We start from the raw sequence: 72089 nt of genomic DNA on the forward strand, positions 1-72089 counted from the left end.
ATCCTTCACATTGCGCCGCGAGCTGCAATGCATTTCAATGAGTGCTGGATCCTGCCTAGCAGAATGCGTTCAGTTGCGTTGTAACAGGATCCTGCTTTTGTACTGAGCATGCCCAGAAAGTACTGAGCATGCCCAGAACCAGTCTCCAGTGATCTGTCTATCTCTCTACTCCCTCCCTCACCCCCTCTCTCTCTATCTATGTCTTTCCCCCTTCCTCTCCTGTCTCTCTCTCCCCTGCCTGAAAGCTGCGGACACTCGTAACCAAGGTAAATATCGCGTAACCACTTCTCTTAGTTACCCGATGTTTACGTTGGTTACGTGTGCAGGCAGCCCTGCTCCTAGCAGCTGCAGACACTCATAACCAACATAAATATCGGGTATCCAAGGCCGATGTTTACCTTGGTTACCAGCGTCTGCAGCTGTCAGAAGCCTCCTCCCAGTCTAGTTCCCCTCACTCCCGATCACATGACTCCAATGCCCGCCCCTAAATATCCAGTGCAGGATCCTGCAAAATAACATATGCGTTTGCATACGTTATTTGCTGTAAAAGCAGGATCCGTACTTCCGCTAAAAAAACGTTTTCAGCGGATGTTAAAAAGACGTAGTGTGAAACTAGCCTAAGCAGTGTGTGCGGCTCCCTGCTCTCTGCACATGTAGCACAGCGACGCGTGTCGTTATGATCGCTGCTGCTTCTGCTGTGTTTGACAGCTAAGCAGCGATCATAACAGCGACTTGCAAGGTCGCTGTTGAGTCACAGAAAATGGTGACGTAACAGCGACGTCGTTGTCGCTGTCGCTATGTGTTAACCCAGCTTATCGCTCTATCCAGCTATCTATCTAGCTTTTGACTATGTAACCCTCCTTCAGTTTTTTTTTTTTTGAGGTCCACTAAAAAAAATAACGGAAGACACACGGATGTAAAACGGACCATATACAGAAAGGAAAGGCTGCAGTTATCACACGAATGTGCATTTTTGTTAAAAAATTAGCCCTATGGCCCGAGTCATGGTTGATGCAGGAAGTTCGCATCACAAAGAACTCCAATGACAAGTAGTAGTTAGGCTGCAGTAGGAGTACTGTCCTAGCCAACGAATGGGTACATACAAAACAGCACCTCAGAGTGGCCAACATTGGGGTCATATGTCCCTTGTGACTGATGAAGGGGGGAGGAAAGAGGACCACGTTGAGGATTGGATGGGCCAGCCTTTTGTATATTCACAGTAGACTGTGTGGTCATGGAAGATTGGTTGCTGCTTGCAAATATGAAGAGGCCTTGTCTGCCATCCAAGAAAAATCTGCTCTGCTCTCGCTCTTCTGGCTTCCACACACGTTTATGTTCCAGACCGGGAAATTTGGCAAGGAACATAGTGGAGGCATCAAGCTTCTTCTAACCTGACAAAGACTTCGTGTCTTGTCGCCTACCACTGAAAACAAAACGCCTACGTCCACGTGCCTTAACAACTGCCTTTTTTGTCATTTTGGGTTTTGCTGACATATTTGCAGATGTTGATAGCCCAAGCCCAGAAAACTTTGACCCCAAAAATATTGTGTAGAAAGTACAAGTGAGTACTTTGTACCAGGCAGCACAAAATGATAGTCCTGCTTTGTATTTGCAAAAGCCACTAGCAATGTATGAATGTGGCTTGCTGTGGACAGACGGCACAAGTCAAGCTGTGAAACTCTAAATATTGTGGAAACAGGAATGGTGAATTTAGTGTATCAGGCTGTGCAAAATGGTAGAGTTCTGCTTTGTATTTGCAAAGGCCACTAGCAACATACGAATGTGGCTTGCTGTGGCAGACGGCACAAGTCAGGCTGGGAACCCCTAAATATTGTGGAAACAGGTCCCGATTCCCTACCTCATTCACAATCACTTCCTCCCCACTGTGACTTTGTTCAGTGCTATCAGCTCTTAAAAGAACTATTGTATTCTGATTTCTGTATGGTAAGATGAAGGTTGTGACACACACTGCTTTAAACACTCTCTCTACTCGGAAATCTTTCCCTCTGAACAGTATACTGACCTATGCTGCCGGCAGCCCTTAAAAGGGCTTTTTGTGTTATTAGGAAGCCTACACTCTCCCTAGCAGCTTCTCACTTTATCCCTATGCTGATACAACGTAGGCTTTAGACGCATTGTGAGCAAAATGGCAGCAGAAGCTCTTTTTTTATAGACATCACAGTAACGCCACAACCAAGATGGCTGAGGCATTACTGTGATTGGTTAAGAAGCTCATCATGTTTATTGGCTGAAAATCAGCCTCCAAAACAGCTGGGTGGGAAATCTGAATAGAACGAGGTGATTACACCATTACTCACTATATAACGAATAGCCCGAGTACCGTACTCTTCTGCGAATAGTAACAAATAGACTCACTCATCACTAGCATTTATATATTTTTGAAACTTTAGTGATCCTCCAGGAAATAGAAAATCTTGGAATTAAGGAGAGCAGGATTCTGGGTGTATTGCAAATAAAAAAAAGGAAAAAATATCAGTGGCATGTAAAGAATAATGATCTGGTGAAGACTAGTGGTGTCACGATAATAACAGCGGCCAAGTTTATTATTATTAATAATAATAATAACAACAGTAATAATAATATTAATGCATAGAGATGATTAATGTCATGTATTGACTCTGAGTAAAATTTTCAGAAATGTACAAGTGAAGAAGAAATTCAAAATTGCAAAAAAAATAATAAAAATGTCTGCTTCTGTTTTACACATTCTAAAACATTTCACCAACCCCAGAAAGATGACATAAGATCAGGTGCATCTGCGTGGGCTTCCTCATAACACCTGCATCTATCACATCACATGGTAAAGTGCATCCAATCAGAAAGGGCTATCATTTCTTTATACTAGTCTAGGCTGGGAATGCAGCAATTTTGGGGTGATATAAGATAGCGAGAAGCCTTCAGAGCTCACAGCTCAGCAACAGAAATATGGAGAGAAAATATTTGGACAAATCCTACAGTTGTGAGGCTATAATATTGTATGAGGGGCTGCAGGGAACATACTGTGTTGCGGGCTAGGGAGTATCATACTATGTGGGGTTATGGGGGAGATTATACTGTATGGGGAGTTTTGGGGAAAATCTTACTGGTGACCACCATTCTGTGTGGGTAACTATGGTCAACATCATACTTTATGTGGAGCTGTGGAGGACATCACAATGTGGTAAGTTGTGGTGACTAGAGATGAACGATGTTCGAATCGAACCGGTCGCCAATTTCAAATTCGAGTGGTTTTGGGCGGTGTTCGAGTCGTTCGACAAACTCGAAAGATTTGCTTCATGCTCGACCGTTAGAGTTACCATTCGAGTTACCGTTCGATAATGGTTCGATCACCAAAAGCGTGGCTTTTCACAGTAAGGCTATATGTGCACGTTGTGTATTGCATGCGTCCTGCGTCCCCAGCACAATCCCTCTCTCTTTCCTACTCACCGATCATAGGCGTCTCACTGCACGGCTGTCACAAATCTGCGGTGTCTTTTCCTCTTTTGAAAATGGCTGCCGCTCATTATTCAATCTGGTATTCCCTGCTTTCCCTGCCCACCGGCACCCATGATTGGTTGCAGTCAGACACGCCTCCACGCTGAGTGACAGCTGTCTCACTGCAACCAAATCACAGCCGCCGGCAGGCGGGTCTATATCGTGCAGTAAAATAAATAAATAATTAAAAAAAAAACCTGCGGTTCCCCCCAATTTTGATACCAGCCAAGATAATGTCACACGGCTGGAGGCTGGTATTCTCAGGATGGGGAGCACCATGTTCCACCAACCTAACAATATCAGCCAGCAGCCGCCCGGAATTACCGCATCCATTAGATGCGACTGTTCTGGGACTCTACCCGGCTCATCCCGAATTGCCCTGGTGCGGTGGAAATCGGGGTAATAAGTTTAGGTTAATCATGACAGGCGTCCCCCCGAGATACCTTCCATGATTAACCTGTAAGTGAAAGTAAATAAACACACACAACGAAAAATCATTTATTTGGAATAAAAGACAAAAAAAACACCTCTTTTACCACTTTATTTATCCCCAAACAGACATCCAGGTCCGAAGTAATCCCCACGACACTTTCAGCTCTGCTACATGAAGCTGACAGGGAGCGCCGTAGAACATGAGCACTCTGTGTCAGCTCCACGCAGCAACTGAAGTGAGCAGAGCTGTCACTGGAGAATTCACTCAGGTAGTGCCTGCATGTCTCTCTCTCTCTCTTTTCTCTCTCTTCTCTCTTCTCTTCTCTCTCTTCTCTCTCTTCTCTCTCATCTCTTTCTCGTCTCTCTCCTCTCTCTCTCCTCTCTCTCGCCTCTCTCTGTCTCTTCTCGCTCTCTCTCTTCTCTCCTCTCTCTCCTCACTCTTCTCTTTCTCATCTCTCCCTTCTCTCTACTCTTCTCTCTCCCCTCTCTCTCCTTTCTCTCTCCTCTCTCTCCTATCTCTCCTCTCTCTGTCCTCTCTCCTCTCTCCCCTCCCTCTTCTCTCTCTCTCCTTTCAAATTCAAATTCAAATTCAAATTCAAATTCAAATATGCTTTATTGGCAGGACCAAAATACAATTAGTGTTGCCAAAGCAAGAGAAATACAGTAAGTGTGGTGGGAGGGGATCAGGGTTATGGGGAGTTGGGGGGCACAATTTGGGCTCTGACAGTCCATTTAGGGGTCTTAGGTTCCCCTCAGCTTATGACATGTGGTGACATATTGGGCGGCGATCTCCACCATTGATTCCTCTTCCCCCAGTAGGAAGCGGAGTTTCATGTCCTCATCCATGGATGGAAAGCCCGGGCTATGGGTGGTAAATTTCTGGAAGTGGGAGCCCCTCACTGCTGAGTATTTGTCACAGTGCAGTAGGAAATGCGTCTCGTCCTCCAGAGCCCCCTGCTGGCAGTGCTGGCACAGTCTGTTCTCTCGCGGCTTGTATGTCTGTCGGTGCCGCCCTGTTTCCACCTCTAGGCTGTGGGCACTCAGTCTGTACAGGCTCAGGGTCTGCCTGTCTTTGGGGTGGCGTAGCCTTTCCAGATATGGGGCCAGAGTGTAGTCCCTCCGCAGTGACCGGTAGATGGTGAGTTTCTGGGAGTTCTCTAATTCACTCTTCCAGTCCTCTATGTATTGCATCTTGCAGCTCTCTGAGATCTCTTTTATTTGGGCTTTTGTCAGGGGGTGTTGCTGACTTTGGCTGGACTGGCTGCCGGGGTTCCTGGCTTGCTCTGGGCTCCGGCTCAGCAGGGCTTTATGATGGTAGGAGCTGGGGTTGCTGTTCTGTGTGTGTGCCTGGTGTGATAGCGCCCTCTTGTGTATAGTGAACCATAAGGGGAATCGGCCCAGCTCTGCCCTACAGGCTATGTTTGAGGTGCTGCGATGGACTTGGAGGAGATATTTGCAGAACTCCATGTGGAAGACTTCGGTAGGGCTGGAATCCCACTTTGTGTGGTCTGGGTAGGTCACTGGGCCCCATACCTCGCTGCCATATAGCAGTATAGGGGTGATGACGCTGTCAAATATCTTGAGCCAGACTCTCACAGGTGGTTTGAGGTGGTACAGTTGTCTTCTGATGGCATAGAAGGTTCTGCATGCTTTTCCTTTCAGGGCTTCTGCTGCTTGCTTGAGGCTCCCGTTATTGCTTAGCTCCAGACCGAGGTAGGTGTAGCTGCTGGTGTTCTCCAGCGTGGAGCCATTTAATGTGAAGGAGGGAGTGTTTATTTTGTTCTGGTTCCTCTTCTGAAACACCATGACTTTGGTCTTCTTTTGGTTGATGGGAAGCGCCCATGTGGTGCTGAATGTTTCCAGTACTGCCAGGCTATCTTGGAGGCCTCTTTCAGTTGGGGAGAGTAGCAGGAGGTCATCTGCGTACAGCAGGAACTTCACCTCTCGGTCATGCAGACTGAGGCCTGGAGTGGGGGAGGACTCTAGAGCTGTTGCTAGTCCATTTATATAGATGTTGAATAGAGTTGGACTCAGGCTGCAGCCCTGTCTGACCCCACGGCCCTGTCGGAAGAAAGCCGTCCTCTTTCCGTTCACCTTCACGCTGCACCGGTTCTCAGTGTATGAGCTCTTGATCACGTCGTAGGTCCTGCCACCTATTCCGCTCTCCAGGAGTTTCAGGAACAGGCCTGGATGCCACACTGAGTCAAAGGCCTTTTTGAAGTCCACGAAACATGCAAATATTTTCCCCTGTTTTTTGTCGTGGACGTGGGTCTTGATGAGGCTTTGCAGGGTGTAAATGTGGTCCGTGGTGCGGTGGTTTGGCATGAACCCAGCTTGGCTTCTGCTGAGGACGTCACCCTGGGTGAGGAAGGCGATAATCCTTTTATTAATGATGCTGTTAAACAGTTTTCCCAGAATGCTGTTGACACAGATCCCTCTGTAGTTTGCTGGGTCATATCGGTCTCCATCCTTGTAGATGGGCGTTATGAGACCTTGATTCCAGCTTTGAGGGAAGTAGCCGGCACTCAGGACGTGGGTGAATAGTTTAGCCAGTGCTGCATGAATATCTGGGGAACTGTATTTGATCATCTCTGGCAGGATGCCGTCACTGCCCGCGGCCTTCTTAGATTTTAGCAGTTTGATTCTGTCTTTTATTTCCAGCACACTGATTGGTATGTCCAGAGGATTTTGAAAGTCCTTGATTGTCTCCTCCATGTCCCTCAGTTTAGTCATTATATGCTCTTGTTCTGGGGTTAGGTCATCTTCTGGGATATTCTTGTAGAGGCCCTTGAAGTAGCTGTGCCAGATGTTGCCATTTTGAATGTGGAGGGTACTTTGCTTGGGACTTGTACCGATATGGCTCCATGTCTCCCAGAATGAGTTATCCTGGAGGGAGTCTTCGAGCTGCTGCAGTTTGTGGGAGATGTGCTTTTGTTTTTTCTCCTTGAGGGTTCGCTTGTATTGCCTCTGTAGGGTGTCATGGACCACTCTTAGCTCCTTGTTGTCCGGGTCTCTGTGTTTTTGATTTGAGGCTATCCTTAGGGAGTTGCGCAGTGTCTTGCATTCTTTATCAAACCATTTTTGGCCTTGTTTATTTGTAGGTCTCTTGGAGTTGGTCCTTCTGAGGCCTGCTAGCTCTGCCATGGTATATAGGATGTTATTAAAGTCGTTTACTGCCAGGTTGACCCCTTGCTGGTTTGATGTATAGGATTTTGTGTGAAAGTTTACAAGCAGCTCTTTAATCTCTGTTCTGTTGGTCGTGTTGGTGTATTCAATGGCTAACTGTTTGGACCACTTGAAGGATGGTGGCAAATTGTGGAGACCGCTCAAGTGGGGCTTTTGTGTGGGTGACTTGTCCGTGGATCTCAGGTACAGCAGTGTCTGGTTGTGGTCTGACATGTGGGTGTCGGGGGTGACTATGAAGGCATTCATGTTTGCTGGGTCTCTCTCTTTCTCTTCTCTCTCTCTTCTCTCCTCTCTTTCTTCTCTCAATTTCTCTCTTCTCTCTCTCTTGTCTCTCTCTCCTCTCTCTTCTCTCTCTTCTCTCCTCTCTCTCTCCTCTCTCTCCTCTCTCTACTCTCTGCTCTCTCTCTTCTCTCTCTTCTCTCTCTTCTCTCCTATCTCTCCTATCTCTCTTTCCTCTCTCTCTTCTCTCTCTCCTCTCTTCTCTCTCTTTCTCTCTCTTCTATCTCTCTCTCCTCTCTATCTTCTCTCTCTCTCTTCTCTCTCTTCTCTCTCTTCTCTCCATCTTCTCTCTCTCTCCTCTCTCTCTTCCCTCTCTCTCCTCTCTCTCTTCTTTCTCTTCTCTCTATTTCTCTCTTCTTCCTCTCTCCTCTCTCTCTCTTCTCTCTCTCCTCTCTCTCTCCTTTCTCTCTCTTCTCTCTCTCTCCCCTCTCCCCTCTCTCTCTATTTTCTCTCTGTCTCCTCTCTTTTATCTCTATTCTCTCCTCTCTTGTCTCTCTTCTCTCTCTCCTCTCGCTCTTCTCTCTCTTCCCTCTCTTCTCTCTCTTCCCTCTCTTCCCTCTCTTCTCTCTCTCCCTTCTCTCTATCTCCTCTCTCTCTCTCTCTTCTCTCTCTCTTCTCTCTCTCTTCTCTCTCTCTTCTCTCTCCTCTCTCTCTCCTCTCTCTCTCCTCTCTCTCTCCTCTCTCTCTTCTCTCTCCTCTCTCTCTCCTCTCTCTCTCCTCTCTCTCTCCTCTCTCTCTCCTCTCTCTCTCCTCTCTCTCTCCTCTCTCTCTCCTCTCTCTCTCCTCTCTCTCTTCTCTCTCCTCTCTCTCTCCTCTCTCCCTTCTCTCTCTCTCTCCTCTCTCTCTTTTCTCTCTCTCTCTCATCTCTCTCTCTGTCTCATCTCTCTCTCTCTCTCTCTCTCTCTCTCATCTTTGTAGTTGAAAAATCTACTTCTGGTTTCTCTACTGCAATACAGAGGTCTAGATTACCAAATCTTCCTATGCTTTTCATTAGAGGCAGCGGCTCAATGGGTAGAGCTGCTGCCTAAGGAGAATTAGTTCACGAGTTCGCATCCTGGCCGTCCCGGTAAACAATTTAATTTAATTTATTTAGAATTTTAAATTATAATTATTATTTATAAATATAATTTAATTTAATTATGCACTGAGGGGAGGAGCCAGACATCAGCTGTGAGCCGCGGGACACACCTCAAAAATCAGAGCAGTTCACGGAATGAGGTTGCATTGCTCTCTCCTCTCTCTCCTCTCTCTTCTCTCTTCTCTCTCTCTCTCCTCTCTCTCTCCTCTCTCTCTTCTCTTCTCTCCTTTTTCTCTTCTCTCTCTCCTCTCTCTCTCCTCTCTCTTTCTCTCTTCTCTCTTTTCTCTCTCTCTATTCTCTCTCCAGACCTGGCGATGATCAGCTAATGCGGTCACCTGACAGCATCAGCTGACACTATAAGTCGAGCGGTGAGGCTGGCTTTTTTACCGCCCAGCCGGCTAAACTATCAGCTGATGCTGTCGGACAGGAGTCTGCATAAAAGTGTGTAGTATTTTGGGGGTTTTTTTGCACTGATGCATCAGCTGATTGTATAAAAGCCGTTTATACAATGAGCTGCTATGTCATGTGATTCAGGCCCTTGAACCTGACACATCATCTGATCGCTGTGTCTTCCAGCAAACCGATCAGATGATATTGGATCCGGATTGAATGGCGTGGGACCCTTGACCCAGGACTACTGCAGAGGGGGTTCTTTATTTCAATAAAGATGGAGTCACTAATTGTGTTGTGTTTTATTTCTAGTAAAAAAAAATGTCTGTGTGTTGTGTTTTTTTTTATCTGTACTAGAAATTCATGGTGGCTATGTCTAGTATTGGCGTGACACCATGAATTTCGGGCTTAGGGCCAGTTGATAATATACAGCTAGCCCTAACCCCATTATTACCCAGCAAGCCACCCGTCACCAGGGCTGCTAGAAGAGTTGGATACCGCGTAAGAAGATGGTGCTTCTATGAAAGCGCCATTTTCTGGGGCGGCTGCGGACTGCAATCGCAACAGGGGTGCCCAGAAAGCTTGGGCACCCTGCGCTGCGGATTCCAATCCCCAGCTGCCTAGTTTTACCTGGCTGGACACAAAAATTGGGCGAAGCCCACGCCATTTTTTTTTTAATTGTTTCATGAAATTTGTGAAATAATTAAAAGAAAAGGGCTTCTCTATATTTTTCGTTCCCAGCCGGGTACAAATAGGCAGATGTACAAACATGCTCCATTCACTAGTGTATGCAGGAGAGCAGACAGCAGCTGCAGAACTACAAGCCTCAGCATGCTGCATCCAGGACTGTATAAAATAGAAGCTCATCAAAGGACATAATCAAAATAAATTCACAGAAAAAACTCACCAAATATAAAGCCAACAGCCAAAAAAATGGTCAGATAATGGCAAAAGAACTTGCAAGATGAATACGGCCCCCCATGATAAAGGTTGGAATTTCACAGGTGCAGAATGCCTATAAAACAACCACCCCCAGCCTAATCTGTCACGAGGGGGAGGTTGCCGGCATAAAACTGCACACTAATAAGATCTAATATAGGGCTTCAGTCACACAGATACGTGCAATGCACAGTATCCAGGCAAAGCCTATTGATCACGTCCTTCTATTAGGTCAGGCGGGCTGCCCAGCACCTAAAAGGTGCACTGGTACAATGGACAGACATCCCAGGGGACTGGCTGCATCCTGCAGATTTGTGCGATAATAAAATCATAAAAATGATAATAAATGTGAGGTATTGGTCATATTTTGGCCAGAATATATAAGCTCGTAACCCATACGTCAAGGGTCTCCACGCTTACGAGTCCCTAACAGACCTGCAAGGCTCAGCATACTTCATCCACTAGTGTATGCAGGAGAGCAGACAGCAGCTGCAGAACTACAAGGCTCTGCATGCTGCATACAGGACTGTATGTTGGAGGGAGAGACAGGGGGAACAGAACTACAAGGCTCAGCATGCTCCATTCACTAGTGTATGCAGGAGAGCAGACAGCAGCAGCAGAACTACAAGCCTCGGCATGCTGCATCCAGGACTGTATGCTGGAGGGAGAGACAGGGGGAGCATAACTACAAGGCTCAGCATGCTCCATTCACTAGTGTATGCAGGAGAGCAGACAGCAGCTGCATAACTACGAGGCTCAGCATACTCCATCCAGGACTGTATGCAGGAGTTTTTTGCCCACCAAAAAAATGTCGTGGGCTTCGCCATATTTTTGTATGCTAGCCAGGTACGGCTGCCCCCAACCCCCAGCTGCCTATTTGTACCCGACTGGGAATTAAAAATATAGGGAAGCCCTTTTTTTAATTATTTCATGAATTTCATGAAATAAAAAAAAAACGACATGGGCTTCGCCCCATTTTTGTGTCCAACCAGGTACAACTAGGCAGCTGGGGATTGGAAGCTTTCTGGACCCCTCTACTGTGAATTGCAGTCCGCAGCCACCCCAGAAAATGGCGCTTTTATAGAAGCGCCATCATCTGGCGCTGTATCCAACTCTTCCAGCAGCCCTGATGCCGGGTGGCTTTCTGGATAATAAAGGGTTAATACTACCTTTGTTTTACTAGCTAGTATTAAGCCAGAGATTCTTAATGTCAGGCAAGTTTGACCCGGCCATTAAGAATCTCCAATAAAGGGTTAAAACAAAAAACACCACACAAAGAAAAAATACTTTAATAGAAATAAATGCACAGACACACTTAGAGACTCTATGTTTATTACTCCCACTCACCCCTCCACGATCCTGCTCTTCTGTCTACTTTCTCCTTCAACCCATGCAACTCTGCTACATCAGACAGCACTGCATGGGAGGAAGACACTGCTGCTCCCGCGCAGTCTAATCACTCAGTGAGTGAGCAGAGGCTACGGGTTTTAAGCGGTGACGTAAAGAGCGCCGACATGCAGGAACGGGGAGCCAAGCATGTTCCCAAGCATCTCGCCGGTACATGGAGATGCTCAAACGAGCACCGCGTACCAGAGAGATGCACTGACAGGACCTAGCATGACGTCTAACCATGTGACCAGTCTGTAGCCAATGAGATAATAGATACGTGACTGGTCACATGCTATGACGACGTCTCGGAAGGTCCTATCAACAGTGCTGGTTACTGGGAGGGTGCAGCGATGATCGGAAGGAAAAGCGGCGGGACACAAAGTGCAGGACGTGTCGCGGGGGGATCTGTAAGTATAATGGCAATGTTTATTAACTGTATGTGTATATGTATAATGTCTTTGTATGTGTTTGTGTTTGCCTGCCATTGTTTTCAATGGGGTTCGAAGATATTCGTCAAACGTTCGTCGAACGTTCGCCGAACACACTCGCCGTTCGACGAACTGAGCCGAACTCGAACACTAGGGGGGTGGCTCATCTCTAGTGGTGACTAACATACTCTATGGGGGGCTGTAGGGGACATTATACTGTATTGGGAGCTATGGTGACCATATTGTGAGAGGGGCTGTGATGACCATACTTTGTGGGGGGCTGATGTGGACATCATACTGTCTGGAGGGGTTGTGGTGACTATCAAACTGTGTGTGGTCCTGTGGTGGACATTATGCTGTGTGTGGGCATCATATTCTATAGTGGCCATAGAAAGAGTATAATAGTTGGTGACAATACTAAGGGGCTTAATTCATGGCAAAATAAATTTGTAAGTGCAACAATACATATACTTTAGGACGAATCATGATCTTTATGTATCGCCCCGCTCAGAGTCATTATTACAATAAATAAGCACTTAGGGTGATTATTATAAGTAGGTACAATGGGGGATTTGTTGGGCATTTTAATAAGTAAGCACAGAGGTGTGTTTTTATTATTATACGGAGGTACAGGGTCATTATTATTATAATTGGTCAATGGTGATTATTAATATCATTGAGTGAAGCCCATGGGGGATTATTATTGTAAGACTGAAAAAAGTGACATTATTTCTATATTGTGCTGCATATCTGTAGGAGGCACATGGAAGCATTAATACTATGAGGAAATACAAAGGGAACATTATTACTCACTAAGGGCACAGAGGGTAAATGGAATTGGGTGGGGCACAAATTGAATGTACAGGTCAAAGAAGGGCCATTATTATTATTGTCTGGGGCTCTTATTCTAGCACTATATGGTGTCTGTAAGGGTGGGGAGAATGTAAAGAGGGTGCTGGGAAAGATGTTTGTGTGTTACATTCTAGAGAGACAAGTAATAGATGGAAGAAGTGATCTAGGAGAATAGAAATAAAAAGGGGAAATAAATGACAACAATCTGTGAGAACATAACCAGTGACAACCTGTACATTTTAATATATATATACAGTTAGGTCCAGAAATATTTGGACAGTGACACAAGTTTTGTTATTTTAGCTGTTTACAAAAACATGTTCAGAAATACAATTATATATATAATATGGGCTGAAAGTGCACACTCCCAGCTGCAATATGAGAGTTTTCACATCCAAATCGGAGAAAGGGTTTAGGAATCATAGCTCTGTAATGCATGGCCTCCTCTTTTTCAAAGGACCAAAAGTAATTGGACAAGGAACTTTAAGGGCTGCAATTAACTCTGAAGGCGTCTCCCTCGTTAACCTGTAATCAATGAAGTAGTTAAAAGGTCTGGGGTTGATTACAGGTGTGTGGTTTTGCATTTGGAAGCTGTTGCTGTGACCAGACAACATGCGGTCTAAGGAACTCTCAATTGAGGTGAAGCAGAACATCCTGAGGCTGAAAAAAAAGAAAAAAATGCATCAGAGAGATAGCAGACATGCTTGGAGTAGCAAAATCAACAGTCGGGTACATACTGAGAAAAAAGGAATTGACTGGTGAGCTTGGGAACTCAAAAAGGCCTGGGCGTCCACGGATGACAACAGTGGTGGATGATCGCCGCATACTTTCTTTGGTGAAGAAGAACCCGTTCACAACATCAACTGAAGTCCAGAACACTCTCAGTGAAGTAGGTGTATCTGTCTCTAAGTCAACAGTAAAGAGAAGACTCCATGAAAGTAAATACAAAGGGTTCACATCTAGATGCAAACCATTCATCAATTCCAAAAATAGACAGGCCAGAGTTAAATTTGCTGAAAAACACCTCATGAAGCCAGCTCAGTTCTGGAAAAGTATTCTATGGACAGATGAGACAAAGATCAACCTGTACTAGAATGATGGGAAGAAAAGAGTTTGGAGAAGAAAGGGAACGGCACATGATCCAAGGCACACCACATCCTCTGTAAAACATGGTGGAGGCAACGTGATGGCATGGGCATGCATGGCTTTCAATGGCACTGGGTCACTTGTGTTTATTGATGACATAACAGCAGACAAGAGTAGCCGGATGAATTCTGAAGTGTACCGGGATATACTTTCAGCCCAGATTCAGCCAAATGCCGCAAAGGTGATCGAACGGCGCTTCATAGTACAGATGGACAATGACCCAAAGCATACAGCCAAAGCTACCCAGGAGTTCATGAGTGCAAAAAAGTGGAACATTCTGCAATGGCCAAGTCAATCACCAGATCTTAACCCAATTGAGCATGCATTTCACTTGCTCAAATCCAGACTGAAGACGGAAAGACCCACAAACAAGCAAGACCTGAAGGCTGCGGCTGTAAAGGCCTGGCAAAGCATTAAGAAGGAGGAAACCCAGCGTTTGGTGATGTCCATGGGTTCCAGACTTAAGGCAGTGATTGCCTCCAAAGGATTCGCAACAAAATATTGAAAATAAAAATATTTTGTTTGAGTTTGGTTTATTTGTCCAATTACTTTTGACCTCCTAAAATGTGGAGTGTTTGTAAAGAAATGTGTACAATTCCTACAATTTCTATCAGATATTTTTGTTCAAACCTTCAAATTAAACGTTACAATCTGCACTTGAATTCTGTTGTAGAGGTTTCATTTCAAATCCAATGTGGTGGCATGCAGAGCCCAACTCGCGAAAATTGTGTCACTGTCCAAATATTTCTGGACCTAACTGTATATATATATATATACATATATATACAGTATATAGACTGCAGATCACTGGTGCAGAACTGATATTACTATTATCTTGTCACTGTTTGATAGAGATATCATATCGGTCTTAGTATTTTTGATTAATGATCTGTTTGTTGGTCTTATGATTACTGTATATGCTAGTAATATTTGATTATGTCCTAATGGCATTTGTCTATTTGAATGAAAATAATAATAATAATAATATATATAGTGGTATTACTGGTAATATTGGTCTTGTAGTAAAACTTGATTTCATCCAGGCATGGTAATATTAGAAATAGTAACCCCAATCTGGGGAAAGAGCAGGGACAGCATGGGCCTTTGCTTTCAAATCCAAGGCCTTAATTTATGTCCAATTGCAGCCCTGCCCCTGGCACAAAGCACTGACAACTTGTTGCAGCAGCCAACCAATCATCATGAGAAGGGTAGGAGAGGCAGTGAACAGGTTCCTTATAAGGGTTAATACATAAATCTGCTCTATTCTAGTATAGGTCCAATAAACCAAATTGCTCAATATTTTTTTAGATCAGACATATCTCTCTAATATTCTGCTACTACATAATGCAGTGGTGATGAGTAGAGATGAGCAAATCCAAACTGTAAAGTTCGGGGTTCGCACAGAACACAGACTTTACAAAATACTCTTTGTACAGCACCGAAACGCTGAACTCAGGCACTGATTTTTTGTAAAGTACTTGTTCAGTACGAACCCCGAACTTTACAGATTGAGTTTGCTCATCTCTAGAGTTGACACATGGATGGAGGGGTTTGCCGGGTTTGGCCAGACTTTTAAAAAACTTCAGTTTGGGACCCGAACTTGACTCTGAACACCAAGCCCCATATCAGTAAATGGAGACTGGAATTTGTGTGCTCTAAAATGGTCATAGTAAAGGTAGATGGCTGCAAAAGTAAGCAAAATGGCAGCAATTGCTCTGAAAATAAATGCAGGTAGAGAATTAAATAAAACAAAATAAGACATGCAGTCCCATCAATTTTGGCTGAGCAGCCAAGTTAAAGATGAAAGTTAAGCTTTACCTTGGCTGGTTACCAAACTAGAGGTGATCCCATGGTGTTTTTTTAAATTATTTAAATAAAGTTTTTTTTAAAAAACATCATCAGGTTTACCCTATTTTTGATAACCAGCTAAGATAAAGCAAAAAGCGGGGGGCTGGTATTATCAGACTGGGAAGGCCCATGATTGTTTGGCCCTTTTCAGCCTAAAAATAGCAGCCCGCAGTTGCCCCACAACTGGCACGTCCATTAAATGCACCATTTTGGATGCTTTACCGGGATCTTCCCAATTGCCCTGTGTGGTGGAAAATTGTGGTAATACTTTTGGGGTTGATATCAGCTGTGAATTGACAGCTGACATCTATTCCAGAGGTTAGTAATAAATAAGCGTCTATCAGACACCTCCATTACTAATCCAGCAAGCATAGAGCTACAAAAAAAATCTATAATTTCATCTTCAACTTGCTTAACTGTTCACAATAACAGTAATTTTGACCTTGGGTGCTCAAACTATTGCAGGTCTCTTGCGCAAACTCAAACTCATGCGCAAGATTTTCAGGAGCTGCGGTGATGAGTTGTCGAAGCAGGAGTTGATGAGGGCATGTACTAACATTTAGTTGATTTGGGGTTGTGTAAAGAATAAATTACGGAAATATTTATCAGTTGAAGTCAAGGGGAGATGGTAAGGGCTTGAATGTGTAGTTTGAAGAACAGAACAGGGCACAGTCAAGGGCTACACGCAGACTTGTGAGACATCGGAAATTATGATGTTATGTATTGTGATAGATACAGAAGGTCTGGTTGTGGAGTTGAGTGAGATGGAAAAAGAAGATGGATTCATATAAAGACTGTATATGACAAGGAATAAAAGCGTCAAGTCTGTTGATATTGAACTTAGTCAAATTTTATATTTATACTTGGATATATCATCAGCATCAGATCAGTTGATGTGCAATACCTGGCGCTACCATCGATCAGCTGTTCTCAGTGGTGGAAAGTGCCGTAAGTGACCAGATGTGGAGCAGAACTACACATCACTGTTAACTGACCGGGTACTACACTCCAGCCTCCATTTAAAGGAATAAAGGTATATCTGCATTAGGCCACTGCGGCCACTATACAGTTGACAGAGCTGTGTAGTTCTGCTTCACAATTGTTCAATTTTGGCCGCCACCAAGAATGGCTGAACTTCACGAGTGCAGACTAGAGTGTAACAACCCCAATAATTTGATATTGATGACCTCTTCTAAGGATAGGTCATTAATATAAAGTCCTGGATAACCCTTTTAGAAATTAATTTGTCATTCAGAGTGATCTGTACAGCTTTGAAAACCGACAGCTCTCTCTGCGCCCTGACAAGACGCAGATCCCATCACTCAGGACCAGACACACGTTTTAGCTAGATTTCTTCTTACTAAAAAGTGTGTGATTTATAGTCTGAAAAACACTGTCCATAATTGTACAGGCGATAACTATGCTATTAATATTAAAGGAGATGAGATGACAAATGCTGCTGTAAAGAGCTCCCACCTTAGTAGCAAAATATTAAAATCCAGTAGAAAAATATAGAGTAGTAAATGAAAGAGAAGACTGCTATCATGATTATTAGCAGAACAGACGCCAGCATAAATATATCTCTAATTATCCTCGCTTGCAAATGCATTTACTACCTAGAAATACTATTAATAACTGTTTCACACCGAGTGACATACTTATTATATGTGTAAGTCTCAAATCAGGGAAAATTCTACCTAGAATTTTTTTTTTTCACAAATTGACTGAGTTTACTGCAATCAGCAACATGTTGATTCCGCAGATAAATTGATAAGAGGTTTTATATATCATGAATGCAATTACAATTGAAAATATCTTTCATATACAAATATAAGTAATATTCTGCGGTGGCATAGCGGGCTTTGTCAGCACCTGGGGTAAGACAAGTGTTTTGCACCTCCAACCTGTAGAGCATTAGCACTCTGTGAGTCCCTTTCATCAGTTCAGTAGTGATCCCTTTACTCCCCATGTATCTTGCATCTTAAGAAAATACTGATGTCATTAAATTTAAGTCTAAGTTCACATTTCTGTATGTTCCCTTAAGGCCCCTTTACACACTGAGACTTTCTAGCGATCCCACAAGCGATCCCAACCTGGCCAGGATCGCTACAAAGTCTCTGGTGAGCTGTCAAACAGGCAGACCTGGCCAACGACGCAACAGCGATCCGGACCTGCAGAACTACCTAACTAGTCATTGGGGACGTTGTCAGACCTAAAACACACATCCATGAAAACCGTGAAAACCACTGTGAAAACTGTCGGCAGACAGCAGACAGAGTAGCGCGATGAGAATGAACTCGGGTGAACTTCACCCGACTTTATTGTCATGACGCGGCTCTGTCTGTGTGCCGTGTACTGATTAGCGGTCACCTGTGAATGATTCACCGGTGACCGCTAATCCCCCGAGTGACTGAAGTGTCCCCCCCCTCTCTCATACTCACCGATCCCCGATCACCGGCGCTGCACAGCGTTCACACTGCTCCGGCGGCTTTTTCTAATTTGAAAAAGCCGGCCGCTCATTAAACAATCTCGTATTCTCTGCTTTCCCCTCCCACCGGCGCCCCCACGCTGAGTGACAGGTGTCTCACTGCACCCAATCACAGCAGCCGGTGGGCGTGTCACTATGGAGTATAGAAATAAATAATTAATTAAGAAAAACGGCGTACGGTTCCCCCCCAAATTTAATACCAGCCAGATAATGCCATACGGCTGAAGGCTGGTATTCTCAGGATGGGGAGCTCCACATTATGGGGAGCCTCCCAGCCTAACAATATCAGTCAGCAGCCGCCCAGAATGGCCGCATACATTAGATGCGACTGTTCTGGGACAGTACCCGGCTCTTCCCAATTTGCCCTGGTGCGTTGGAAAATCGGGGTAATAAGGAGTTATTGGCAGCCCATAGCTGCCAATAAGTCCTAGATTAATCATTTCAGGCGTCTCCCCGAGATACCTTCCATGATTAATCTGTAAATTACAGTAAATAAACACACACAACTGAAAAATCCTTTATTAGAAATAAAAAACACAAACACATTCCCTGGTTCACCACTTTAATCAGCCCCAAAAAGCCCTCCATATCCGGCGGAATCCAGGATGGTCCAGCGTCGCTTCCAGCTCTGCTGCATGAAGGTGACTGGAGAAGCAAAAAGAAACCACCGCTCCTGTCACCTTCACGCAGCAAATGAAGAGAGCCGCGTGATCGGCTGAGCTGCCACTGAGGTTACCTGGATCCAGCGGTGGATGCAGCGGTGGCCGCGGGTAACCTCAGTGACAGCTCAGCTGATTGCGCTACTCACCGCCACTCCGGTCAGCTCCACGCAGCAACTGAGGTTAGTATCGCGATCAGCTGAGCTGTCACTGAGGTTACTCGCGGCCACCGCTGCATCCACCGCTGGATCCAGGTAACCTCAGTGACAGCTCAGCCGATCACGCGGCTCTCTTCATTTGCTGCGTGGAGGTGACAGGAGCGGCGGTTTCTTCTGCTGCTCCGGTCACCTCCATGCAGCACAGCTGGAAGCGACGCTGGACCATCCTGGATTCCACCGGACATGGAAGGCTTTTTGGGGCTGATTAAAGTGGTGAATCAGGGAATGTGTTTGTGTTTTTTATTTCTAATAAAGGATTTTTCAGTTGTGTGTGTTTATTTACTGTAATTTACAGATTAATCATGGAAGGTATCTCGGGGAGACGCCTGACATGATTAATCTAGAACTTATTGGCAGCTATGGGCTGCCAATAACTGCTTATTACCCTGATTTGCCAACGCACCAGGGCAAATCGGGAAGAGCCGGGTACTGTCCCAGAACAGTCGCATCTAATGTATGCGGCCATTCTGGGCGGCTGCTGACTGATATTGTTAGGCTGGGGGGCTCCCCATAATGTGGAGCTCCCCATCCTGAGAATACCAGCCTTTAGCCGTATGGCTTTATCTGGCTGGTATTAAATTTGGGGGGAACCGCACGCCATTTTTTTAAATTATTTATTTATTTATTTCTATACTCCATAGTGACACGCCCACCGGCTGCTGTGATTGGGTGCAGTGAGCGTGGGGGCGTGTCTCACTGCAACCAATCAAAGGCGCCGGTGGGCGGGGAAAGCAGGGAATACGAGATTGTTTAATGAGCGGCTGGCTTTTGCAAATTAGAAAAAGCCGCCGGAGCAGTGTGAACGCCGTGCAGCGCCGGTGATCGGGGATCGGTGAGTATGAGAGAGGGGGGGATACTTCAGTCACTCGGGGGATTAGCGGTCACCGGTGAATCCTTTACAGGTGACCGCTAATCAGTACACGGCACACAAACAGAGCCGCGGCATGACAATGAAGTCGGGTGAAGTTCACCCGAGTTCATTCTCATCGCGCTACTCTGTCTTCCGACATGTAGTAACGACATTTTGCATCACACACGGACATTTCTCGGAAGATCAAATAACACGCACGTGTGCCTTTAAACATAAAAAACATATGTGCACGTTTGGTCGTATCTCCGGTATGTACGGAAACGGACCAAACACGCACGTTTTAAACGGATGTGTGTTGCAGGTCTAGGCAGCTTTTTGAAAGGGAAATTGCTAATGAAGTCGCTGTAAAGTCCCCTTTACACACTGAGACTTTGCTGCACAGTGGGAAACAAAGGACCAAGGAATGGTCCTGTACGATATGTAGCGATCAGCAACTTCACAGCAGGGGCCAGGTCGCTGATGTGTTTCACACACTGCAATGTCGCTGGGGAGGTCGCTATTACGTCACAAAACCGGTGACGTTACAGCGATGTCGTTTGCGATGTTGCAGTGTGTAAAGCCACCTTAACCCCCATGGACAACCATATTACTAAAGTATTCTCTCCAGCTATATATACTGCTTATTGAAAGGTGTACTAGGGGCTAACTCTATTTATTGGGCTTTCACTTATCAAGAAGGTAGAGGTATCTTTGTCATAGTTGTGAGGTCCAGACAAGAGGAAGCCATGCATTTAGACCTTTCCATTTTAGTACATGCCAGATGCTGAAACAGTCAAGTGTTTCCAATGTGCCATAAAATACAATAAATACAACAGCAGTCATGCATGGCCATCTCGTCCCGTCATCTACTTCGTTCTGTGCTACAGGAGTCAGAACTCATCCATTCTACCAAAATATGTGCTGCCCCCAGAAATGACTCCACGACACACCTTTCATAATTACCAATTACTACGGTGCTATATCACTCTTCCTAATAAGCACTGGCACTAGTCACAAGTAGAGTAGAGTGCGGTTCGAGGTTCGAGGTTCTCCAGTTCTAGGCTCGAGTGATTTTGGGGCCTGTTCTAGATTGAACTAGAACTCGAGCTTTTTGCAAAAGCTCGATAGTTCTAGAAACGTTCGAGAACGGTTCTAGCAGCAAAAAAACAGCTAATTCCTAGCTGGCTTTCCGCTGTAATAGTGTAAGTCACTCTGTGACTCACACTATTATGAAATTTCAGTGTATAGTGTGCGGGAACAGCGCCTTCAGATCACTGCTGTTTGTATAATGGCGATCGCCATTTTTTTTTTTTTTCCTTGTCTTCCTTCCCTAAGTGCGCGCGTGTAGTGGGGAGGTCCAGCATGTCAGCCAATCCCAGACACACACACAGCTAAGTGGACTTTTAGCCAGAGAAGCAACGGCATGTGTGATAGGATGTCCATGTCACATGTCCCTGCATTATAAAACCGGACATTTTCCTCCAGCACGCCAATATCTGCCTTCTGCGTCCTTGGTGTCAGACATCACTGGCGCAGCTCCGTCCTAAATCCTATCACCGATACAGCTGTATGCGCTCCATCCACAGCGCTGGACAGCTTAGGGAGAGCACTTTCTATCAGTCCTTTTAAGGGCTCGTACCGGCAGGGTCAGAGCCATAGATGACAGGTCCTGAAAACAGAGACAGCGTCTGTGTAGCTAAGGTCAGGGATTTCGTCGCTGCATTTCCCCAATAGGAGGGAATAGAAAGGCAGGCTTCCATTCCTCTACCCAGAGCCCCACAATCCTGGCACTGTACCCTCCTGTCCTCTGCACACTCCAACTCATTATAACTAAGCCATTATACTAGCAAACACTCAGTGTACCTAGTGGCATCCTAAACGTGGCTATTGGACTTTGCTATAGTCCCACTAGTACAAAGATATTTGCAGCACCTCTGCCTGCATTGCACACTCCAACTCATTATAACTAAGCCATTATACTAGCAAACACTCAGTGTACCTAGTGGCATTCTAAACGTGGCTATTGGACTTTTGTCTAGTCCCACTAGTGCAAAGATATTTGCAGCATGTCTGCCTGCATTGCACACTCAAACTCATTGTTACTAAGCCATTATACTAGCAAACACTCAGTGTACCTAGTGGCATACAAGAAGTGGCTGTTGTATTCCATTAGTGCCCCACTGGTGCAAATCTATGTGCAGCACCTCTGCATGATACCCTCCTGCTCTGTTTTTAATAAGCTATAATGATAGCAAAAAATACTGCCATTTAGTGGCATCATAGAACTGGCTGTTGTATTCCATTAGTGCCCCACTGGTGCCAAGCTATTTCTAGCACCTCTGCATGACACCCTCCTGCTCTGTTTTTAATAAGCTATAATGACAGCAAAAAATACTGCCATTTAGTGGCATCATAGAACTGGCTGTTGTATTCCATTAGTGCCCCACTGGTGCCAAGCTATTTCTAGCACCTCTGCATGACACCCTCCTGCTCTGTTTTTAATAAGCTATAATGATAGCAAAAAATACTGCCATTTAGTGGCATCATAGAACTGGCTGTTGTATTCCATTAGTGCCCCACTGGTGCCAAGCTATTTCTAGCACCTCTGCATGACACCCTCCTGCACATTTAGCTATGCTAATTTTATAGCAAGCTCAGGGAATTCCTTTCTGCATTTGATCATTAGGAGGGATAGAAAGTGAGGCTTCTTTTACTGTCCTGGTACCCACAGAACACGGCAACTGTACCCATCTGTCCACTTTTGCCACGCTATTTAATTTGCACAAAGAGCTGACTCTTTTTCTGCCTTCCTAAAATTGTCTGGAATACTAATTTAGTGTTCCTTTGCTGCCAAGCAAGGTACAACACATGTGCATTCTACACTCCTTTCCATTTCTGGAATGCAATTATTAACTGCAGGTAGTCCAGGCAATGTGTGATGAAGGTGCAGGCGTGGATATAATGTAGCCTGCATCCAATGATGGTTCTCTCGATGTCTGACAGCTCAACAATACGTTCTGTTTCCACTTCCAACACAAGTGATGATCTGCCAATCACACTCCCTGTTGCGGTTTAAGGAGTGGAAGTTCAGTGTGAAAAACCATGTGTGACTGCTGTCCCCACAGTCACAGAGGATGAGGAGCATGCAGATGCACTTGATGGGGCAGGCGGTGGTTGCACAGGCACGCTAGGCCGCATTGTAGCACAGTGAAATTCACATTGCGACTTATGCTTCATTTTAAGTCGTGTACAGGGTGGGCTCCCCAATATGCAGCAAAACCAGGCAAAAGGAAAAGGGCTCTAGGCAGTTGGGTTGATAAATGACTGTTTAACTTTACCAAAACAAACAATAAGAACCATGCATACAATTAAAATAATTGAACAATCTATTCTGTTGCCTACTACCTGCTAATCCCTCTGTGTAGCAGTAATTGTGTGTTTGTGCGTGTGTGTGTTTGTGTGTGTGTGCGAACACGACTTACCAGTGGCACATCACAACAGCTTACAAGTTATCTACCTAAACATAGACAAAACACATGACCCCCCCTGAATACCCTTGTTAGCTGAAGCCTCACAGATTTTGCAGATGATAACAGTGTGAATGCAAACCACACAGCTCTGCAACACAGTCATGGAAATCTTGAAAAGCAACAGTCAATGCAAACATGTGTTGCTGTCCCTCTATGATTTAAACTGTACGTGACAATTTGACAGTGCAGAGGCAGCAAGTCTTATTGTCTATATAGTCGGCCTACCCAGAACAGATATGTGTTTTGCTAATAAAACAAAGTGTTGCGTGCCCGCATTATTGTCTGGGCACAGCCTACCGTACCCGGGTACTGTGATGTCCAGTTGCCAGAAATACAGACTTTACGCTCCTCTCACGGTAAACAGTATAGACAGCACCGTAAGAATGTTGGTCTGTGGCACAGGATGCTGCTCACTGACGTTACAGTGCTCATCATCAAAGTGCAACACAACTCCCCTCACAATTGAACGAAGTGTTTCCGTGGTGGCTCCTTGCTGTAACACACACCTTTAGCTTTTCCTTCTGTTCATAGACAGCATCTCCAAGTCCACACCCGAAGAGCAATTTTATATTGCTATAGTGACCAAAGGCAGATCCAAAAAAACAGCAGCCCCTTGTGTGTAGTCTGCAACAATGCATGCAATGAACGGCAAATAAGCATATTGCGTTGACAGTTGCTAAAGCTGAGCAATACACCTTCACGCTGTCAATTCATATCCATGTGATACTTCATGGAGGAAGTACTCAAAAGTGTGAGTTTTTGCCTTCTACTTACAGATTGTTGACAAATCTTACAGATTACTTTGGTGATCCTTTGCGATGTCCAAAAATTCACAGGCTAGGAAAGGCTTACAGCCCATGCGACCTGCATAGCCAACACGACATCTGCTCAGAGTCAAAGTTGTGGTCCAGGATTCAGTTGTTGACGTGCTTCCAGTACTTTGTCTCTGGCCAGGAAGACGCAACGTAACCTCGTCGTCAGTAGCATCTTCCTCCACCTCCTGTGCTGACCTCATCGACTGGCTGACTTTGGTTTGACAGTAAGTGTTGTCTCCAACCTCATCAATAACCCTGTGTGTTTTCATTCCCCTCGTCCTGAGTCCTCCGAGACAACCTCTTCCTGCCCTGACCGAATAGTAAAGTTGTCCTTCCAATCAGGTATCTGTGCTCCTCATCATGTTCCCCATTGTCTCCACCAGGAGGATTTAATTTTTGGAAATGAGGGTGTAGAATAGGCACAGAACCTTCTTCATCGGGGCCTGGATCCCAGTCACAAAGCTTCAGGCTATCTGCGCAGATCATTTCCCCTGTCTCATGGAACTCGCTACCTCAACACGTTAGATTATATGCTACACACGCAAGCTTCAAACTGAATCTGAAAACTCATCTGTTCAGAAATGACTATAACCTTCAATAACACCACCACCATACGTACTTGACGCTCAACCTAAACAACTCCTACTGTCTCCTCCCAAAATTCCTTTAGAATGTAATCCCGCAAGGGCAGGGCCCTCTTCCCTCTGTACCAGTCTGTCTATAGTTACTTGTATATGTATTCTGTATGTAACCCCCTTCTCATGTACAGCACCATGGAATCAATGGTGCTCTATAAATCAATAATAATAAAAATAATAATAACTTCCTTGTCTGTACTCATTGCAGCTTTGGGGCAGACCTCTGATTCCCAGGCTATAGTGCGACTGAACAGCTATGCAAACTCAACCATCTCTGTCACCCCATACTCAGCAGGGCTGGTGGAAACTTGAGAGCTGTTAGGAAGCAAGTGCGATTGGATTGACACCACAGAGGAATGGAGTATTTGGGATCTTGAAATTGGGGTGGAGGAGAGGCCACTTTATGGAGCAATTCAGATCCATTGAAGCAGCTGCTGATTTGGCCTCATCTACATTTGTTAGCGATGGTCATGTCCATGAAAAAAGGGATCATATCAGATTATCCATGGGAAGAAGTACACCTGTTCTTTTTGATGTTATTTGTTGTTACAAAACGGTGACGCCTTAAACGCAAGCAGCCTGCTGCGGTTTCAGTTGCGCCCAGGCATCAGCTGCCATTTAGGTCTGTGCCTCGGGTTGTCCAGCTGGCTGCTTTCTCCTCCACGTCTAAGTGTGGAGAGGCAGCTAGTGCGCATGCGTGTGCCGATTTACCCCAGCCGCAGCCTAACTCCAGTGTTTCGCCTAGTGAGTATGCTCAGCCTGACTGTGCCATTCCTGAGGCTAAGTCTTCATTTCGGGCTACAGCGCATGCTCCCACACTTAGTGCGAAAAGCCTCTTTGCACAGGTACTTGCACTCCGTGCCGGGTCTAAGTCCTGTGTTGTGCCTAGACACCATGCTAAAGCTGATAGTCTTTTTTCAGAGACTGTATTTCATGCAACTGACCATGGTCAGGCACTTACTGCATCAGAAACTAGGTCCGGTAATGAACTCTTTGGCCCTGCCCCTGATGTGGGGGGCCCATTTAGACCACAGGGCATCAGGTGTCCTGACGATGTGGCCAGGCCACTCCCAAATGGCTTGCAGAGGCCCGCCCCTATGACTTGTCACCGCATTATTGATGGTCAGACGATGACTGGTGAGGTGTTTGGGTCATGACAGCCATGAAGTCATCATTGAAGTTGCGGATCCAAATAGGACGCTAGTTATGCCACTCATGACGTATCACTCTGCTTTTGTCTCCAGGAGGTGCATTGTGGTCCACCCTGGTTTGTGGCGGACCCAGGTTATAAAAGGGGCTGGAGACAACAAGGAGGTGCGCAGTCTTCTATTATGCTCCGAAAGAGCACACCTCCATGTGTTGAACCCATTGCGGCTTTAGGCCAGAGGTAGGCATGGATAGGGCGTCGATGCAGGCCGCCACCACAGTTGGTAACGCAGAACGGTTAAGACCAGCTCCTGTCCTACAAGTCCTGCTTGTGCAGCCTAGTGGCATTAACAGGCCTGCTGCTGCTGATGCGCCTGCTGTTCACAGGTGTGGCCCCAATGCACACGGTCAGCGTCCTGAATGGCCCCTGTGATGTTAACAGGGAGTTCCTGGGCTGGGTGGGCGTGTGGACCCTGTTACGCTAACAGGGCTCCCAGTCTCAAGATCTGAGTGGCGTCTAACTTGGTTCAGGCTACTATTAGTTTCATAGCCACACAGCTCTGTATCCTCCTTCTAACCTTCCAGTTGCCAACCTCTCCTTTTCCATCTGGGAGCACGGTGGACACTGACTGCTGATGGGGATATATACCTTTCTCTTTCTTTTCTTATTAATTTACGTTATATAGCGGTAACATAGTATATACCACCTTATCCAAATCTGCCAGTCCCACCGTAACAGATGGTGTTTCTTCATCAAATGTTACTTTTGCTTAACCACCAAACCCACGGACCAAAACTTTTTTCCCCTTTCCAACACACCTGTTCCCCTTTTCACCCGCATCTGTCCTTTTTCAACTCATTTTGTATATGACCAAAAGTGCAACTCTGCAGGGACACCGTACTCAATGGCATCTCAGCACAACAGCCAGCCCTCGGTCCCTCAGATGTGGACAAGTAAAAGACCATTTCCTCCTATCCATGACAAAGCGTTGAGATTCACTCTGTGCAGTACTGGTGTTTAGTGGAAAAGCAGATCGAAGATTGCGTAACACCTTCTGAAGATACTCCTGTACACGTGCGTCCCTTTATATGGCAGGAATTATTTCGCCAAATTTTGTCTTGTACCGGGGATCTAACAGTGTGGCAACCCAGTAGTTAGCATTACTTCGAATTCCTACAATCCGAGGGTCATGTTGTAGGTAGTGCAGCAAGAAGACGCTCATGTGTCTTGTGCATCCAGGAGGACCAAGTCCTTGGTGTGTTGGTGGCAGAGAGGTGAGAATCGTGCCTCCTTCCTCTGCCCTCTCCCCCCAACCTCGCACAACCGAAATGTGAGCAAGCTCTCACTCATCTGCTGAGTCTTCCATGCCCATCGCAAGTTCGTCCTCCATTTCTTCATGGCTCCTGCACCTTCCTCAACAATTTTTGCTGATACTATGCGCCCTTGTTAATCCCTATCCCCCACCATAACTGCTGCCTAGGTGCCGCTTACCGTATGGACCTTGTAGATCTTATTATCCCTTCTGCATATGACTCCTCCTGTACTTCCTCACCTTCCTCTTGGACCAATACCTGACTCCGAATAATGCTTACAGTGTGCTCCATCATGTAGATGACCAGAATTGTCACGCTGAGAATGGCATTGCCAGTGCTAAACATCTTCGTCGACATTTGTAAACTGTGTAGAAGGGTGCATAGGTCCTTGATCTAACACCACTCCAGCAGCGTGATCTGCACCACCTCTGGATCAAGTTAGCCCAGGGTATACGTCATACCGTATTTCAGCAGGGCTCTGCGGTGCTGCCACACACGCTGCAACATGTGCAGATTCCAATTCCTGCGTGTCGGAACATCGCATTTCCGGCGTTTAACCGCCAGACCCTAAGACTTCCGGAGCGATGACAGTTGTTGAGCTGCTGGGTGCGAAGGATGAAAGTGAGCACACAGCAGCGTGCCTGCTGCACAAGGCCATGTAGGCCGGGATGGTATTTTAAAAATTGCTGGACAACCAGGTTCAACACGTGAGCCATACAAGGCACGTGTGTCACATTGCCCTGAAGAAGGGTCGCAGACTGGTTTGCATCATTGTCGCACCCGACCTTCCCTGACTGCTGGTTGACTGTAGACAACCATTGATGAAACTCGGTCTCACTCTCCAGAGCTAACCGTCCACAATTCCTCAGCGGTGTCTCACATTTCCCCTACATTTCAAAGTAAACATTTGACCGCCTGATGGCCTTGAGCTCTGCTGCCAGCATAGTAAGGAAGTGTGTGGGATTCCTTGGGCGCAGTTACAAGGAAGGGTGGCCTGACCACACAGGGTTTGGGCCGAGGTGGAGGACCCACACGAGGTTGAGGAGGCAGAAGCAGTGGAGGAACTTGTACATACAGAGGAAGGATTGACACACAAGTCGTGGGGACGGCAAGACTTGTACAGCAAACCCTTCTCCATCTCTCACCATAGTTACCCAGTGCCCAGTCAGCAACATGTAACTCCCCTGTCCATGCTTACTGGTCCAAGTATCTGTGTTGAAATGCACCCTGTCACACACAGAGTTTCTCAAGGAATTGGTGAGGTTGTGTGCGACCTACTGTGGTAGCGCGGGCACGCCTTTCTTGGAGAAGGAGTGACGACTGGCCATCGGCTCTTGGGGCACTGCAATGGGCATAAGGTCTCGAAAATCCTCGGTCTCAAAAGGGTGTAAAGGCAGCCTTTCTGTTGCCAACAAGTTGCAGATGATGAAACTCAACCTCGTAGGCATGTCATGCCCTTCAAAAATCATGTAAAACATAGCGAGGGGACTCCAACCACAGTCTCTCTCGTTGCCACTAATTGGGCCACACACACCCCACTTGACTGGCATCAGTTGACCCCCCTTTTGAAAAAGAAAAAGATGCTTTGCATGAAGCACTCTCAAAAATACGCGTGCCTTTCCCGTCCCCTGGCTGACCCAGGGGAAGAAAAGTCCTCTGAGAGCCATGACTTGTTCATCTTGGTTCTTTTAGAAACACAGCGAGGGGACTCCAACCACAGTCTCCCTCGTTGCCACTAATTGGGCCACACACACCCCACTTGACTGGCATCAGTTGACCCAATTTTCAAGATGAAAAAGATGCTTTGCATAAAGCACTCTCAAAAATACGCGTGCCTTTCTCCTCCCCTGGCTGACCCAGGGGAAGAAAAGTCCTCTGAGAGCCATGACTTGTTCATCTTGGTTCTTTTAGAAACACAGCGAGGGGACTCCAACCACAGTCTCCCTCGTTGCCACTAATTGGGCCACACACACCCCACTTGACTGGCATCAGTTGACCCAATTTTCAAGATGAAAAAGATGCTTTGCATGAAGCACTCTCAAAAATACGCGTGCCTTTCGCCTCCCCTGGCTGACCCAGGGGAAGAAAAGTCCTCTGAGAGCCATGACTTGTTCATCTTGGTTCTTTTCGGAAACACAGCGAGGGGACTCCAACCACAGTCTCTCTCGTTGCCACTAATTGGGCCACACACACCCCACTTGACTGGCATCAGTTGACCCAATTTTCAAGATGAAAAAGATGCTTTCCATGAAGCACTCTCAAAAATACGCGTGCCTTTCCCGTCCCCTGGCTGACCCAGGGGAAGAAAAGTCCTCTGAGAGCCATGACTTGTTCATCTTGGTTCTTTTAGAAACACAGCGAGGGGACTCCAACCACAGTCTCCCTCGTTGCCACTAATTGGGCCACACACACCCCACTTGACTGGCATCAGTTGACCCAATTTTCAAGATGAAAAAGATGCTTTGCATGAAGCACTCTCAAAAATACGCGTGCCTTTCGCCTCCCCTGGCTGACCCAGGGGAAGAAAAGTCCTCTGAGAGCCATGACTTGTTCATCTTGGTTCTTTTCGGAAACACAGCGAGGGGACTCCAACCACAGTCTCTCTCGTTGCCATTAATTGGGCCACACACACCCCACTTGACTGGCATCAGTTGACCCCCCTTTTGAAAAAGAAAAAGATGCTTTGCATGAAGCACTCTCAAAAATAAGCGTGCCTTTCCCGTCCCCTGGCTGACCCAGGGGAAGAAAAGTCCTCTGAGAGCCATGACTTGTTCATCTTGGTTCTTTTAGAAACACAGCGAGGGGACTCCAACCACAGTCTCCCTCATTGCCACTAATTGGGCCACACACACCCCACTTGACTGGCATCAGTTAACCCAATTTTCAAGATGAAAAAGATGCTTTGCATGAAGCACTCTCAAAAATACGCGTGCCTTTCGCCTCCCCTGGCTGACCCAGGGGAAGAAAAGTCCTCTGAGAGCCATGACTTGTTCATCTTGGTTCTTTTAGAAACACAGCGAGGGGACTCCAACCACAGTCTCCCTCATTGCCACTAATTGGGCCACACACACCCCACTTGACTGGCATCAGTTGACCCAATTTTCAAGATGAAAAAGATGCTTTGCATGAAGCACTCTCAAAAATATGCGTGCCTTTCGCCTCCCCTGGCTGACCCAGGGGAAGAAAAGTCCTCTGAGAGCCATGTCCACATTGTCAGTGGACAGACACGTGTGATTATCTGCCAGCAGACCCCCAGCAGCACTGAAGACAGGTTCCGAGAGAACGCTGGCTGCAGGACACGACAAGATCCCCAAGGCGTACGTGGCGAGCTCAGGCAATTTATCAAGATTGGAAGCCTAAAATGAGCAGGGCTCAAGTTGCACAATAATGGAATCGATGTTTCCTTGCATATACTCATATATCTGTGTGTCCTCCTCTTTTTCCTTGTCCAGCTGTTTTGTTTTCGCATGAGTATATGTCCTTGTCACTTTCCCATGTGTTTGTGTTGTGTTGTGAGTTGTTTGTCACCTTTTGGACACCTTTGAGGGTGTTTTCTAGGTGTTTTTATGTGTTTGTGAATGCCTGCCATTGTTTCCTATGCGGTTCGAGTTCGGTTCGTCGAACGTTCGACGAACCGAACTCGAACGGGACCTCCGTTCGGCGAACCGACCTCGAGCCGAACCGGGACCGGTTCGCTCATCTCTAGTCACAAGAGCGTTTTTTTTTGCCCCAACTAGTCTGTCCTCTTTCCATGGTGTCAAACCCCTGTGGGCGCGATACTATGATGTCAATGATTTCATGATTTCACTGTCGGCTCATGGAAATCTCACGCATGCGTGCATCTCATGCACTCAACATCGCTTGTTCTCATTAGCCGTGTGTGCACTTGTCGGCTTCACAAGCGCACTGCGCATGATACGAGGTCCCCGTTTCCTGTCCTTGTTGTTTGTCATTGACCCTGTTGCTAACCTCTGCTCTTGTCTCCACTCAGAACTATTCGTACCTCTCTGCTGCTCCAGTCCTTGCCTAATATTCCTGCTTCCCACAGAATCGACATCAGGTCTGCTTTGACTACCCCACCTCAGCCTGCTGGGCCGGATCGAGCACAACCTGTAGATGTCCATACCTAGTCATCTGGTGTCTATGTCCTTCCAGCTAATGGACCAAGACCTGGCTCAGTGATACCATCTACCTCCACTTTGGTCCGGTCTTTGCTAGTGCTCAGGTCGTATCTGTTGTGCATTGCTATTGGGCTAAACTTACAGGCATTTGGACATCTTTTGTGCTAGCCATGTATGCTCCCTGGAATCTATACAAGGAACCTAGCTAATGGCCCCAGTCGAGCTCTGATCAATAAAGCTCTTCCTTTTCCTCAAGACTTGTCTACGTGACTGCAAACTGTCGAATCATGATACTACCACACCACACTTGTTTTCTCATGGAAAGGCATAACATACCAACCTGGCACATTCAGCTGTACTCAATAGAAGAAAATTGAGAAAACCAGAGGAGTCTAGTTGGCAGATATTCCCATTTTCACAGTGAATACAAGGAAATTGTGAGAGAGTGTGGGGCAAATGATATCACAATTTGGCAGTCACTCCTTTAATAAGCTTATAGATTCCCATTAACCCTTTTCTGCTAAAAAGGGGTCAATGTGATCAAATGCAGATTGGTACAACTCATGATTTATTTTCATTGTAACAGACTAGGGTTAAGCCAAGGAAATGTGTCCAGGATCATTTATATTACTTAAATATCCCTATTAGCACCAATTGTCATTTTTCCAATTAAAAACAGAGGTTTTACAATGTATCACCATAATTATATATGAGATGTCATGACGTCCTGCAAATTTCTCAATAATTTTGAACAATATGAAATGACATTTCTTTTTTACACACTTTGCACTTTCATGACAGACTTACCATAGAAATTGTAAGCTGATATGACAAAAAAAGTACATTCTTGATACAAAGAAGTCTGAACACATTCAGGGCAAGGTATGGTAGAATTGTGGCATTCTCATTGCATTTATTGGTTTGGTCTCTGGCGGAAATGGGAATGAAACAGCAACAATTGTTTAGAGACTTGTCTTAGGTTTTAGAAAAATGAAGATTAGGAGAAAATACCAGAGTTGTACATGAGATGGCATTTGGTTTGTTACCTAGCAAAAAGTTACAAGTCATCGGAAATTTCCTTAGTTTAATAACCATTACATTTACGCAAAGTGGGAAACTGTTACTAATATTCCTATTAATGAAATACAAAGGCTGTGTCATCCTTTACAACAATTTTATTGACTATATGTATCTAAAATATAATGAAACTTTATACTGATCCCTAGTAAAACCAATTTCGGTACACAGCTTCTTCACAAACCTATGTATGTCCATTGTTAAAGACTATAAAATAAATCCTGTATGTAGTATTTCATTATATAAGTAGCTCTATATAGCACAAACAGAGAAAGGATTAGAAATATTTTACTACCTTCAACTGAGATCTGTTCCCATAAATTGCATTCCATTACTGGAATTTTTGCATAGTCAAACTTTCCCTTTATATGACGCTTTATAACAATTTGAAACATTAGAAAAGTATATTTCCTATAATGCAATGCACTGGTAGTGTATATGCTGGGAGCAAGAGGTGTGAGCAAGGGCCACTTTTAACTTTGTCAATACCAATGCAATAAAAACCTGCAATAAAGCATCAAACAATGGACTCTTTGCTTCACTACTCTTCACCATATAGGTAGCAAGTCGTTTTAGGCTTTTAGCCTGCAGAAAGTCAATATTATCTCATCACTCCACTTGTGCTTGTGTGACGCCCCTGGACTATTGGGTCATCACAGGGTATTGCACAATATGCCCTCCCGTGCAGTATCCAACTCCTTCTTGGTTTAGGGTCCCTAACTACATGTTGTTGCCTACATCAGCTAATCAAATCCTAGATACACTCTGCACCACACCCACCAAACACACCAGTGGACGGCTTGAGTGGAATAGAGTCACCCACCTGGGGCGTTAGAGAGGGGAGGTCAGGAGTGTCAAGAGGAGAGAGTTTGGTCTGAGAAGTGAAAGTGAGAGGAGGTCAGGAGCGGGGCAACTGGGAAGCAATCTAGGTGGCAGCCGGTTGTCAGGGCCTAGAAGAGCTGGACCTCCGGTCGCAGGAGATCATGGCAAGGGGCACGGATCTGTCAAGGAGGTCAGCCGGCGGCCTTGCACCATCACTGGGCTGGGACCAAGGCACACGGTGTACGTGGACCCTAAGTCGGGGAGTAGCTTGAGGCAACCCAATAATTTACCTGAGGAGAACGGAGCCTTCAAGATCCGTTCCCACCCGCTCCAAAATCGAGGAATTAGCGCAATGAGGGGGATAGGACTTTCCAATTCAAAACGGTCCAGAAAATCCCAAGCGTGAGCCCTGAGGCAAGCTCCCACACTTAGCCATAGTGGGGAGCGGGACCCTGCAAGTTTCACACTACCAAGACCACCAAAGACGTAAACTTAGTGCCAGGAGGCAGGTCACGGATCACCAGGCAGCACCATTGGGGACGGGACTCAAACTAAGCTCCCCTCAGCGCCAGCGGTGTCCAGAGACTTGTTTGACCAGTTGTCGGTGTCAGCTTAATGGACTGAGTAAGTACCACAGTGACCCACTTGCATTCAATGGCACTCCCTTTCAATTACCGAGCCAGGGGTATTCCCCCTACCCGTGGAGGATCACAACACCTGGCTGCCCCATTCCATCATCCCCGGGTACTCCCAACTGCAGGGGTGGTACTCCTAATTACCACATACCATGGTTGGCATCACAAACTCTATAAAATCCCTTGTAAATAACCCCCTTCATTTGAGTGGCCGCATGACCACAGGTACGGAGAACCTCGAGCCATTGAGAATCCGGATCCGAGCAGCTTGGCTGCTGGCATGGCTGCGGCACACTTGGATGCAAAGAAGATAAGTGTAGGCTGGGGAGCTCATCAGGGACTTCAGATGAGCATCATTTTTATCTGGTGGAATTCAAAGTGTACTTGTCAGGTGCAATATGCACCCAGATCCACGAGCAGTTCTGGGTGCATATTGCTAATCCCTGCCTAACTGTCCCTGTATCTAGTAGCATAGAAAAAGAGATCTTTAGAAAGAGTATTTCTAAAGATCTCTTATCATATGCTAATGAGGCCAGCGACTATAAGCAAGGGTGTTATTACCCCGACTAAGCCACCCTCTTATCATGTTAGTACGTCCACTGTGACCGCTAATCTGAATACCCCTCACTTCCGGTAATGCGCAGTATGAAACCGGGTGTATGCGTCCTGGATTCAGAGAGGTCTACTGCGCATGACCGGAAGTGTGGGGTATTCAGATCAGCATTCACAGTGGACACAGGCATGCGCATCACCACTGGTGATTCTATATTGAATAGCCTGTTAGCATACCCCTGTGGGCGTGCTGCCATGCCAAGAGGGCAGACTAGTCAGGGGAAATCATGCTCTTGCGACTAGTCCCTGGCCTCATTAGCATATGATAGATCCTTAGAAACACTTTTTCTAAAGACCCCTTTATCTATGCTAGTGTATACAGGAACAGTTAGGCAGGGATTATAGTAATATGCACCCAGAACTGCTCATGGTTCTGGGTGCATATTGCACCTGACAGGTTCACTTTAACAGACATTCAGAGGGCATTAGTAATTGTTAAAAGAGCATTATTTTTTTGGGGCCCAATCAGGAGGCATTATTGAGATTTTTAGGCATTATTATATTTTAAAGGAGCACTCAGGGGGCATTATTGCTTTTTGACGGGCCATCAGGCAATATTACTTGATAAGGGAGCACATTTTGGCATTATAATTCCTTATTAAAGAGACACTTAAGTAGCTTTATTAATTTAAAACACCCAATCATGACAATACTATTTTATAAGGGTAAATTTGGGCACTTTTACTTTATAACGTAGCACTCACACCATTTGTGGGCACTAAGGGACTCAATTGGGGCATTTTTACTTTTAGATAACATAAATGGGATATTACAATGTGGCCAATATTTCTAATGTATAGTCTTCAGGGGATTGTATAATACATCAGGGGCTGCGACAGGAAGCAAACTTGGAGCATCTACAAAATGGGGAGTTTGTATAGGTTGAGAATAGGTTGGGAGGGTGCTGTAAATGTAAGAAGCCAAATATGTCTGTATTGTAAACTCTTTAGATAATATATGACTGGAAGATGACTTCATGACTGACTGACCCAAAAGGAAAATGTACAACATAAAGATTAGTAGCAGCAGAAACATTTCTAGAGTTGCTATCCTCTATTAGGTCTTGTTGCAACCTGGTCTACGGAGGGCACACTTTACCAGTCTTTTATAGACCTCAGTAAGCAATATGTGTACCTTATTATCTACCAAAGGTGGATGCCAAGGTAACGCAAGCTTCTTTTTATGCTGTATAATATTATGAGCTACCTGCCTCCACTCTTGATTACCCATTACAGGTTTGCCTTGACTCAGAATTATATCACCATTGCCATTACACTTACTATCTTTGCTGACAGAGCCAGAAACACAGCTAGGCATTTGAACAATATCCTCCATCTGGTCTCTTGCCCCTTATCATCTGTGTACAAAGGCTGATCCCTTCAACTAAATCAACTGGAAATTGTTCTTGTAAAATATTTTCCTTAGCCCCTGAGGTGCTGTGGTGTAAGGGATTAAGCAAAAAGTGTCATTGATGGAACATAAAACTTTACTATATAGATGATTATGTGTTTTAGTGGTAGAAGAGGCTGACTATACAGAATGCTGACTCAAAATGACAGTGTCACTGTCAGGGGTAACATTATCCTGCTGGGACTGAGACAAGTGATGTGTCATACATTCTATTATGCATAGATACATATTATATATACACATACATTCTATTATCATTATGCCCTCTGCTTCCTCTCTAATACACTTTCCAAAGTCAAATTAGGCAAATTGTGAAATGTGTTTCATACCATTACTGCCATGACAGTTGTTGCTGCTGCTAGTGGCTCCTATATGTTTTTTTCTCTCTTACACTATAGTGTCCATTGACAGTGTCACTTTTTATTTTACGATCCATTTTGGGAGAAAGTATCAAGTTTAGAAAAAAATGTAACCAAGCTTATTCAATCTTGCAAGAATACTGTATGTAATCAACTGGCAATACTAGTTAGGGTACACATGAAGACCAATAGGTTTATGCAACAACAGGATGCCAGTAACATTGGTGCTGCGTATACCATATTTTTAGTTTTATAAGACACATCGGATTATAAAACGCACCCCAAATTTGGAGGAAAAAAAATGGGGACCGTCTTATACTCCGGTATTGTTTTACCAGAGGGAGGCGGTAGTGGTGGTGGAGCAGAGTCACAGTAGGCAGGTGCAGTGCTGGTGGGGTCTGTGCTGGCAGCGGTGGCATCTGTGTTGGCAGTGGTCGTGCTGTACTGGCAGCGGAAGCTGTGCTTGCTGTGTGGAGTAGGTCAGTGTGGTGGGTGTCCAGATGCTCTGTTGGTGGTATGGGCTTCAAAGAAATGGTATCTTGAGCAGCAGGTGTTCCACATGCTCTGTCGACGGTGTGGGCTTCAAAGAAATGGCGGCTGGAGCGGCGCATGCGCAGATTGAGCTCTTAGCTCAATGACAAGATCTTAAGCCAAGAGCTTCATCTGAATATGCGCTGACTCCGGGTGCTATCATTTGAAGCCAGAGCATATGGGACACCCTCCACACCACCCTGCTCCACACAGCCACCGCAGCCTGCACAGACAGACAGCCAGCATAGCCAGCCGGCCGCCTGCACAGACAGCCAGCACAGATAGCCGGCCACCCGCACAGACAGCCAGCACAGCCAGTCGGCCACCCGCACAGACAGCCAGAACAGCCAGCTAACCACCCACACAGACAGCCGGCCATCCCCACAGACAGCCGCCCGCGCAGACAGCCACCCACACAGACAGCCGCCTGCAAAGAGAGCCACTCGCACAGAGAGCCAGCCTCCACGCCAATTCTCCACTAAGCTATATTAGGATTTTAAGATGAACCCCTCATTTTCCACCCAAACTTTTTGGGAGGAAAAGTGCGTTTTATAATCTGAAAAATATGGTTTCTATCTCGAATTGGCAAACTCTAACAAGTGTGCCAGAACAGAATTGTACAGTTAAATCTTTTGATTTAGAGAAATATCTTTATAGATTTTTTCCCAAAGCAAATTAAATCCCACTGGGCAAAAAAGATTAGGTAAGAACAAATGCAAGGCAGGTGTATGGCTTTGGATTGCATCCCCAGTGTGCAATCTTTTGGGGATTTTTGAGGTTTACAGAATGGACTAGTAAATCAGGTATTTATAAAGTAAAATGCATAAGGTAAAATGCATGCAAATTTTTTTTTAAAATGTATTTTCTTTAGATTTTAAATACTATTCTCCACCTTCCCGCCAACGACAGTCAAAATAAAGCATGCTACTATGCTTGGTAGCTTCAAGAATGGAAAGGAAGCTAAAGGGGGCTTTACAAGCAACAACATCGCTAACGAGATGTCGGTAGGGTCACGGAATTCGTGACGCACATCCGGCCTTGTTAGCAAAGTTGTTGCGTGTGAAAGGCACGAACGACCGCTAATGACCAAAATTACTCACCATATCATTGATCGTTGACACTTCGTTCTAATCTCAAATATCGTTGTTGTTGCAGGACGCAGGTTGTTCGTCATTCCTGCATCAGCACACATCGCTATGTGTGACACCGCAGGAACGAGGAACAACATCGTACCTGCGGCTGCCAGCAATGAGGAAGGAAGGAGGTGGGCGGGATGTTCCGGCCGCTCACCTCCGCCCGTCTGCTTATATTGGGCGGCCGCTTAGTGACGCCGCTGTGACACCGAACGAACCTCCCCCTTAGAAAGGATTTGGTTCGCCAGCAACAGCGACGTCGCTAGGCAGGTAAGTTTGTGTGATGGGGACTAACAATGTTGTGTGCCATTGGCAGCGATTTGTCCGTGACGCACAACTGACGGGAGCGGGTGCTGTCACCAGCAACATTGTTAGCGATGTCGCTGTGTGTAAAGTGGCCTTTAGGCAGACTGCAATTTAGTGAGACCTGTGGTTACTGTTCTCCCCCAGATCATGACAAAAGGCAATAACCAGCATGCTATGATGCTTGGTAGTTACACATGAAAAGGAACATGCAGAAATAGCACACGGTATTGTCATGGGGTGTGCAGTTGTTAGATCTGAGTAGTAAAATAGTTACGCAAAAATTAGGATATGTACTTTTTTAAGATTTTTTTTGTTAAATACAACATCCCTTTTGCCAAAAAATATGACTAGAAAAGGAAGGTATGTGTACATATCAAAACCAGCCTCTACAATAGGCCACTGTGTTCGTGTGGTGCGTACAAGTGTAATATTGAAATATTGTTTATGACAAGGGGAAAGCTGTAAGGAAGAGGAATCGTGAACACCCATCATAAACAATTGTATGGTTTCTTAGGAAATGACACACAGAGAAAAAGACAATTAAACTCATATGGAATGTGCAGATGACTGGAACAGTGGAAATGATAATCCATAGAAATATTACCCCTTCATCAGGAAAATGCTGGTGCAGCAGTAAGAGACAAACCCTGGTTAAGTCAAATGACATTTCATTACAAAAAAAAAGAGGCATTTGAAAACACAGTAAAGTATGTCATACAGAGATACTCAAACTAGTATAGACGCGCATAAATACCAGGGTAAGTTTGCAAGAGGCTGTAGATCCCCACATTGCCAGCAGCTTCATCAATGCTGTGTTGCATCAGTCTGTGTTGCATAAAAGTTATTAAAGGGAATCTGTCACCAGGTTTTTGTCACCTAATCTGAGTGTCACTTACTGGGCTACTTAGGGGTACTTTACACGTTGCGACATCGCTAGCATCGGCTAGCGATGTCCAGCGCGGTAGCACCTGCCCCTGTCGCACATGCGATATGTGGTGATTGCTGCCGTAGTGAACATTATCGCTACGGCAGCTTCACACGCACATACCTGCTTGGCGACGCCGCTGTGACTGCCGAACTATCCCTCCTTCAAGGGGGAGGAGCATTCGGCGTCACAGCGACGTCACCACAATGTCACTAATCGGCCGGCCAATAGAAGCGGAGGGGCGGAGATGAGCGGGACATAACATTCCGCCCACCTTCTCCCTTCCGCATTGCCATCGGGATGCAGGTAAGGAGATGTTTGTCGCTCCTGTGGGTTTACACACAGCGATGTGTGCTGCCGCAAGAGCGACAAGCAACATTGTACCTGCGGTCGACCTGACATTATGAAAATGACCGACGCTACACAGATCACCGATTTTCGATGCTTTTGCGATCGTTTATCGGCGCATCTAGGATTTACACGTTGCGATGTCGTTACCAGCGCCGGATGTGCGTCACTAACGACGTGACCCCGACGATATTTTGGAAGCCATGTTGCAACGTGTAAAGCACCCCTTAGTGTAGTTTTGATAAAATCCCTGTTTAATCAGAAGGAAATTATCAATACAGGACTCCTTGGCGTGCTGCAGGTAGTCCAGCATATTCATGAGTTCTGTATAACTGCTAGATCTGCAGCAGAGAAAACATTGATTTTATCAAAATGACAGCAAACATCTCAGTAAGTGACACATTTCTGCAATCAGGGTCTCTGCCCCTACATTATGCTGCTCTCAGATAGAGAAAAAACCTGATGACAGATTCCCTTTAATAGTAAATGAGATCAGTATTATCTATTATTTATTTCTGGGTTTTTTATGAATTGTACTCAATAAAAGCTTTTATATTTTTTAAATAAATGGCGTAACTATTTTTATCCTGGCACATATTGCTTCTTTTTTTTTATTTATATAGTGCTTTTCCGGACACCTATAATAACTGGGGTTACAAGTTTCGGTAGCAACTTTTGAAACTTTTCACAACAATTTACGACAGAGTTTTAGCATAATTGTTTAGACAAGTAGGGTTTTTTTGTGTTCTTCAACTGGTGGTATGTCTTAGTTCATTCACTATACTCTCTAATTTCCATATCTTTATTATTGTCTTTGATATAGCTAGCAATATTACCATTCGTATAGTGAGTAAACAAAACGTCAGTATTACCACATCAGTCATAGCTGGTATGAAAGACAGGTTCAAGGGAAGAGAGAAAAAATCCTCAATGAGTCCTTGAAATGTTGTGGTGTGGTACGAATCAACCTCAAAGTGGGGAGACCACTCATTTTAGTTTGGGTATTCAGTCTTCATGCTTTATAATTTAAAAGGTTGTGCACTTTATTTTTAACAAGTTTGTGACATAATTAAGTGTCACTTACTAATATGTATAAGTATTACGAGTTCTCCTTAGTAAGGTGCTACAGTGGAACCATGGATTAAGAGCATAATTGGTTTCGGGAGTGTGCTCTTAAACCAAGTTACTCTTATATCAAAGCGAATTTTCCCATAGGAAATAATTGAAACGCAGACAATTTGTTAACAACTCGTTAACTTACAATAGAATTGTTGGTGTGCGTAAGGTATACTATAGAGAGAAAAAATGATGTATAAATATGACAACCTTTATTCTAGTACAATACACAAAAAAACAGACTCCCCCCCCCCCCCCAAATCTATTCTCCCCAAAGTAAGGGCAGAACTAAGCCAAATGTGGGGTAGGGATACTGCACAGGTTATTAAATTGCACTAGAAGCAAAGTGCTGTACTGGTTAGCAGAAAGAAAGTACAATACAGTGTCCACAAATGCAAATTCATACACATACTATATAGTATATACTGTACTGTACAATGGTATACAGTAAATATGTACAGAAAGTTACCTCCAGAACGGGTCAGAGCGTGGTGAAAGGACGGAACCGGAAATGTGCACGGTGGGTATTTGCTCTTATTGCAAAGCATTGCTTTTAAACCAAGTTACACATTTTAAAAAAAGCTTTCCTTGTCTTGCAAAACGCTCTCAAACCAAGTTACTCTTCAGCCAAGGTTCGACTGTACTTTCTTCCCTTGCAAATTGCACAGCCTGTTTATTCCCCACATGGCTCTTTGTTGTTGGGGCTTAGCCTTCAAACGTGCAAAATGCTGCACTATCCAGATCATACTGTTTTACAAGAGATTGATGCTGAACCAGTTAAGCTTACATAACAGCAAATGCCACAATACAATTTCCCCAATACATTAAATTAAAAGTAAATGATCCTACCCCTTTAATTCAAGGACAGCACAAAATCTATTTGTAATACTTTAATGATTATGTCCCTTTAAAACTTACTTGGTGCTTTGGAAAAAAATAGATCTGGTAATGATCTCAATTAGGAAAGTATAATGCTTTTCTTCAGAACTTGGATTTGTGCGTGGCATTCATGTTTTCAGCACCTAATACACGAAGCTAAGCCGGTCTTTGCATTCTTATGATTGTGACAGAGAAAAGCTTCCATTAAGAGATGATCTTTGCAGCCCGATGTTCAGTTGATTCGGCTAATCTTCCAGCCTCTTATTGTGTCAAATACATTTATTGATATTAGCCTACAAGAAAAATGAAATGAAAAAAGCTTTAAATTGAAAGGAAAGTCAGCGCATAAAGGGGATAACATTAGCTACATGCACCTCATTTAGTTAGAAGTAGAGATATCGAACCTTCGGAAATTCGAGTTTATCAAGTTCGACAAGATATTCTTAAAAATTTGCTTTCCTGCAATTTGATTCATCATTGATTGCAATACTACAAAGCCTCTATATTTGCCTAAAAAGATGTGGGTAACAATGTGAGATTTTCTAGGACTGTATCCAACAGCTCTTAAGCCTTTTTAGTATGAACATAACCTTAATATTGTCAGTGACCTCAACACAGACACGGATAGCAACCCTGTAGTAATCAACTGTCCATTTAATAATACAGAGCACTGACAGATTTTTTATTTTCCTTTTTAATAAAAAAAAGGTCTAAAAATCATGCCTCTAAGTAATTTGTGATAAGGTAGATCGTTCTGTTCAGGACAATGGCTCAGACTGGTGTTGTTGTACTCCAACACTGTCCTGCTTTGACTGAGACGATGATGGTCCATATATTTCTATATATGTTCACATATGTCTACCTGAAAGGCTCCTTTAAGGTTTCTAGGCCTCATAGCTTCTGGACTGTAGGACTGTGCTGCCGCTATGTCACACAATCTGACAGTCTGGCACTGAGTTTACCTGAGGTCACAGTTGGCAGATCACAATTAAGAAGGGTACCATGAGAACTACCAGCAGTGACCTCAAGTGAACTCAGCGCCGGACTGTTGGACTGTGCAGCCGCCTTGATATGCAGTCCAGCACTGAGTTCACCTGAAGTCCCACACTGCTCTCAGTGTGTCCCAGTGCTCATGTGTTCAAATGTCACCACTAACCATGGCCTCCGGAATCGTCATAGTATTATATTGGACTTATAGGGGTGTTTTGGGGGTTAATAAATTAGTGAAAGAGGGTGTGTTCTTTATTTAAAATAAAGGATTTTGCGTGTTTGTGTCTTTTTCTTACAAGATTGCTAAAGGAGGGGTTTCATAGACACCTCTCCATTACCAACTTAGGGCTTAATAACAGCTGTGATTTTTGAGAAATTACAGATGATGTCAACCCCATATATTGCTCCATTTTCCTCTGCATCAGGGCAATTGAGATGAGTCGGTTAAAGTGCTACAATTGGCGCTTCTAATTGATGTGCCAATCATCAGGTGGCTGCTATTTTTAGGCTGGGGATGGCCCAATAACCATGGAACTTCCCAGCCTGAGAATAACAGCCCCAGCTATCTCCTTTACCTGTGCTGGTTATCACAAATAGGCAGAAGACTGCATGTCATTTTTTTTTTACACTGCGCCTACTAATCACAATTATGCCAGTAGTAGATATGGCTACATTATTACTGTGATTGACAAGCAATCTCCGAATGTTTAGTGGCAGAAAATCAGCGACCGAACATGCGGGGAAGGGACTTGAAACTCACGAGGCAAATAACAAAGTACTCGACGAGAAACTAATATTTCAAATGCCTTAATATTCATGTGAGTAACAAATAGTAATGAGTATATTTACTTATCACTAATAATTTATTGACAATTTTTTCAAACCCACTTATTCAGCTCTTCACAAAAATTGTATAACAAAAAACGCTAGGTAGGTAGGAACATGTGGAGAAAGTAAAATGTTGCAACAGGTAAGGTGTATGCATATGCAGTAGATCTGTGGCCTGAACTGTTGTCAAATTGGACTAGTAAAATAGGTGTACCAAAACAGAAATGCAAAACTAAATTTCAACATTTTATTACATTTTTTATTTATTTAACAATATTTAACCCACCTAGCAAAAATGACATAATAGAAAATGCTAGGTAGGTACATGACCAAAAAGCTAGCTCTTACAATGGTGCCATATTTTTGTGGTGTTTATGGATATAGAATTTGACTAGTAAACCAGATGGGTAAAAAAAAATGTTGGTGGCACACATCATTTGAGAGACAAAAGTTGTAGCCTCATTAATGTCTGGATTTTGGATTCTCTGTTGTAATTTTCAAAATCAATTATTCCCTTTTTTATTCCCTTTTTTATGACTCAATGCCACACACATGGATCTGTGAATGCTTGGCTCACTACAATGTCAATAGGAAATTAAGAACCTTCCTCAGCAACTCAATGGGGCTGATGCAGTGATGCACTATCCCCATTGCTGTTCTGCATAGGCTTGAACCCCCTCAGTCAGAAAATAACAGAGTTTGGCTATGGATACAAGTTCAAGAGTGGAAGCACCATCAGACACCTACTCTACATGGATGACATCAAGCTGTTTGCAAAAAATGAACGAGACATCAGTTCATTGATCCACCTGACCAGGATATACAGCGAAGACATCAGGATGTCCTTCGGACTAGAGAAGAACTACCGGCAGGGCACATAGAGAGATCTACAAACCTGCTACAAGTACCTTGGCATCCCACAGGGATACGGTAACCATGATGAGGAGGCAAGGAAAGCAGCAACATCCAAATACCATCAAAGGGTAAGACAGGTCCTAAAGAGCCAGCTCAATGGGAAGAATAAGATCCGTGCCATCATACATACGCTCTGCCAGTTATCAGATATCCTGCTGGCATAGTGTGCTGGCCAAAAGAAGAAATGAAAGCTGCAGATGTGAAGACTCGGAAGCTCCTGACAATGCATGGTGGTCACCACCCCAAGTCAAACACCCAAAGATTGTATACCAACAGAAAGGAGGGTGGTCGAGGCTTGATAATTATCCAAGCCAGCATCATGGATGAAACAAAGAGTATCCAGGAATACATCAGAAAAATGGCACCCAAAGATGAGATGCTGAAGGAGAGCCTAAGACAGCAACAACAACAGTCCGGCAAGGAAGAACAAGAACATGAAGTGCCATGGCAAGACAAGCCACTGCATGGGATGTACCATAGACAGATAATGGTGGTGGCTGACATGAAGAAATCCTATCAATGGCTGGAGAAAGCTGGACTCCAGGACAGCACAGAGGCACTAATCATAGCAGCGCAAGAGCAGGCGCTAAGTACCAGATCCATAGAAGCAGGGATCTTCCACACAAGACAATACCCAGGATGTAGACTATGTAAAGAAACCAAGGAAACAATCCAACATATAGTGGCAGGATGCAAAATGCAAGCAGGAACAGTGTACACCGAATGCCATAACCAAGTAGCAGGGATTGTATACAGGAATATCTGTACAGCGTATGGGCTAAGTCCCCCTATTTCCAAGTGGGAGACCCCAGAAAAAGTGGTGGAGAATTAAGGGGCTAAAATCCTGTGGGACTTCAAGATCAGACGGATAAGCAAGTGGTAGCTAACTAACCAGATATTGTGATAGTAGACAAGGATCAGAAGACAGCAATGATAATAGATGTGGCAGTGCCTAATGATAGTAACATTAGAAAGAAGTAATATGAGAAGCTGGAGAAATACCAGGGCCTTAAAGAACAACTGGAGAAGATGTGGAAAGTGAAGGCAACAGTGATTCCAGTGGTGATTGGAGCACTTGGAGCAGTGACCCCTAAGTTGGAAAAATGGCTGCAACAGATTCCAGGAGCAACATCTGAGCTCTCTGTCCAGAAAAGCGCAGTGCTGGGCACAACTAAGATCCTGCGTAGAACCCTTAAACTACCAGGCCTCTGGTAGAGGACCCGAGAATGAGGAAGGACAAATAACCACCCACAGGGGGTGAGAAGGTAGTTAGTATAGTGTGATAGGTTGCTGCTTATTAGTGCTTTAAGAATGAAGGGAAAAAATAAAAAAAATTGAAAAAATTTAAATGCAATAGAAAAAATACCTGTTACAATATCACTGATCAATCACAAGGAGTTTGTAATGCTGCTAGTACCTCTCCTTTCTCTCCTCCTGTTATTTCAGTTTGTGTATTATTCCCAGACTACGACATTCATCTTCTTCAATCCTTTAGCCATAATGTACATTATTGAGCTGTGAGATCTGATGTCCTCTCACTAACTTTAATCACCATAACATGGCTGCTCATTCCCTACCTTGCTTTTAATACAGATTATGACATACCATGCTGATTGGCTTTCCTATACCATGTGATGTCATAGCTGCAAGGCATTATGGTGAAGCCCAATCTTTCACGCATGAGGTCATGGGAGCATTAAGTGGCTGAAGCAATCTTTTAAAATGTGTAATATGGAAGCAGGTATTTTTTGGTAATCCACTTGGCGATCATAAAGAGTTAAAATATGCAAATCATGAATTTCATCAAACTCAATACCAATTTTATTCCCATAGAAGCATTTCACTGATCTCTAGTTAGACAAGATTCTACCTTTTACAGTTTTTTTCATATTTCCTAATTTCTCTTAGTGTCCCAAAAACTTTCTTAGCCCCGAAGACTTTAACAGAAATTATTTTGCACTTTTTTTTAGCTTACTAATATGGTGCCCCTGAGGGTCCAGTCGCCATAGAGGTACGGCACCTCAGCCAGAGGTGTGGTGTCCCATTCCTTGGTAAGGAGGGGGCACAGGTCGTTGTTCACACACTCATAGCATAGACACACCTCTTCAGGCCAGGGTTTGGGCAAGGTTGCTCCTAAGGAAGAGCACTGTCCTGGAGCCAGTCGGAGGTGGGGCTTAGGTAGTGGGTGGAACAGAACAAGGAAGAACAGAACAAGGGTAGAAGGACGGGGAGAACAGAGGTGAGAGGTCCTGAGGACTGGAACCGGAGGAGCTCATCCCAGGACAAGGAGGAAGATCAGAAAGAGAAGAAGAAGGGGTCTCAGAGTCACGGGCTGTGAGAGATCCACCAATGGACTCGCATCCACATCTGACACACCGGTGTGGAGGGACTTGGCTGCAGGGGGCAACCGGCCCCAGACTAGTGGAGAACAACCAGGCTCAGCTAGCAAACTGGAGGCTGAGGTATCTTCATGTGCCAAAACCGCAGCCACACACAAATCTGCTGAAAAGGTGACCACAGAGGGCTAGGGGACAGGGCAGAGGAGCCTCCCAAGCAAGGCCCACGGAAACTGGCTCAGGGCACTGTGTGTGAGGCAAAAGGCAGGAGGGTGAAGCCAGCGCAGGAAGATGACCAGGAAAGGGATACAGAAAGGGACACTGATTTTTTGCCTCTGAATTACCTGGGGATCGACTGGATCCCATCACTGCAGGACTCAGCACTCCAAAGGCGGTATTTGACTGGCCGCCCATTATAATCTGGAACTGCCAACTGTGAGTAAAAGATCTAATGACTGAATCCTGCTGTGTCCTGGATTCATTCACCGCTGACAGGCGGGTTACCATAGCAACGGTGCTCCGATCACGTGATTCCCTGTGCCGCTATTTACCGGCTGTGACAGCTAGTCCCTGCATGTGGGCTGACTCTGTAAAGAGTGCACACATGCAGGAACGGGGAGTCGACCATTTGCCAGAGCATCTCGGTAGTACTCGGACATGCTCAAACAAGCACCGCGTAACGGAGAGATGCACTGACAGGACCTAGCAATGACGTCTAGCCATGTGACCAGTCTGTAGCCAATGAGATAATAGACACGTGACTGATCACATGCTATTTTGACGTCACGATAGGTCCTATCATCAGTGCTAGTTACCGGGACGATGCAGCGATTATTGGAAGAAAAAGCGGCGGGAGACAGAGTGCAGGACGCGCTGTTGTGTTATGGCAATGTTTATTAACTGTATGTGTGTTACGGCCCCTGGGTCTGTTGCTCCATGTTCCCCTTCTTCCTCTTTTGCTTCTTGTTTGCGTCGTTCTAGTCGTTTGGGAACTTCTTAGCTTCCTGAGTCTAAGTACCAATTTTGAGCTACTGAGCATGCTCACGGACTTAGTCATTTCTGAGGCTAAGTGTGTACTCTGTTCTGAGCATGCCTGTGACGTGGCATTACATGATTGGCCATGGGTGATGTCACAGATGATGCGGGGATCACATGGTTCTCGGCATGTGACGTGGCACTACATGATTGGCCGAGGGTGACATCACTTCTGTCGTTGCTCGTTACTATTGGCTCAGTGTCATTCCTGTTAATTATCCTCCATCTTTTGGGCGGAGCCAAGTTTATAAAGGGCCCTGGAGCCCGCCTCTCGTCGATCAGTCGTTACATGCGCTTGTGTGGGAGGAGACGCTCCATGCGAGTCTGCATAATATCCCCGCTACCAATCTCTATAGTAGTACCAGGTTAGGCGTCGTTATACCCGCTTCCCATGCTTTAGGGGAGTCGGGCTAGGTAGGAACTTCTCCCCCTTCACTCCTGTTTACTCTCTACGGATAGCATAGAGAGTTTCCTGGCTCCTTATAGTGCGGTTGGCACATTGGGCTTGGACAGGGACTTGCACTTGAGCCATTTCAGAAAAAGCTATTGCTCTCTGTTATCAGTTGTCATATTACACTTCCTCTATGAGCATAATAGAGGTTAGTTCCCAGGGGGCAATGTAACTAGGATTTCACTGTCTTGAGCGCCCTCGCTGGCTGCCGGCAGTGTTTTCTCAAGGCTGGTCTCCCCGAGATCAGTGATTGTTTTGTTTTGTTGGTCTACTAGGCATTGCTCCCACCTACCCAGAATCCTACTCCACACTGATGAGGGGCAATACCCCGAAACGGCTGTCTGTGGATGGATACCTGGCCTTGGTATTCCCTTGTCATATCTTTAAACTTGTCAAAAAGTTGGATATTGACTAAAAGGGCCACTTAATATGGTGGTTATGGTGGTCTCCTAAAAAGAGTCACCCCTTGGCTGGGCCCTTCCTGGAGGGATATCTGGCTGGTTTCTGTGTTGAGACTCCTAACAGAGGCTCCACGGACCTTTTTGATTTGCATATTTCCCAGGGGGCAATGTACCTAGGATTTCACTGTCTTGAGCGCCCTCGCTGGCTGCCGGCAGTGTTTTCTCTGGCTGGTCTCCCCGAGATCAGTGATTGTTTTGTTTTGTTGGTCTACTAGACATTGCTCCCACCCGGCCAGAATCCTACTCCACACTGATGAGGGGCAATACCCCGAAACAGCTGTCAGTGGATGGATACCTGGCCTTGGTATTCCCTTGTCATATCTTTAAACTTGTCAAAAAGTTGGATATTGACTAAAAGGGCCACTTAATATGGTGGTTATGGTGGTCTCCTAAAAAGAGTCACCCCTTGGCTGGGCCATTCCCGGAGGGATATCTGGCTGGTTTCTGTGTTGAGACTCCTAACAGAGGCTCCACGGACCTTTTTGATTTACTCTCTACGGATAGCATAGAGAGTTCCCTGGCTCCTTATAGTACAGTTAGCACACGGGGCTTGGACAGGGACTTGCACTTGAGCCATTTCAGAGAAAGCTATTGCTCTCTGTTATCAGCTGTCATATTACACTTCCTCTATGAGCATAATAGAGGTTAGTTCTTAGGTTTGCTTGTGACCATTAACAGGAGACCTGTACATTCTCTCCTTACCTAGGAGCATTGTGTATGCTTTGTTAATTTACTAGCTTACTTCTGTGATGTAACAGAGGTATTTCCTATTCGTATGGGGTAGTCGCTCTAACTTATTTATTTACCACCACATAATAGTTTATGCTGATATGGTACTCGCTGTGAGTTAAACAGGGTGTGTCGTACTAGTCCTTGTGTTGCTGTGAAGTAACAGGAACAAGTACTACTTCTGTGGTACAGACACCCTTTTCTGCTGTCACTAGCAGCAGTTGCATGGTGGGCCCTGACTGCCTGTTACTTATTATTAGTTATAATACCAGGCAGCCCCGTAACATTACGACTGAGCCAAGGGCCTTGCTGTGATGGCAGAGTTACAGCATTTACAGTGCTATATACAACAGCTCTAGGTGAGACTCAAGTCTGTTGAGGAAAAACCTGTTACTACAGTACTGACTTCCTCTCATGAACCCCGTCTTGCTCTCCCAAATAAGTACTCGGGTGATAGCAAGACATGTCGGGAGTTTGTCAGCCAGTGCCAAATATACCTGGCACTTAATGCTTCACACTTTCCCAATGAAAAGGCCAAAGTAAGGGTTTATTATCTCACTCCTCCAAGATAAGGCCTTAGAGTGGGCTACGCCTCTCTGGGAACGTGAGGATGTAGTTTTAAATTCTGCTACATCCTTCTTAGTGGCATTAAAGGCTGTCTTCTTAGGTCCGCAAGTCACACATGATGCGGCCTTAAGGCTTCTAGACTTGTCTCAGGGTCTTCCTCTACTAGCCTGTATGCTGTTAACTTCCGAACTCTGGTCTCTGAGCTAGATTGGCCAGAGAGAGTTCTGATTCCTATTTTTTGGCGAGGTCTGGCTGGCTACGTTAAAGACGCTCTTGCCACTAGAGAAGTTCCTCCAACATTGGAGGAGCTTATCACTGTGGCAACGAGGATAGACATACGCCACAAAGAGCGTAAGCTCGAGTTAGGTACCTCCTGTCCTAAAGTCAGTCCAGTACCTGACCTATTGATCTCGTAAACTTTGCGGTCTACCTCGGAGAATTCCCCAGTTCCTATGGAATTAGGCAGTACGTCTCCTACACCCCACAAAGCTACTCCCCCAGTTTGCTTTGTATGCCACCGGGTAGGACACTATGCCAATAAGTGTTCCTCACATAAGGGATCCTCTCTGGGAAACTCCCAGGTCAAGTGAATATTAGAGGGGAGTTGCTAGATAAGTCACCTTCACCCTCTAAATGCTTTTTTAAGGGCCATTTGTGTTTTGCTTCTTCCCAACCATTGCCCATTCAGGCATTTGTGGATTCTGGAGCAGATGGCAACTTTGTCCCCTCTGCCTTTGTTTCCAGACATAACATCCCATCCACTATCTTACCTAGTGCTATTCCGGTATGAGTAGTCAATGGTACTATACTCTCAGAAGCAATAACACTAAGGACTGTACCCTTGCAACTTACCTTACCTCATGGTCACTCTGAGGAGATTTAGTTTCTCGTGTTACCTGAGAGTACTGACGACGTGCTATTAGGCTTACCCTGGTTGCATCTGCACTTGCCTTTGATAGATTGGCGGTCTGATGGTATTATCAGATGGGATGCAGGGTGTCAGTCTCATTGTCTATCCAAAACCTCCAAGACAGTGTCTACCATTAAGACCCCTGATGATACTCTCTACCTACTCATTACCTGAAGTATGCAGACGTTTTCTCCAAGCAGGGTGCCGAGAAACTTCCTCCTCACAGACCCTATGATTGCTCCATAGACCTCATTCCGGGTGCCATCCCACCTAAGGGCAGAGTTTACCCCCTTTCTATACCCAAGTCTGAGGCTATGGCTGCTTATATCAAAGATAGCCTAGAGAAGGGGTTTATTCGCAAATTCGTTTCCCATGCAGGAGCAGGGTTCTTTTTTGTGTGCAAAAAAGAGGGTGATTTGCAACCATGTATAGATTACAGGGGGCTCAATGCCATTACTGTGAAAAATAAGTATCCCCTACCTCTCATCGCAGAGCTCTTTGATAGACTCTGGGGTGCTCACATCTTTACCAAGTTATATCTGCGTGGGGCTTATAACCTGGTACGCATCCGTGAGGGCGATGAATAGAAGACCGCATTTAATACCAGAGATGGTCACTATGAGTACCTGGTTATGCCCTTTAGTTTATGCAACGCCCCAGCAGTCTTTCAAGACTTCGTAAATGATGTGTTTCGAGACCTTCTACTGTCATCTGTCGTCGTCTATCTGGATGACATATTAATTTTTTCTCCCAATCTCGAGACGCACCGGCAGGATGTGATTCGAGTGCTTTCTCGGCTAAGGGAGCATTCGTTATTTGCAAAGCTAGAGAAGTGCGTCTTCGAGCAAAGGTCGGTCTCATTCTTGGGATATATTATCTTCCATGAGAGCTTGGCGATGGATCCCGTTAAGGTGTCTGCAGTGCAGGAATGGTCTGAACCTAGGTCTCTCAAGGCGGTAGAGAGATTCCTAGGGTTCATTAACTATTACCGTCAATTTTTATTCCCCACTTCTCCACTATAGTCGCTCCTTTGGTGGCCCTGACCAAAAAGGGAGCAAATCCCAAGGTTTGGCCAGCTGAGATAACACAGGCGTTTGACTCTGTTAAGTCTTATTTCTGTAGTGCGCCTGTTGTCCAGTGACCTGATGAGAACAAACCTTTTATCATTTCGGTGGACGCATCTTCTGTGGGAGCCGGGGCTGTGCTGTTTCAAAAAGATACCAACAGGAGGCAAAGACCCTGTTTCTTTTTCGCCAAGAGTTTCTCTCCAGCAGAGAAAAATTATGCCATCGGGGACTGAGAACTTCTTGCCATGAAATTGGCTTTTGAAGAGTGGTGTCATCTGCTTGAGGGTGCTACACATGCTGTCCAGGTTTTTACTGACCGTAAAAACCTTACTTATCTCTAGACTGCACAACGTCTAAACCCTCGACAAGCACGTTGGGCCTTGTTCTTTTCCCAGTTTCATTTCACGGTACATTTTCTCTCCAGAGACAAGAACAATAAGGCAGATGCACTCTCGCAGTCCATGGAGTCTACTCATGAGGAAGATGATGTTCCTCGCCTTATCTTAACATCTCAGGCATTTCACACCCTTTCTCCAGTGACTCTTGACCAGATACCACCTGGGAGGACCTTTGTACCTCCACCAAGACAGAATGATATACGTCTTGGGCTCATACTTCTAAGCTTGGTGGGCATTTCGGTGTCAGGCGGACGCAAGAACTAATCGAGAGATGGTACTGGTGGCCCAATCTGGCTAACCAAGTCAGGAGGTACATTCGTTCCTGCTATTCCTGTGCATGAAACCGTCCTTCGCGTCAGAGACCGGCTGGTCTTCTACACCCACTTCCCGTACGCGATAGACCTTGGGAGGTTGTGGAAATGGATTTCGTAGGAGATCTCCCATCCTCACAAGGCCATTGTTTCATCTGGGTACTCTCTGATTACTTTTCACTAATGGTACATCTGGTAACTCTGCGTGGCCTTCCCTCATCTAGGGTCTTGGCCAGACTCTTTATCAAGCACATCTTCAGATTGCATGGGATGCCTGATCGCATAGTATGTGACAGGGGTCCTCAGTTTGCATCTCAGTTTTGGAGTGACTTTTGCAGCCTCTTGCAGATTGAGTTAAACATCTCTTCAGCCTATCATCCCCAGACCAATGGGTTGGGGGAGCGTATGAACCAGACATTAATTACGTACCTTGGTCATTTTGTTTCCACACACCATGATGATTGGTCTTCACTCCTTCCTTGGGCAGAGTTCACCCTTAACAACTCGGTGGCTGAGGCAACAGGTCAAACCCCTTTTGTCCTTAACAATAGACAACATCCACGGGTACCTATGCCTTTTCTTGCCACTACTCCCACTCCTCTAGTTTCTGATTGGGTAACTAATGCCAGAGATGTATGGGATCATACCCAAGCAGCTATTCAAGCAGCCAAGGACGGCATGAGAACGAGGGCTGATCGTCTCAGTCGCCCGGCACTGATGTATTCCCCAGGCGACTTTGTTTGGCTCTCCGCCAGGAACATCAAAGTCAGAACGGGGTCAGCCAAGTTTGCTCCATGTTACCTGGGTCCCTATTAGGTTCTCCGGCAAATTAATCTGGTAGCGTACCAGTTGAGGTTACATACGTGAATCCATGACAAGTTTCATGTCTCCCTATTGAAACCTGCTATTCTCCCTCATGCTAGGGATGAATCTTCTCTATCTTCTGACTCGTCCCGAACCGACTACCCTGTACGGGCTATTATTGGCGTTAAACCTGGTACGAGGTCGCAGGTTTTTCTTAGTTGATTGGGAGGGTTATAGTCCGGAACACCGGTCTTGGGAGCCGGAGGAGGCTATTAATGCTCCTGACGTCATAGCTGCTTACCTGCGCCGCCGGGGGGGGCTCTAGAGGGGGGTACTGTTACGGCCCCTGGGTCTGTTGCACCACGTTCCCCTTCTTCCTCTTCTGCTTCTCTTTTGCGTCGTTCCAGTCGTTTGGGAACTTCTTAGCTTCCTGAGTCTAAGTCCCAATTTTGAGCTACTGAGCATGCTCATGGACTTAGTCATTTCTGAGGCTAAGTGTGTACTCTGTTCTGAGCATGTCTGCGACGTGGCATTACATGATTGGCCATGGGTGATGTCACAGATGATGCGGGGATCACATGGTTCTCGGCATGTGACGTGGCATTACATGATTGGCCGAGGGTGACGTCACTTCTGTCGTTGCTCATTACTATTGGCCCAGGGTTGTTCCTGTTAATTATCCTCCATCTTGTGGGCGGAGCCAAGTTTATAAAGGGCCCTGGAGCCCACCTCTCGGCGCTCAGTCGTTACATGTGCTTGTGTGGGAGTAGACGCTCCATGCGAGTCTGCATAATATCCCCACTACCAATCTCTATAGTGGTACCGGGTTAGGCAGGGACCTAGTACTGTTTCGGGCGTCGTTGTACCCGCTTCTCATGCTTTAGGGGAGTCGGGCTAGGTAGGAACTTCTCCCCCTTCACTCCTGTTTACTCTCTTCTCTACGGATAGCATAGAGAGTTCCCTGGCTCCTTATAGTGCGGTTAGCACATGGGGCTTGGACAGGGACTTGCACTTGAGCCATTTCAGAGAAAGCTATTGCTCTCTGTTATCAGTTGTCATATTACACTTCCTCTATGAGCATAATAGAGGTTAGTTCTTAGGTTTGCCTGTGACCATTAACAGGAGACCTGTGCATTCTCTCCTTACCTAGGAGCATTGTGTATGCTTTGTTAATTTACTAGCTTACTTCTGTGATGTAACAGGTATTTCCTATTCGTATGGGGTAGTTGCTCTAACTTATTTATTTGCCACCACATATTAGTTTATGCTAATACGGTACTCGCTGTGAGTTAAACAGGGTGTGTCGTACTAGTCCTTGAGTTGCTGTGAAGTAACAGGAACAAGTACTACTTCTGTGGTACAGACACCCTTTTCTGCTGTCACTAGCAGCAGTTGCACGGTGGGCACTGACTGCCTGTTACTCGTTATTAGTTATAATACCAGGCAGCCCCGTAACATTGTGTACATGTATAATGTGTTTTTATGTGTTTGTGTTTGCCTTCCATTGTTTTCAATGGGGTTCGAGTGGTTCGTCGAACGGTTCGTTGAACGTTCGTCGAACCAAACCGAACTCGAACGCCAGGGCGGTGGCTCATCTCTACATTCTGCCCTGGGGTCCAGCTCCACCTGTGGGGAGCTGTACCATCATTGCTGCCTTATCATTTGCCCCAGCGGTCCCACCCAGCAGCGTCGGCTATGCATAACTGAGTACCACAGGTGGCGTCACAACTTATCCCCTCTAAATACATTCCCTCATCATTTTAAACGACACCGACAGGGTCAAGGAGTCGGGCCCTGCCGCCGTGACCTCTCCCAACAGAAACAGCTCGATTCCGAGTGCCCCACGGCCCTGGTGGGCGTGTCACTAACAATTTACCAAAGTATGGGACTAATCAACATTTGCATTTTTCTTTTCTGACTTGTAATTTCCACTGATGTTTTTTGCACCAAATTAATAAACAGTGGTCATAATTAATGAAATTTTCGAGACCAAATTGTCTTTTTTTACCTCTAACTAGTTTTGCAATGTTTTGGTGGTACATGTTGTATGTTTCACAAAATATCATGAAAAATACCGCCAAAACAGCTGCTGTACATACAATCATTCCAGTGGGTAACTAACTGGAGTAGAGTTGCACCAAATGTTGCCACTTTTTAAAAAAATAACACCTAGCACAAAATACAAAATGACACCAACCAACCACTTATGCAACTGAATAAAAATATATATATATATATATATATATATATATATATATATATATTTATTGAAATATAGTAAAAACAAAACTATATATAAAAAAAAATTGTCTCATGAAAGAAAATCCCCCGGAGCGCACATGGTAAATGTTGGGAACAACTGGCCGGTCCCCTTACAAAGTATATATATACATATATATATATATATTATATTATATATATATATATATATATATATTTTATATATGATTTTATATTTTATATATTTAATATATTTTTATATATATATTTATATATTTTTTTATATATATATATATATATATATTTATATATATATATATATATATATATATATATACACGGTATATATATATATATAAATATAAATAATAACTCTAGACCAAAAAAATGGAGAATTAATCACCATGCAAGTGAATAAGTATTTTTTCTCCATAAAAAGAAGTGTATCATAAAAGTTTTAAACATGTGTTTGTCAGAAAACATTTGAAATAAAACAAGTGTTTCAAATTAGTATTAAACAAAGATATACACCAAAAAAACCATAGAATAGACATGGAGGAGGTCCTAATATAACAAAGTATCTCTGTGTTTACCTACATAGGGAATCAGCAAGAAGGTTGTACTACTGCGTCCCCACACACCCGACGTACGTTTCACATTAAAAATGCTTCATACAGGAGTTTTCCTTTCTTGGGACAATTTTTTATGTTTTTGCTATATTTGAATAAAGAATTAAATATATAAATATTTATGCAGTTGTATAAATGGTTTCTTGGTGTCACTTGTTTAATAAGTCACATTTTATGAATCTGTCTTAAATATAGATGAGCGATGTTCGATTCGAACCATTCGCCAATTTCAAATTCGAGTTCTTTTGGGCGATGTTCAATTCGTTCGACGAACTCGAACGATTTGCTTCAAGTTCGGCAGTTCGAGTTACCGTTCGATAACGGTTCGATCACCAAAAGCGTGGCTTTTCACAGTAAGGCTATATGCACACGTTGTGTATTTGCTTGTGTCCTGCGTCCCCAGCACAATCCCTTTCTCTTTCCTACTCACCAATCAGCTGCACGGCTGTCACAAAGCTCTGGCGGCTTTTCCTCTTTTGAAAATGGCTGCCGCTCATTATTCAATCTGGTATTCCCTGCTTTCCCCGCCCACCGGCGCCCATGATTGGTTGCAGTCATACATGCTCCCACGCTGAGGGACAGCTGTTTCACTGCAACCAATCACAGCCGCCGGCGGGCAGGTCTATATCATGCAGTAAAATAAATAAATAATTTAAAAAAAAAAACTGCGGTCCACCCCAATTTTGATACCAGCCAAGATAAAGCCACACGGCTGGAGGATGGTATTGTCAGGATGGGGAGCGCCATGTTATGGGGAGCCCACCACCCTAATAATATCAACCAGCAGCCGCCCGGAATTGCCGCATCCATTAAATGCGACAGTCCCGGGACTCTATCCGGCTCATCCCGACTTGCCCTGATGCGGGGCAAATCGGGGTGATAAGGTTTGGTTAATCATGACAGGCATCTCCCAGAGATACCTTCCATGATTAACGTGTAAGTGAAAGTAAATAAACACACACAACGAAAAATCCTTTATTTGGAATAAAAGACAAAAAAACCCTCATTTACCTCTTTATTAATCCCCAAACAACAATCCAGGTCCCCAAACAACAATCCACATGACACTTTCAGCTCTGCTACATGAAGCTGACAGGGAGCGCCGTAGAACACGAGCGCTCTGTGTCAGCTTCACGTAGCAACTGAAGCGAGCCGCGCTGTCACTGGAGACCACTCAGGTAGTGCCTGTGTCTCTCTCACTCTCTGCAATACAGAGGGCAAGATTACCAAATCTACCTATACTTTTCATTACAGGCAGTGGCTCAATGGATAGAGCTGCCACCTAAAGAGAATTACTTCACGAGTTTGAGTCCTGGCCATCCCAGTAAATAATTTAATATAATTTATTTATAATTTGAAAATATATTATTTATTTATAATTATAATTTAATGTAATTATGCACTTATGAGGAGAGGAGCCGGACATCAGCTTTGAGCCGCGGGACACACCTCTAAAATCGGAGCAGTTCACGGAATGAGGCTATATTGCTCTCTCCTCTCTCTCTTCTCTCTCTCTCTACCTCTCTCTTCTCTCTCTTCTCTCTCTCTCTTCTCTTTTTTTTCTCTTTCTCTCTCTCTCTTTCTCTCTTTTTCCCTCTTTCACTCTTTATCGCTCTTTTTCTTTCTTTCTCTCTTTTTCTCTCTTTTTCTCTCTTTCTTTCTCTTTTTCTCTCTCTTTTTCTCTCTCTTTCTCTTTTTTTCTCTCATTTTCTCTCGTTTTCTCTCTTTTTATCTCCTTTTCTCTCTTTCTTTCTCTCTCTTTTTCTGTCTTTCTCTCTCTTTCTTTCTCTCTCTTTGTCTCTCTTTTTCTCTCTTCCTCTCTTTCTCTCTCTTTCTCTGTCTTTCCCTCTTTCTCTCTTTCCCTCTTTCTCTCTCTTTCTCTCCCTTTTTCTCTCTTTCCCCCTCTCTCCTCTTTGCGGCTGAATAATCCACTTCTGGATTCTCTACTGCAATATACATAGAAGTCAAGATTACCAAATCTTCCTGTGCTTTTCATTACAGGCAGTGGCTCAATGGGTAGAGCTGCCGCCTAAGGAGAATTAATTCACGAGTTTGAGTCTCGGACGAGCCGGTAAAGAATTTAATTTTATTTATTTATAATTTTAAATTATAATTATTATTTATTTATAATTATAATTTAATTTAATTATGCACTGAGGGGAGGAGCTGGACATCAGCTGTGAACCGCGGGACACACCTCTAAAATCGGAGCAGATCATGGAATGAGGCTGCATTGCTCTCTCCTCTCTCTCCTCTTTCTCCTCTCTCTTCTCTCTTCTCTCTCTCTCCTCTTTCTCTCTCTCCTCTCTCTCTTCTCTCCTCTTCTCTCCTCTTTTCTCATTCCTCTCTCTCTCCTCTTCTCTCCTCTTCTCTCTCTCCTCTCGCTCTTCTCTCTCTCAACTCTCTTCTCTCTCTCTCCCTCTCTCTCTTCTCTTTCTCTTTTCTCTTCTTTCTCTCTTTTTTCCCTCTCTCTCTCAGACCTGGCGATGATCAACTGATGCAGTCACCTGACAGAATCAGCTGACACTATAAGTCGAACAGTAAGGCCAGCTTTTTACCGCCCGGCCGGCTAAACTATCAGCTGCTGCTGTCGGACAGGAGTCTGCACAGAAGTGTGTAGTTTGTTTTGGGGGTTTTTTGCACTGATGCATCAGCCGATTGTATAAAAGCCATTCATGCAATCAGCTGCTGTGTCATGTGATTCAGGCCCTTGAACCTGACACATCATCTGATAGCTTTGCCTTCCAGCAAACCGATGAGATGATATTGGATCCGGATTGGACGGCGCGGGACCCTTGACCCGGGATTACTGCGGAGGGGGGTTCTTTATTTCAATAAAGATGGAGTCACTAATTGTGTTGTGTTTTATTTCTAATAAAAATATTTTTCTGTGTGTTGTGTTTTTTTTATCTGTACTAGAAATTTATGGTGGCCATGTCTGATATTGGCATGACACTATGAATTTCAGGCTTAGGGCCAGTTGATAATATACAGCTAGCCTTAACCCCATTATTACCCAGCGAGCCACCCATCACCAGGGCAGCTGGAAGAGTTGGATAAAGCGCCAGAAGATGGCGCTTCTATGAAAACGCCATTTTCTGGGGCGGCTGCAGACTGCAATTCTCAGCAGGGGTGCCCAGAAAGCTTGGGCACCCTGCGCCGAGGATTCCAATCCCCAGCTGCCTAGTTGTACCTGGCTGGACACAAAAATTGGGTGAGACCCATGTCATTTCTTTTTTTCATTATTTCATGAAATTCATTGAAAAATTAAAAAAAAAGGTCTTCCCTATATTTTTGGTTCCCAGCCGGGTACAAATAGGCAGCTGGGGGTTGGGGGCAGCCCGTAGCTGCCTGCTGTACTTGGCTAGCAAACAAAAATATGGCGAAGCCCACATAATTTTTTTGGGGGGCAAAAATCTCCTGCATACAGTCCTGGATGGAGTATGCTGAGCCTGGTAGTTCTGCAGCTACGGTCTGCTGTCTGTCTGTATGGAGGAGAGGAGCCAGCAGCTGCAGAACTACAAGGCTCAGCATGCTGCATCCAGGACTGTATGCTGGAGGGAGAGACACGGGGAGCAGGACTACAAGGCTTAGCATGCTCCATGCACTAGTGTATGCAGGAGAGCAGACAGCAGCTGCAGAACTACAAGGCTCAGCATACTCCATCCAGGAAAGTATGCAGGAGTTTTTTGCCCACCAAAAAAATGACGTGGGCTTCACCATATTTTTGTATGCTAGCCAGGTACAGCAGGCAGGAACGGCTGCCCCCAACCCCCAGCTGCCTATTTGTACCCGGCTGGGAACTAAAAATATGGGGAAGCCCCTTTTTAAATTATTTAATGAATTTCATGAAATAATTAAAAAAAAAAAAAAAAGAAATTACATGGTTTCCCCCCAATTTTTGTGTCCAGCCAGGTACAACTAGGCAGCTGGGGATTGGAATTCCCAGCACAGGTTGGCCCGAGCTTTCTGGGCCCCTTTGCTGCGAATTTCAGTCCACAGCTGCCCCAGAAACTGGCGCTTTCATAGAAGCGCCATCATCTGGTGTTGTATTCAACTCTTCCAGCTGCCCTGGTGACAGGTGGCTCGCTGGATAATAATGGCTTAATACTAGCTTTGTTTTACTAGCTAATATTAATCCAGAGATTCTTAATGTCAGGCAAGTTTGACCCGGCCATTAAGAATCTCCAATAAAGGGTTAAAAAAAAGACACCACACAGAGAAAAAATACTTTAATAGAAATAAATACACAGACACACTTAGAGACTCCATGTTTATTACTCCCTCTAACCCCTCCACTATCCTGGTCTTCTGTCTTCTTTCTCCTTCAACCCATGCAGCTCTGCTACATCAGACAGCACTGCATGGGAGGAAGACGTTGCTCCCCCATGCAGTCTAATCACTCAGTGAGTGAGCAGAGGCTGCGGTTTGTAAGCGATGACGTCACCGCTGCCACTGTTGAAATAGTAATCTGACAGGCGAGTTACTATAGCAACGGTGATCTCCGATCACCTGATTCCCGATGCCGCTATTCACCGGCTGTGGCATCCAGTCCTTGTATGTGGGATGACTCTGTAAAGACCGCCGACATGCAGGAATGGGGAGCCAAGCCTGTGCCCAAGCATCTCGCCGGCACACGGAGATGCTCAAACGAGCACCGCGTACAGGAGAGATGCACTGACAGGACCTAGCATGACGTATAGCCATGTGACCAGTCTGTAGCCAATGAGATAATACACACGTGACTGGTCACATGCTATGACGATGTCACGGAAGGTCCTATCATCAGTGCTGGTTACCAGGAGGGCACAGCGATGATCGGAAGGAAAAGCGGCGGGAGACAGAGTGCAGGACGCATTGCGGGGACCTGTTAGTATAATGGCAATGTTTATTAACTGTATGTGTACATGTATAATGTGTTTGTATGTGTTTGTGTTTGCCTGACATTGTTTTCAATGGGGATCGAAAGTGTTCGTCGAACGTTCGCTGAACACACCCGCCGTTCAACAATCCGAACTCGAACACTAGGGGGCTGGCTCAACACTAGTCTTAAACATCTGAAAAAGTCGCATTGAGTAAAGATCAGAAAACTAACTAAACCACAAACTTGAAAAATTCACAATTGTTTTGATTAATTTGTCGCAAATCAAAAAGTCACTAATTGAGAGGTATTCAGAAATGAATGGCAGGAATGCAATAATGAAGTGTGCTTCATATGTTTTTCATATTAATGGATGTACAGCTACGGTAAATGAAAAGTCAATAATCATCAAGATAGTCTTATGTTTCGACATATTAAAGGTTACCAAGCAAAATTGTATTAGTACAAAACTCTTCTGCTTGATATTAGGGTCATTTAATAAAGTATTATTAAAACAAGTATTACAATTTAAGAACAATTCAATGTTAAAGGATCAAATTTATCAATGTAGCACGTTAGATAGAGTTATCCTTTAAGGCACTTTCTTTTGTTTCCTCAAGAAAAAGGCAACGCTTTGGTAGTGTCCGTGTCCTATCGAAAGTAAATTTACTCAATTTCTGACTCCTTTTCAGATCCTCAGATTTTGGTTTATTATTATTTGTTATTGTACAATGGAAAGTAATTAATATTTTTTTAAAAGTTAGTTGAAATGAGAAAAAAGTGTCAGAAATAGTGAGACTTTTTTCCCAGTTTAGTACAGTAGCTTGGCTCTCTTCAAGTGAATCTCATATATTCTCTCAGAAATTGATGGAGTGATCTCCAGTAACGTGACTGCAGAGATAGTGGTGAGTGGTGATAGTTGTTATAGTTATCATATCAGTAAAAAAATCTGATAAACAAAGAAAAATATTTACTAGTCAATTACATCAATGCTCCAGTGCCAATACTGCAATGGACTCTGCTAGTTCTTGTTTACATGGCTGCAGTGAGGACATCAATACATCTAGGCCTCTTTGAGTTCCCAAGGTCTCCAATTTGCTATTTTTTTCCAGAATACCCCAAACTCTTGATTTAGCTAAGGCTAGGTTCACATTTCAGTTGTTTTGTATCAGTCACATGCGTTGCTTGACGCTTGTGACTGATGCGTTGTACAACGGATGACAAGAATAGAATTCATTGTCGGACTCTGGTGTAAAGAGAGAGTGATCAGCTGATAGTTCACAATAGCCGGCCGGCTTTTGAGAGCAAACAGATGATCTCCCGTTGCCTGGCTAATGACAGCGATCAGCTGATCGCTCACCGATCGCTCACAGCAGCCGGCCGCCGGGTGATCAGCCGATCACTAACAGCAGCCTGCCGCCGGGTGATCAGCCGATCGCTCACAGCAGCCGGCCACCGTGTGATCAACTGATCGTTCGGCCGCCGAGAATGTGTGCGAGCGGCAGAGTGCGGGGTTTGTGGAGCTGAGCAGGACCATGACGCTAAGGACGTCAGGTGAGTGAGTGTGTGAGTGTGTGTGTGTACATGCCGAGTGCGGGAGCGGGCGGAGCTGAGCGGGGAAGTGTCGGGCTCCCTGCACACGTAGCCAGTGTAATTATCGGGTAACTAAGCAAAGCGCATTGCTTAGTAACCTGATGTGTATCCTGGTTACGTGTGCAGGGAGCCAGAGAGAGCATGCGCAGCAAAATCCTACGGATTGCGCTGATCAAAAAACGTTACAGGCTGCGTTCCTGCGATTGCGTTCCACGACTGATCAGTCAGGCGGAGGATGCAACGCAGCATCATCAGTCCCAATCCGCCACTCATACAAGTGGGAACAACGGAATCCACCAAACGGATTCCGTTGTTTACCAGAGCCGCGTATTGTGACTGATACAAATTGACGAAAATGTGAACCTAGCCTAACCCTCACATTATTGCTATCTCTCTAAGGCCTCCGACACACATACGTGCCGCCGGTACATGTTTGGTACGTTTTTGCACGTACTGGTGGCACGGAGACACGTACACCAATGCTACCCTATGGTAGCAGGCACACACACGTAAAACCACATGGAATGTGTGTCCTTGTCGTTTGTACATGTGTGCGATTTCCAACACGCTCGACATGTCCATTTTTCACCGGCAACACGCAGGCACGGACCCGCTAAAGTCAATGGGTCCATGCCTGCACGGATGGCACACGTAGCCTATCCGTGTGCGTTTTTTAGTGAGTGATGTCGGTCAATTTTATTTTTTATGTGGTTGTCAGTCAATCTCCCTTTTCTTCTGTGGTTGTCAGTCAATATCCCTTTGTCGGTCGGTCTGTATCTCCCCCTATCTCATACTTACCGATCTTTGATCACCAGCGCGGCGAAGCACAGCTGTGCAAAAGCTATGGTGGCTTTAACTATTTTGAAAATGCCGGCTGCTCATTATTCAATCTACTATTCCCTGCTTTCCCCACCCACCGGTGCCTATGATTGGTTGCAGTCAGACACGCCTCCACGCTGAGTGACAGCTGTCTCACTGCAAGCATTCACAGCAGCCGGTGGGCGTGTCTATATTGTGCAGTAAAATATATAAAAAAATAATTAAACAAACCGGCGTACGTTAGCCCCCATTTTTTATACCAGCTATGGTAAAGTCACATAGCTGAAGGCTGTTATTCTCAGGATGGTGAGCCCCACGTTATGGGGAGCCCACCACCCTAACAATATCAGCCAGCAGCCGCCCGGAAAAGCCGCATACATTAGATGCGACAGTTCCTGGACTCTACCCAGCTCTTCACGAACTTCCCTGGTGTGGTGGCAATTGGGGTAATAAGGAATTAATGGCAGCAGCCCATAGCTGCCACTAAGTCCAAGGCTAATCATGGCAGCCGTCTCCCCAAGATAACTTCCATGTTCAACCTGTTATTAAAAGTAAATAAACACACACATTCAAAATATCCTTTATTTAGAATAATTAAAACAAACACCCTCGTTCACCAATTTAATAAAACCAAAAAACCTATCCATGTCCGCCGTAATCCATGGATGTCCCACGACGCTCTCAGCTCTGCTACATGAAGGTGACAGTAGCGGCCACACACAATGACCGCTCTCTATCACCTCCAAGCAGCAACTGAAGTGAGCCGCGCGATCACCGATGACATCAGTCAGGTTACTCGCTAATGTCGCCGCTAACTTCAGTTACTCAGGGGATTAGCGGTCACTGGTGATTCCATCACGGGTGTCCACTAATCAGGATGCCACACACAGACAGAGCCGTGGTATGACAATGAAGTCGGGTGAGGTTCACCCGAGTTCATTCTCATCGCTCATCTCTGTCTATGTCGGCTGTCAGCGGGTATGTAGCAACGACATTTTACAACACACACAGATCAACACATACGGACACCACGCAGACATTACACGTACACATAAACGGACATTCCACACGCACACACGGCAAGCATACGCCATCACACGGATGTCACACGTACCCGAGAAACGCCCATAAAAAAACAGAAAACGGACCCAAAAAACGGAATGTGAGACACGTACGTTTTTTATGCGGAAGTGTGTCGGAGACCCAATGGAGTTTTTCTTTTTTCAGCCCAAAGATGTTTTGTTTTTCCTCCATTGAGAGCTCCTTTGAGCACATGTTGTGAGTTCACAATAACAGCTTCCAAATGCAAATGTCACACCTGGAATCAGCTCCAGACCTTTTAACTGCTTAATTGATGATGGATTAATGAGTTAAGAGCCTATGCAGTCTATTTAAGAACTTTTAAGATAATTGTCGAATTACTTAAAGAGTTGTAATTCCTAAACCCTTACCCCAATTAGGATCTGATTAACCCCCAATTTAAAGCTAAGAATATGCAATTAAAAACACATATCGATTACATAACTGTATATTGAATATGTTTTCATAAACAGAGAAAATGCCAAAATTTGTGTCACTGTCCAAATATTTCTGGACCTAACTGTATGTTGGAATACCACCAAAAGCAATAAAATTTTCAAAAACATCACCTCTCAATATATTAAAAACTGGTAATTTATTAAACCTTCACTGGGTTTTAAGGAATTAATGCAAAGGGACATGACAAGAAAGAAAAATGTTATTTTTGCCACCTAGATTTTTTTAACTTCTGAACAGGCCACTATATCTAGCAGAGTCATGTCAATTTTCATGGCAACCATCAGAGCCACACGATCATGATCTCAGGATGCATGCCCGACACACTGTTAACCATCTAGATGCTGTAGTCATTATTGACAACAGCAATTAAGGGGTTAAACGGCCATATTGGTGCCCACACGGATCAAGACTAATGCAGCAGGGTGTCCGGTATAGTGTACAACTGACATCTGCTGCACTCTCACCTGTAAGGGGATGCTATTCTTTTATGTGTCAGGTCAATTTTAAGTTATATTGGTGGCCACTAAGGGATTAACATATTTAGAAAACCATGTATCATTTCCTTCACACTTCCCAAATACTTACTACTTTGTGTTACCATATTACATAAAATCCCAAAAATATACATTTTTATTTATGGGTGTAATATGGAAATTTTCACAGGGTGTTAATACTTTTTCAAGGCACTGTATATTAGAGATATCTCTACTATTGCTATTAAATTGGCTCCAGTATAATAGTTTAATATATTTAATATAGCACTGTTCATTTAAAAATACAACTTTTTAGTTTTAATAATCTTTAAAATTAATTAAAACGGATAGCAATGTTCTTGTGATAAATTGGTATAACTATGTCATATTGTATCCTGAAGTTCATCTATTTTTTTTGCTTTTAAAAATTGGAGACTGCTTAGAGTTGTTCCAGCAGTGTCCATGAGGCTGCCTCTTAGGTGCTGCTTTGTATTAGCTAAATGGAGGTGACATTTTTTATTCTGTCAGCAGCAATGTGGAAACAGAATGACAGTTTTGTTCCTGTAGCTATTGGAGCACAGCTGCGGACTTATAGCACCATCCTGAACCAGGGGCTTTTCACTGACTGATTACAAAGGTCTCAAAAAGTCATGCCTGGATTTCTAAAGTTTCATATTGTCCGTTGAGATGATAATATTTCAGCTACAGACTTAACAAGTACAGTAGTTCTTTATTAAACACCTGGTTTTTTAACTTACACAAATGCTATAAATTGGGGATGGGACAAAATGAACTGTAAAGTTCACGGTTCGTATCGGGCACCTTCTGTCCGACTCTTAAATCCAAACACGGACTTCTCTCAGAAGTGCGTGGTCAAGTTCGGTTGTTGTTTGGATACTGAAAAAAGTATGTGGAAAGGCTACAGTGAAGCTATCAACAAGCTTTTTGGCTGTGGGCACTTCCACAGCCATCGTAACCATGCCAAGTATTGGCATTGCTGTGATTGGCCAGCACACCACATGACATGGCCTTTATATCCACCAGATCACAGGTGGCCCCACCATTTTTCTCAGACTAGCATAGGGACAGGACATTGATCAAGTAAGGGACAGTGTTGGGTTACTCTTTTTACTCTGCATACTCATAAAACAGGCTCTGTGTAGCCATTCTGCACCAGGCTCTATGGAGTACTCTTAGGGGTACTTTACACGTTGCATGTCCAGCGCAATAGCACCCACCCCCGTCGCACATGCGATATGTGGTGATTGCTGCCGTAGCGAACATTATCGCTACGGCAGCTACACACGCACATACCTGCTCGGCGACGTCGCTGTGACTGCCAAAATATACCTCCTTCAAGGGGGAGGTGTGTTCGGCGTCACAGCGACATCACCGCAACATCACTAATCGTCCGGCCATTAGCAGCGGAGGGGCGGAGATGAGTGGGAGATAACATCCCGCCAACCTTCTCCCTTCCGCATTGCCGTCGGAACGCAGGTAAGGAGATGTTTGTCGCTCCTGCGGGTTTACACACAGCGATGTGTAGACCTGCAGGAACGACAAACAACATCGTACCTGCGGTCGACCCGACATTATGAAAATGACCGACGCTACACAGATCACCGAATTTTGGCGCATTTGCGATCGTTTATCGTAGCACAAAGGATTTACACGTTGCGATGTCATTACCGGCGCCGGATGTGCGTCACTAACGACGTGACCCCGACTATATTTCGGATGCGATGTCGCAGCGTGTAAAGTACCCCTTGGGGTGGCGGCACACACTATGATATATCGGGCGATATGTCATTGGGGTCACGTCGTTAGTGATGCACATCCGGCATCGTTTGACATATCGTAGCGTGTGACAGCTACGAGCGACTGTTAACGAGCAAAAATACTCACCTTATTGTTGCTCGTTGACACGTCGCTCATTTTCATAAAATTGTTCCTCCTTCTGCGCGCCAGTTGTTCATCATTCCCGAGGCAGCACATGTCGCTCCATGTGACACCTCGGGAACGACGAACTGCATCTTACCTGCGGCCGCCGGCAATGCGGAAGGAAGGAGATGGGCGGGATGTTACGTCCCGCTCATCTCCGCCCCTCCGCTTCTATTGGGTAACCGTTGTGTGACGTCGCTGTGACGCTGAACGTCCCGCCCCCTTCAGGAAGAGGATGTTTGCCGCCCACAGCGACGTTGTTAGGGAGGTAAGTACATGTGACGGGGGTTTAACGACTTTGTGCGCCACGGGCAACAAATTGCCTGTGATGCACAAATGACGGGGGCGGGTGCGATTGCTCATGCGATCGCACGATATATCGGCGCGTGTGACACCGCCTTTACTCAAGGCTCTGTGAATGAACTCTTAAAAAACGGTTTCAGTGGCTACTCCATATACAGGCAGTGTAATAATCTGCTGCCACTCTCTCTTTGTAAACAGACCATGAAATACTCTGCACCTGACCTGATAACGAAGGCCCAGTGCAAGCACAAGGCAGACGAAGAGGAAGTCACCAACGCAGCTGGGGTACTGGAACCACCTTGGAAGGGAGGGTTAGCATGGCTCAAATGTGGAAAAACGTCCTTAGCAAGCCACACCATCCACCATCACCATCTGATATGGTCTATATTAGCAGAAGGCACGTACTGAATGATGGGTCTGTCCCATTTCACTTCTGAGTTTCTAAATTAATTAAACACATGGCCTTAACCTCATGAGCTTACCCTTTACACCTAGGACAAGTTGACTTGCCCTGCCGCAAGTGTACTGTTGAAGTCAGAAAATGGTTTAAGGAAATCGGGTTCAATGCTGCGCTAAAAGCAACAAATCCAAGGGATATCGTGAATTCCTTTTCTTTATTTTTACAGGTCAACGAGTTTCAAAGGCATCTCCGCCTTCTTCATCAGGAGAAACACAGAAAGGAACAGCATAACCGGGTTATGCTGTTCCTTTCTGTGTTTTAAATATATAGAATAGAATCTGGCTCACATGTAAGTTAGGTGACTCCGAGAAAGAGTCAATTATAAAGAAAGTCAACTCGGGCACTCAGAGGACATGAAAAAATAGAGAGATGTTGATGCTTTTGATTTCAATTTTATTCATGCAAAGGTATATTGAAAAAAATATGACGTTTCGGCCATACAGTCAGGCCTTTATCAAATAAATCATCTCTGAGAAAACAAAAAATATAACAATAAATACAAAATGATGTTTTTACATACATGTAAATCCACTTTTCACAGTGCATGAAACAAAAATTGGCAAATACTTGTTTCCAAAGAACAACGAAATAAATAAAATAAATTGAACCTAGGTACACGTTGCGGCGTAAATCAATCAATAATCCAGAGGTTGAGAACTATTTGATCTTATTTGGCCAAAGTACAAAATTTGTATAATGCAAAAAAATACATACCAAAAAGAATGCATATGGTGCTAGAGTGGTGAAAATACATTCACATGTGTTGGCAATGGGCATTAGTAATCAACCTAAGGTAAAGAACAAAGTCGTCTGAGACAAATACATATATTTCATATGCATGAGGAGAAACAGGGACCGAGAGGTGTAAGATGTAAAACAAGGGATATAAGTTTATAGGTTTCTGGTGAAATTACCTTTGCTATTGTCTATAGGGTAAACCTCTCATGGACACAACGTTCATTTGAATGCTGTAGCGTGATTTACACCGAAACGTGTACTTAGGTTCAATTTATTTTATTTATTTCGTTGTTCTTTGGAAACGAGTATTTGCCAATTTTTGTTTCATGCACTGTGAAAAGTGGATTTACATGTATGTAAAAACACCTTTCTGTGTTTTGTCCTGATGAAGAAGGCGGAGATGCCTTTGAAACACGTTGACCTGTAAAAATAAAGAAAAGGAATTCACGATATTCTTTGGATTTGTGGTTTTTATCGCAGCATTGAACCCAATTTCCTTAAACCATTTTCTGACTTCTACTGCATTATCGGGGCTGCGGCTGACCACTTCTGCATTCATTTGTTTTATGCTGTTAAGGAGTTGTGCCTGTCACAACCACAGCAGATGGGTACCTGTTTTATTCCCTGCACTCATTTTATATCGGATAAAACCCTATGTGCGCTGCACGGTGGCTCAGTGGTTAGCACTGTAGTCCTGCAGCACTGGGGTTCTGGGTTCTAGTCCCACCAAGGACACCATCTGCAAGGAGTTTGTATTTTCTCCCCATGTTTGCATGAGTTTCCTCCGGGTACTCTGGTTTCCTCCCACACTCCAAAAACATACTGATAGGGAATTTAGATTGTGATCCCCAATGGGGACAGCGTTGCCAATGTATGTAAAGCGCTGTGGAATTAATAGCGGTATATAAGTGAATAAATATTATTATATTATATTATTCTTTTCCACAGTCATTCTGCAAGTGTACTGTTGGAACTTGTGTTTAGCATGGCAGGGGGTGTGATCACAGAGAGGCACTTCCACCTATCCACAGCCAATGTGGGCAAGCTCACAATGAATGAACCAGGCAAGGCTCCCACAGGACCTGTTTGTATCTTTAGCTGACTAGAGAAGAATATCAGCTGCACCCATCCATTGTTAGGGTACCTTCACACTTAGCGATGCAGCAGCGATCCGACCAGCGATCTGACCTGGTCAGGATCGCTGCTGCATCGCTACATGGTCGCTGGTGAGCTGTCAAACAGGCAGATCTCACCACCGACCAGTGAACAGCCCCCAGCCAGCAGCGACGTGCAAGCGACGCTGCGCTTGCACGGAGCCGCCGTCTGGAAGCTGCTGAGACTGGTAACTAAGGTAAACATCGGGTATGGTTACCCAATGTTTACATTAGTTACCAGCGCACACCGCTTAGCTGTGTGTGCAGGGAGCAGGGAGCCGCGCACACTGAGCGCTGGCTCCTTGCTCTCCTAGCTGCTGTACACATTGGGTTAATTAACCCGATGTGTACAGCAGCTACATGTGCAGAGAGCCGGAGCCGGCAGCACAGGCAGCGTGAGAGCTGCAGAGGCTGGTAACTAAGGTAAATATCGGGTAACCACCTTGGTTACCCGATGTTTATCTTGGTTACAAGCTTACCTCAGCTGTCAGACGCCGGCTCCTGCTCCCTGCTCGCTTCATTTGTCGCTCTCTCGCTGTCACACACAGCGATCTGTGTGTCACAGTGGGAGAGCGCCTTTGAAGACAACGAACCAGGGCTGTGTGTAACGAGCAGCGATCTCGCAGCAGGGGCCAGATCGCTGCTCAGTGTCACACACAGCGAGATCGCTAATGAGGTCACTGCTGCGTCACAAAAAGCGTGACTCAGCAGCGATCTCGGTAGTGAGCTCGCTGTGTGTGAAGTACCCCTTATACTCCATTGCAGTTTGCTTATTCTATTTGCCATTCCCAATGTTTGGGACGTCAACAAATTTAAAATAAACACCCCTTTTCCTAAAAGCAAACAAAAAAACAATGTTGGCTACCTCCTCAGCCTCTTCCACCTCTACCATCACGTCCACTTCCACCTCCTACTCAATCTTCTCCTCCAATTGGACCTCCTTCTCCTGGTTCAAGATTATTATTTTTTTATTCTATGTTATTTTAAAGTGGTTCTGCGTGCTCGGTGGGGGAGGTCTGATAACAGGTTCTGTAGGAGTACTCCTTAAATGCTTATTTTATTAATTTACTTCCTATTTAACTATGATTAGTACGTTGACAGAACTCATTTAAGACATTTCTCTATTCACAATTGTTGCAGGGCAACTTACCGGTCTTAACCCCATTTTGCTCCCTTTTGCAGCCAACTAGAACTTACTATGCCTATTTTACTGAAATTTTACAGTACCAAAGTTTGGGTCTCCATTGACTTCTATGGTGTTCAGGGTCTGGGGTCAAGTTCTTTTACCCGCCCAAACTTTTAACTACAGTTTGGCAGAACCCAACAAATTTGAACATTCACATGTTTGCTCATCCCTACTAGAAATATATAGTTATGATGAGTGAGCACTGAGGTGCTCATTATTCAAATCAAGCATGTTGGACCGATCAGGTGCCCAACTCAAGTAACAAGTATAATAGAAGCTAATTGAATATAATTAAAACTCAAGCATTTTTCCAGAAGACCCTCCCAGGAAGTCTGGGGTGGGGCAAGAACATAGCTGAAATGGATGGAAACCGCACTCAAATGGAATGAGAACAGCATAAGGAAACTGGATGCCTCTCTGACACCAAGGTCGCTGTTGGGAAAAATGTTTTCAGAATATGACGCCACTTTTATAGAGGGACAATAAAACATACAAAAATGAAGATAAAATTGATTTCACAGGAAAAAATGTTAGCAAACATTTTTTTGCTGTACAATGACTTGTGTATAAAGCAAATAAAAAAAAAAAAGAAACCGTCTCCTCCACCTCTTTGGCTATGTTCACTCGTGGAAGTCTTTGGGAAAAAAACAGCAGTTTTCTAGTTTAGTCAGGAAAAAAAATTGTGTGCATTAGCTTTATGAAATCTCATAGCTTTTACTGTTACTTCAAATATCAGCTTTTAATTGGCTTAAAACTAATTAAAAGTGCTGCAAAAAAAAGCATCAAAAGTGCAACATGTGAACAAAGCCTTAAGAGATGACAGCAGCGAACATAAAGCCAAATCAAAAGTTCTTTTGCTTCAGGTATATTCCCAAGCACTCCTTCCAAGCCCCAAAAAAATGGTACATGGTTCATGGTTTCTTCTTTTTCTTGTTTTCCTCCTCATTCACCCTATCAACTGCGTCATCATGCAGCGC

This window comes from Anomaloglossus baeobatrachus, chromosome 1 (genome assembly GCF_048569485.1).
Source record: "Anomaloglossus baeobatrachus isolate aAnoBae1 chromosome 1, aAnoBae1.hap1, whole genome shotgun sequence".
In the NCBI taxonomy this organism is placed as follows: Eukaryota; Metazoa; Chordata; class Amphibia; order Anura; family Aromobatidae; genus Anomaloglossus; species Anomaloglossus baeobatrachus.